At 43.6% G+C, this 71889-nt stretch overlaps 1 protein-coding gene and 1 long non-coding RNA gene across 3 annotated transcripts; both read left to right on the forward strand.

The window, feature by feature from the left end:
* Positions 1–5482: 5482 nt before the first annotated feature.
* UBE2V1 (ubiquitin conjugating enzyme E2 V1) lies at positions 5483–23300 on the forward strand. 2 transcript variants are annotated; one of them, XM_073309441.1, is made up of 5 exons: positions 5524–5591; positions 15443–15490; positions 17090–17238; positions 21023–21148; positions 21512–23300. In XM_073309441.1, the coding sequence occupies exons 3-5, from the start codon at positions 17194–17196 to the stop codon at positions 21656–21658; spliced, it is 318 nt and encodes a 105-aa protein (XP_073165542.1). In that variant the 5' UTR covers positions 5524–5591; positions 15443–15490; positions 17090–17193; the 3' UTR covers positions 21659–23300. The 2 variants fall into 2 exon arrangements, with proteins under 2 accessions (XP_073165541.1, XP_073165542.1); XM_073309440.1 differs by lacking the exon at positions 15443–15490 and having other exon boundaries at positions 5483–5591.
* Positions 23301–24601: 1301 nt separating this feature from the next.
* Positions 24602–46221, forward strand: LOC140897110 (uncharacterized). The gene is made up of 3 exons (XR_012154682.1): positions 24602–24691; positions 28019–28176; positions 41094–46221. It is a non-coding gene; the product is annotated as an uncharacterized lncRNA (long non-coding RNA).
* Positions 46222–71889: the final 25668 nt, after the last annotated feature.

Here is a 71889-nt window from a genome sequence, read left to right on the forward strand (position 1 = left end):
ATAGAAATGTAGGACTCAAGAGGTCATCAAGTCCAGCCCCCTGTGCTGAGGCAGAACCAAGTAAACCTACTATCCCACACAGGTGTTTGTCTAACCTGTTTTTAAAACTCCCCCGTGACACTGATTCCACAACATCCCTTGGAAGCCTATTCCAGAACTTAACTACCCTTCTAGTTAGCGTTTCTTAATATCTAACCAAATTGCACTTGCTGCAGATTCAGCCCATTACTTCTTGTTCTACCTTCAGTGGATGTGAAGAACAACTGATCACCATTCTCTTTATAACAGCTCTTAACATATTTGAAGGCTGTTATCAGGTCCCCCTCAGTCATCTCTTCTCAAGACTAAACATGCCCAGTGTTTTTAACCTTTCCTCCTAGGTCAAGTTTTCTAAACTTACCATTTTTGTTGGTCTCCTCCGGACATTCTCCAATTTTCCACATCTTTCCTAAAGTATGGGGCCCCAAATTGGACATAGTTCTCCAGCTGAGGCCTCACCAGTGCCAAGTAGGGTGAGAGAGTTACCTCTGGTGTCTTACATTTGGCACTCCTATTAATACACCCCAGCATATTAACCTTTTTCACAACTGCAGCACAATGTTGGCTCACATTCAATTTGTGATAATCTATAATGCCCAGATACTTTTCAGCAGTACTAATGCCTACCCAATTATTCCCATTTTGAAGTTGTACATTTTGGTTTTTCCTTCCGAAGTGTAGTACTTTGCAAAAGTCTTGATTGAATTGCATCTTGCTGATTTCAGAACAATTCTTCAATCTGTCAAGGTCATTTTGAATTCTAATCCTGTTCTCCAAAATGCTTGCAACCCCTCCCAGTGTGGTATTGGCTGCAACTTACAAGTATATTCTCACTTCATTAGCCAAGTAATTAATGAAAACATTGAATAGTACTGAACACAAGACTGATCCCTACAGGACCCTGCTAGATACCCTCTCCCAGGGCTTGGCTACACTTACATTTTATAGCGCTCTAACTTGCTGGCTTAGGGGTGTGAAAATCACCCCTCTGAGCGCAGCAAGTCAGAGTGCTTTAAAGCACTAGTGTAAACAGGCTCTGAGCCTGAGGAGCAGTTCCTCAGCTGGTGTAAATTGTCATAGCTCCATTGAAACCAATTTAAAAATGACTTCAGTGGAGCTATGACAGTTTACACCAGTTGCAGTGTAACTAATCTAATCTAACCGGTGGTCTCACAAAGGTTGAGGTGTTTAATACCGGTTTTGCTTCAGTCTTCACTAAAAAGGTTAATGGTAACCCGACACTCACCGTTAATATTAACAACAAGGAAGAAGAAACACAAGCCAAAGTAGAGAGAGAGTAGCTGACAATATTTAGATAAGTTAGATGTATTTAAGTCAGCAGGGCTGGATAAAATTCATCATACTGGCTGTATCATTAGTGCCCATGTGGATAAGCAGCATAGACGGTAATGGTCAGAGGGATGGATAAGTACCTCCCCTGTCCTTGACATGTCCAATAGTGAATTCCTCATCTATTCATCTCAATTGCATTATACAATATATGAGCAAGACTTTAAAATCAATGATAATTACTGCTAAGTACCTAAAGCCATTCTATGTTGCTGCAAGTACTTTGATCCTAAGCCATTGTGTTGTGTAGTCTGAACTAGCTAAGGCCTGTATTCTGCTGCCCTCTACGGGATGGAATTGCAGTTGTGTGTCCATGCTGGGCCTGTGCTCTTGGAGCAGTTTGGATCAGAGTTTCATCCCTGCTGCTCTTACTGTGAAGTTACAAGTTGTGAAGATGTACAGTGTGCTGGCGTCAATGAAATCCTAGCTATCTCTAGATTTATTTCTTTATTTATTCACTTCTCTAGCAGTGAGGCAAGGTCTAACCTGAAGAAGAGCTTGGTGTAGCTTGAAAGCTTGTCTTTTATAGCAGCAGAAGTTGGTCTAATAAAAGACATTATCCTCATCTACCCTCTCTACAATCCTGGGCCAAACACAGGCTACAGCTCCATCAACACGGCAAACTTCTATAGCACTTTTATCTGATGATTTCAAAGCACTTTACAGACAATGAACTGAGCCTCCCCATACCTCTGTGAGTGTTACATATGTTTACAAATAGTTATTGAGGTGTATTAAGGTTAAATGGCCTCCATAAGGTCTTGAAGTGGCAGTACTAGTGTGTTATTTTCTGGAATAGAAACACACATTCTCTCACACATCCCTTCTAAAATTAGTGTGTTTTCTGAGTAATGTAAAAGCTAGTGATGGCTTTTGGCCAGTAAACCCTAGAGAAAGCAGAGTCCAGTTTTCACCTAAATCCCCCTGTTCAGTGGTGGTAAGCTCATCCACAGCTGTTGGCTGCTCTGTGCTACACCAGCAGTGCAATCTAGCTAGAGAGAGGGCATAACTGACCCCAGGGTGCTAGCCCAGAGCTTGTCTGCCAAGGGGCATAGAGCCAGAGGTTCTCAAGTATTTTACCATCATGCTCCACTTTTATAATGAAGGCAAACGAGCCCAGGGTCCAATTTCCTGGGTGCTGGAGACCATATTCATGTATACGGACTGTCAGTGAAATGCTAGAATACCAAAGCAGGTGAGAGTATAAGTAACCTTTCCTTGACACATTGCAGTGAAAAGGATGAGCTTGGGGTAGCTGGGGCATGGGATACTGGAGCCTTGGAGAACATTTGTTTGGGGCACCCTGGAGCAGTCTTATGTCTCCAGCCTAGCTTTCCACCCCTTGAGGCCCCTGGTTCTCCCCCAGCACATTACTGTCTGTAGTCCCCCTTAGTCTGTTCCACTATGAGCCCCTGGTCAACCTTCAGCTCAACCCCTATGGTGCCCTGTCCAAGCATATTCTCTCCGTGCCATTGAGGCAAGTAGGTAGCAAGTATGGTGCTGGCAGCTCCAGGCAAGCTGCGTAAGGCAGATGGGGGAAAGCAGTAAGGGCAGAGGAGAAGGCCGTGTCCCTGGCCTGCGTGCTAGAGTCCTAGTGGCTGGAAGAGTCACTGGAAGGACGTGCTCAGTGGCTGCAGGCTGTCAGAAAGGCTGTTGGAGGAACCACTGATGGAAATTCCAGGCAGCCAGAGGCATTTTTTATTTTTTGATGTAAATAAAAAAAATTAAAGCCAGAGTTTTCTGCACCCACCCAGACCCTGTCCTGCTGCCAGTCTGAGAAGGGCTGGTGTAGAGCTGCTGGTGGGCTTGCTCACGCTACACATCTTCCCTGCTACTAGATACATAGATATTAAGGTCAGAAGGGACCATTATGATCATCTAGTCTGACTTCCTGCACAATGCAGGCCACAGAATCTCACCCACCCACTCCTGTGATAAACCTCTCACCTATGTCTGAGCTTATCGAAGTCCTCAAATCATGGTTTAAAGACTTCAAGGAGCAGAGAATCCTCCAGCAACTGACCCGTGCCCCATGCTACAGAGGAAGGCGAAAAACCTCCAGGGTCTCTTCCAATCTGCCCTGGAGGAAAATTCCTTCCCGACCCCAAATATGGTGATCAGCTGAACCCTGAGCATATGGGCAACATTCACCAGCCAGATACCTAGGAAAGAATTCTCTGTAGTAACTCAGATCCCACCCCATCTAACATCCCATCACAGGCCATTGGGCCTATTTACCATAAATATTTAAAGATCAATTAATTGCCAGAATCATGTTATCCCATCATACCATCTCCATAAACTTAACGAGTTTAATCTTAGAGCCAGATAGGTCATTTGCCCCTACTGCTTCCCTTGGAAGGCTATTCCAAAACTTCACTCCTCTGATGGTTAGAAACCTTCATCTAATTTCAAGTCTAAACTTCCCGATGACCAGTTTATATCCATTTGTTCTTGTGTCCACATTGGTACTAAGCTTAAATAATTCCTCTCCCTCTCTGGTATTTATCCCTAGCATAAAAGGGAAAAGGGGTCACAGCCCAGACTCCCCTGCATCATGCTGGCCCTCAGCTGTCTTCAGTTCCTTGTGCCCTTTGCAGCCCAGTGTACGTTAGAACTGCCTTCAAGCTGCTCTGAACAATGCAAGAATGACCATGAAGAAAGCAGCAACAAGACCAGACCAGGGCAGAGTAATGCTTTAAGTCATGTTTATAAGACCTTCCTGACATTCACTCTAGGTGTTTTGCCTAGGAACTGGTCCTGAATGTGAATCATGAAACATATGGGGAGCTGTGTATTTCCATAGATGTGTGAAAAAAGAAAAGGAGGACTTGTGGCACCTTAGAGACTAACAAATTTATTTGAGCATGAGCTTTCGTGAGCTACAGCTCATTTCATCGAATGCATGAAGTGAGCTGTAGCTCACGAAAGCTTATGCTCAAATAAATTTGTTGGTCTCTAAGGTGCCACAAGTCCTCCTTTTCTTTTTGCGGATACAGACTAACACAGCTGCTACTCTGAAACCTGTCATAGATGTGTGGTGTCCCCTGCTGGAAAAGATGTGTATTGAAGAAACCATGGTGGGTGGGTGGAGGAGTGTGTGACATCAAAGTTCAATTTTGCTGAAACTTTTCAGAATCATTCACCTTGGGGTAGAGACCAAGCATGGACAATATCCGCCCAAAAGGCACAATATTGCAGCAGTTATGAAAGTAAGGAAACAGGCATTATAATAGAAATTTGTTTTGCATCGTTGAATATAGTGTAATTCTAAAATACATGCTCCAATAGATTCCAAATGGTCATTAGAGACACTAACATATTCTTCCTCTATATTTTTCCTCTAGATCAGCTTTAGCTCCTCCTCCCGAGGTGCTGTAACTTCTCTTTCTTTTACCCTCTAAGGTCCCTGCTGCCCTACAGAAGATGTGTGGCCTGCGCATCTCTCATATTTGGCTTTCAGATACCAGCATTGTTCCTATATGAAGTGCATCATGTATGTGCACCTGGCTTACCTGACTAACCAAATCCTTTCAACGGTGACACCTGTTTTCTGCCCTGTTATTTTGTTACTTCCGCCTGTGCTGTGTCATGTCTGAAATTCGGTTGTAAGCACTTTGGGACAGGGAGCCTGTGTTTTTAAACCCTCTTATAGGCACATAGGACACATTGGGGGGGCTGCAAAATAATACATAACATATTTGGTGTTTGTTATTACTACTGCAACCCCGGGGTGCATTAGCACCCCTAGTTCCGGCACCATGGCCTACAGATGCCACTATGGGTACTATTTCCATCCCTAGTATACTGATGTGGTAATGTCATCTCCCCTATAGATTCTATGCTTGCTCCCCTATGTAGCCTCCAGGCTCTTCGTACTAGTTATTGCTCTCATCTCCTCCTCTCTTCCTCTTCTAACGTCCATTGTTCTGAAACCCACATACGACCCATCCGCCCGCCCACGGGTCTAATTTCCCACACAAGATAACTGCATCTAGAAATCTCTCTGTCTAGGTCCTTCTGGTCAGCCCCGCCCCTCCACGCCTCCAGGCCCTTTCTTAGTGCGCCCGCCTGCACTGCGTCCCTTCAGCCAGCCCCCGGACTTGCTTACCGCCGCACTTCCCGCGTTAAGGTGACGTAGGCGGCAGGGCCGGGCGAGTCGGAGCGACAGCGGCGCAAGATGGCGGCCACCACGGGCTCGGGTAAGCGGGGCTTGGGTAGCCGAGGCCGGGCCGGGGAGGAGGGACTCGGCGCCGCAGGGTGGGGCAGCTTCTACCGGAGGGCGCGGGGGTGACCGGCTGCGGCCCAGCGGGCTCCCGGGAGCGGGGGTTCGTCGGCGGGGCGTGTCTGGGGCTTGAGGGGCGGCGGCGGCTAGGGGCGCTAGGCCGGGGGCCCCAGCGTGAGGGGGCTGCTGCTGGAGGCCCCAGTCCTGGCGGGCGAGGTTCCGGGGGGAGGGGCTTAAGGGGAAGGAGGCGCTTGGAGGGGTGTAGGGGTATCAGGGTGGAGGAGGGACTGCCGTCTGTGTCCCTGGGGGGAAGGGCGTTCTGGGGTGCCAGGCTGGAGGAAGGGCTGCCTTGTGTACCAGGATGGGGTGTCCCTGGGGGGAAGGGCGTTCTGGGGTGCCAGGCTGGAGGAGGGGCTGCCTTGTGTACCAGGATGGGGTGTCCCTGGGGGGAAGGGCATTCTGAGGGGGGGTATCAGGGTGGAGGAGGGGCTGCCTTGTGTGCCAGAATGGGTGTCTTTGGGGGAGTAAGGTTCTGGGGATACCAGGCTGGGGGATGGCAAGATGGTATGTCCTTGGTAAAACCAGGCTGGAGGAGAACGAGGATACCTTGTTCCAAGCTGTAAGGATGTTCTTGGCTGCTTCTCCTTTATCCTCAACATGATTTCTCTTAAGCATTCAACCCCACTCGTTTATCACTCCTGAGTATGATATTGTTTCCTGATTAACAGGGCTATTAGAGTAAATCTGAAGTTACTAAGGGCGGGTATACATTGGGAATTTATATTGGCATAGCTACATCAATCAGGGTGTAAAAAATCCATATCCCCAAGAGACCTAGCTATGCTGACCAAGCCCCCTGTGTAGACCGTGCTAGGTTGACAGAAGAATTCTTCTGTCAGCCTAGCTACCACCTCTTGAGGAGGTGGATTACCTACACTCATGGGAGAGCATCTCCTGTTGACGTAGGTAGTTTCTACACTGGGGACTTGTCTACACTTAAGATTCTACAGTGTCACAGCTGTTCCCCTATAGTGCTTCAGTGTAGACACTACCTACACCGATTGGAGGGATTCTCCCATTGGCGGAGTTAATCCACCTTTCCAAGAGACAGTAGCTATGTCAACAGAAGAATTCTTCCATCAACTTAGCATGGTCTATATGAGGACGTAAGTCGATTTAACTATGCCACTCAGCGGTGTGGAGTTTTCCCACCCCTGACGGACGTAGCTAAACTGAGCTAATGTTTTAGTGTAGAGTAGGCCTGCAGCACTACAGCAGCGTAGCCACAGTGGTTTAAGTATAAATATACTTTGAGACATGACAAATTACAGCACAGGAGGGGGTGGGAGAAATGGAGGAAGGGAGATAGAATCTGTTTCCAAAAGGTGTTGTGTGTTGGCTGAAATGAACTGAACCCTGTGTATCTGGGTGCAGTAAGAACAACCATGAGTGAGACCAGATCGACACTAGGAAATTAGGTCGGTATAACTACGTTGCTTAGGGATGTAAAAAATCCACATGCTTGAGTGACGTAGCTAAACTGACATAATCCCCAGTGTAGACAGTGCTATGTGGACAGGAGGGCTTCTCCCCTCAACATAGGTGGTACTCCTCATGGAGGAGGAGTACCTATGTGGCATAGGTAGCACCTTCACTGAAGTGCTATATTGGTGCTGCTGCAGCATTTTAAGGTAGCTCAGCCCTTGGATTCACAGAAGCTACATAAATTGACTTGGCGGAGAACGTTGAGTCAGCTGAAATGTCTGGGAAACTCAAAAAGACATCTCTTTAGCAGTTCATAAAGGAAAAGCTGTCTATATTGTCATTGCTTGTGCCTACCAGAATAATGCATCTCTCCTAAGGTTGCGCCTTAGACCTCCTTTGTCTGTTTCACTTATCAGGTATTTATTTATCTGAATTCTGGGGTAAAAGTTTAAAATCAGATTTCAGACAATGGCAACTGGATAAAATAACAATGTGAGTTGGGCTTTGCTTTTGCTTTGTTAATGAAGCAGTGACTTGCAGGTGTTACATATTTGAATTTTTTTTTCTGGCTAATGCTGTGTAGTGAGACCTGAAAACTCCCAAAATCATTTTGGTCACTTATTGGGCTAACATTGGTATTGTCTAGATGAAGTTAGCTGTCTTTGTATTCACTTTTGCAGCATATAGCTCTTCACAGGGAGGGCTTGACATAACGTCCTTTACAGGACTAATATATTTCAAAGACTGAGGATTTTGTGGCTTTTAATTTTGTTGTTGTTCTAATTTGAAAGGCTAAACAAACGCTACTAGCATAATCTCTTATTGTAAATAAGCTTCTTTACATCCGTAACTAAATGCTTTAGGTTAAAACTGAAAGAATATTCAAAATCTAGTTACGGATTCTACAGGCATTGTCTACTTCATTTCTTCAAGTTGTATAATAGTCAGTTTCACTTTCAGGTTCTTGCCCCAGTGTTTGGATTTCAAATGTTGCATGAGAATAGTTATTTTAAAATCTCTGTTGAAATGTAAAATTACACATCCATCCATCAATCATAGGACATTCCTCTTTGAAGTAGGAAATGAGCAAATCTTAAGGTCTTTCTCTTGGGGTAGCCTATTTTCAAAGACAGTTTAAAGTTTAGAAGAACAATGGTTGTAGAGAATAAAGATTTAAAGGGGGAAAACCCTGATGTTATAGCAGCGCAGTGGCTACTGCCATAAAGCTTGTATTTTATGGAGCTATATATAAAAGTTCTCATAATCCTGATATCATCTCTGTTCTGCCACAAATGTGCTGTATATTTTAGGAGACCAAATGAAACTGTGACATGACCTCATCAAGCTGTCATGTCACTTCATTCTGGCAGCCATATTTTCCCAATAATCCTTTGCAGCTGCTGACTTTTCAATTTGTTTGTCTGGAAGAATAAGGCAAGTGGCTTTCTTTTGAAGCCAGTTCAGATCCATAAATTCACTGTCTGGGTGGACATGAGGGGATGTGCATGAAGAGATGCAGTAGGAGCTATGCAACCAACATTTCATGGAGACAAAGTCTAAAACTTTTCTTGGTACCTGGTTTCCACATGGCATTGCATTGTAGGCCAGACCTGAACAATCTTAACTAACCAGTAAAATGTGTTTTGATAATGGGTATTTTGCTTCTTCTGGGTCACATTCTATCTCCATGTAATTCTAAAACAGGGTTAGGCAAACTTTTTGGCCCGAGAGCCATATCTGGGTTTGGAAACTGTGTGGTGGGTCATGAATGCTCATGAAATTGGGGTATGTGAGGGGGTGCGGGCTCTGGGGTGGGATCAGAAATGAGGAGTTCAGGGTGCGGGATGGGGCTCTGGTTTGGGGCAGGAGCGGTGGGGGCTCCAGCTGGGGGTGCAGGCTCTGGGGTGGGGATGGGGGTTTTGGGGTTCTCTGTGCTGGGACCTAGGGGTTCGGAGGGCAGCAGGGGGATCAGGGCTGGGGCAGGGGGTTGAGGCATGGGGGGATGGCTTGGGGTGTAGGCTCCGGGCGGTGCTTACCTCAAGCAGCTCCCGGAAGCAGCAGCATGTCCCTCCTCCAGCTCCTACACGGAGGTGCAGCCAGGTGGCTCTGCTGTGTGCTGCCCAGTCCGCAGGTGCCGCCTCTGCAGCTCCCAATTGTCATGAGTCCCGGCCAATGGGAGCTGCGGGGGTAGCATGTGGAGCAGAGCCCCCTGGCTGCTCCTACGTGTAAGAGCCGGAGGAGGGACATGCTGCTGCTTCCGAGAGCCGCGTGAAGCGGTCCCCGACCCTGCTCATCGGCTGGAGCGCCGGAGCAGGGCAAGCCCCAGACTCCGCTCTCCAGCAGGAACTCAAGGGCCGTATTAAAAGGGCTGGAGGGGCGGGTAGTTTGCTCACCCTTGTTCTAAAAGCTCTGCTTTATTGGCTCTTCTAGTGTTGAAAGTAGAGCGCTTGTACTTGAGGTAATATATGGCTAGAGGGGGAAAAAATGGTGCAGGAACTTTGCATGTCAGTAAAGAGCATGTTCTAATAGTTATGTTCAAGTTTAAATTGCTGCTGGTAGGATGTTGTGTACCTTAACTACTTTTGGCAAAAACTCTTAAAATTGGTATGTAACTTTTTTTAACATGGTATGGGAATCCTGAGACTTGCCCCTAACCTCTAATTGTGGAACCTTAGAATATAGGCCAACAACTTAATTTAAATATAACTTAGGGCTTTGTTCAGTTGGTAAATGAAGCAACTGTTTGTTACTGGTAATAGATCCTGCCATGTGGCCAACAATGCAGTTTTTAGACTGTTCTGCTAGAGAGAACAGTGGTGTTCACTCATTTTCAGCAATGTTACAGTGACAACTGTGATGCTGTTGGTAATGTACACCATTGATACCGGAAGCTTCATAAGTGTAATCTTATGGGTACAACAAGGACCTAGGAAATGAGTCTCTTGGGGTTTTCTGTTTGTTTGTTTGTTTGTTTGTGTTTTTTTCCTTTTGATTTACTGTGGGGCTTTGGACAAGCAACTTATATCTTATTAGTAAAGTAGATTTTGATAATACTTGTTTCACAAAATCCTTGTGAGGCATGTTTATTTGTAAAGCACTTGGATATCTTTAAATGATATCTGTAGCATATAGTGCTGCAATAAAGGAACTTAGGAGCCCAGCCACTTCCTCTTTACCAAAATTCCCAATTTCTCATCTAAAAACAGCACTGTTCCAGAGGATTGGATGGTAGCAGTTGTACCTATATTTTAAAAAGGCTCCAGGGGTGATTGAGAGAATTCTAGACCACTGAGCTTTACATCTACATCTAAGAAATAGGTTGAAACAATAATTAAAACTTGAATAATGTTTCTGAAATATCTTGATATGATACAGTCTAACCAGTACAGTTTCTGCAAAGGAAGACACTCTTTTATATATCAGAATTTTTTTAAATGGGTGAATAAAGAATAACCGGTTGAACTTCTTATTTTTAGACTTTCAAAAGGCCTCTGACAAGGTCCCTCATGAGAGACTACAGAAAAATCTAAGGAGTCATGAGGAGAACAGCAAAGTGTTATAATGGATCAAAAACCAGCGATTAGACAGAAAATACTGGGATTAAATGGTCAATTTTCATTGTAGCAAAAATTTAACAGCAAGATACCTCAAGGTTCCATCTTAGGTCCAGTGTCATGTAGTAAACTTATTAATGAGATGAGAAAGGTAACAATCTGCAGATAATAGTGAGTTACCTAGTCTAGTCTACTCTGAAACCTGTCATTAGTCTATTCAAGATCAGAGAGGACTGTGCAGCACTTCAGAGGGAGCTAACCAGACTAGGTGAATGGGCACCAAGATTGCATTTGAAGTTCAGCATTGCTAAATGCAAAATAATACACACTGGGGTGGGGGGGAACTACTCATACACCTTACAAAGTTCTGATTTTTCCAGAGTTAATACAGTTCAGGATTCTAAGCTTCATTGCAGATGAGTTAAGGCAGTTAAGATCTCTGCCTAATATGCAGCTATAGTTAAAATCAAAGTGTGAGGATGCATAAGGAATAGGATGGAGAATAATATTGAAAATACTATGCTATCATGTAAATCAGTGGTGTGGTCTCATCTGGAGTACTGTGTGATGGTATTTATCTTTTTTTTTGAAGGTGGAAGTTTGTGAGGGAATGTTGAACTCAGCTTCACCAATATTCTTGTCACGTATAATAACAGATTTTTATCTCATAAGAGTTGGTGTAAATATTTTCCCCAAAATATTAGTTTTGAATGCCTTCCTTAGTAAAATAAATTGTAGTTGATGTAGCTGTTATGGCTTGTTTCACAACTTAAATACTAAGAAACAATGTTGACGTTGCAACTGTCTAATTTGTACTGCAAAGTTTTCTTTAGTTTGAGAGTTCTTTAATGGAAATACAAGTCTCTGTCAGGCATTTTAGGGCTTGTGTGCACTACAGGTTATTTCGGTATAACTTATGGTCGCTCGGGGGTGTCAGTAAGCCATCCGCCAAATGACGTAAGCTACACCAACCCAAGTGCCAGGTGTGAACAGCACTATGTCAGCGGGCTAGTGCCTTTCAGGCAGGTGCTTTTATTATGCCGCCGGGAGAGCTGTCTTCTGTTGGCAGAGAGCGTCTTCATCAGACATGCTACAGCGGCGCAACTGCACCACTGTAGCACTTCTAGTGTGGATTAGCCCTTAGTATAATTTATAAGGAATGCACTTTAGTATAAAAGTATGCAACTAGCACTTTATCTTATTCAGAAGTATTTCATAGGGTTTGGGGGCTGGTTAAGTATCTCAGTAAAAGTCAGTTTCTGTTGCCTTGTTTGAGTACAATGACATGTAAGGGCAACATATGAACTTTAAATTTCCTGGCTTCTTACAGTTTGTGTCATAACCAAAAGCCTTTCATTAAACGGTAAATATTACATCACTTCAAAACTATTCTGAGGACAAACTTCTGCATCTAAAAGAGTACTTATAATTGTGTAATTGTTGGAAAACCTAGCATTTAAAAATTGTTCCATTACAGTACTCTCAGCAAAAGAATACTTGGAGCAGATATAATTAAGGCTGTAATATCAAACATAACATGGAAAGTATTTTAAAACTTTTTTTTGCTAGCTGTTTTGTGTATTTAGGTACAAAAGATAACTTATGGTTGAAAGACGTGATTTCACTTATGCTAGTTAAATCTGGAGTAATTACTGATGTCAAAATTAAAATTGGTATGAGAGATCAGAATCTGATGTTTCCTCTTTAAATTAGTTATGGAAAATTATCCTTGACAGAACAAGAACTTCTTTTTGTTAGAGTTCCTAATTACTGAAATGTATTAGCCATAAATTCTTGTGCCTTATCCCTTGCAGTTGAGACAAATCCATATGTGCCAAAAGATAAATGCTTGTATCTTAACTCCTCTGTAGAAAGAAAAGCTGCAGATGTAATCTTTCATTGTCATGCCAATGTAAAACTCTTTACTCTGAAGGTTTGATTCTGTGCATATTGAAATCAATGGTAAAACTCCCTTTGACTTTCATGGTGCAGCATCTGACCGTCAAAGTATTTTGACCATTTCATTGTATCAGAACCTACTAGCACTGCTAAAGTACTTTGGTGCTTCCAAAATGGATCCAATTTCTGAGAAGTCTTTACCTCTGTAAAACATGCTGTGTGCTTCAGTTTGGTCATACAAGTTCTGAATCTGATATTTAAATTCTATAACTGAAATTTCTTAAGTTGGAAAAGCTCAGAAAAGCAGAGTAATGGACTTTGCTTTTTTTGCCTCATCATAAACTAATATAAATTTGTGTGACTTAGATGAACTACTTTAAGTGTTTTTAATTAGACTAAAAACACTTAAGTATCAAGGCTTTCTGTGCAAGATGCAAGAGGTCTAAGAGTTAACATATGCCCTGTTAAGTTTTGTACTTTAGTGATTTGATAAGAGTTTCACTTTGGAATGTTTTAAGACCAACTAGGACTTCCGTATATCTGCCTGGAAGTATATTTTTCTTTCTTAATACAAAAATTATCTTTGATTCTGACAAAGCAAAAAATCCTGTCAATCTTCTGCATCCTTAATTCACTGGATCTGGCAGGGCATTGGTGGAAGACAACTTAAAATCTGAGATGACTTGATAGATAATTACTTACCAATAATCAATTTTAATCTGCTGCTGCTGCTTGGTGAAATTCTGAGGAGCAAAGACTCATGAAGAGGGCACTGTATCACTTGGAATGCTATCTTCATAACCATAAGGCTAGCAACTTCTTTAGGACCTTGAGTTCTGTAGGAATAAGGTTTCTCCACTTATGACTGGCAAGTGGATTTTTTTTTTTTCCAATCCCCACCGTAAAACTAAATGTCCTTCATGGGGTTTGTCAGACCTAGTAAACAAAAGTCTAAGATTGAGGCCTAGTGTGTATAAATTTACTCAAGACTTAAAATTTTTATCCAATTTATAAACTTGTGAAATTGGAGATATAACATTGTCAGTGCTGCTATAGTTAAGTCTTTAGCAGGTTCATTATGGTAATCTTTCTACTTTTGCTCTGAAGTTTATAATATAATATATTTCTCTCTGGAATATTTCCATGAGGTCTGCAGGCAGTGAACTAAGATGATGTAGATATTTTCCTACCTTTTGTGTCATAATTTAAATGAAGTTTGCAGCTGCTGCTCAGAATATTCTGGATTCATAAAGAATTGGCTAAATTAAATTTTATAGTCTGATGCCTGTTTTGGCGATGTAGTAGTTAAAACTCGAAGTGAACTACTTATTTCTTCTGTATTCTGTTTTTGTATTGAAGGACTCTTAAAGCAAACAGGTTTGTTTTGTTGTTGTGTTGGCAGTCTCCATAACTACACTTAATAAGAAAGTTATGCAGGTATTTGCCATATGTGGAAAATGTAGTTGACTCACTCTTGAGCCAGCTGATGTAAGAATACTCTTCTGTCATAAAAAGAAAAGGAGTACTCGTGGCACCTTAGAGACTAACCAATTTATTTGAGCATAAGTTTTCGTGAGCTACAGCTCACTTCATCGGATGCAATGCATCTGATGAAGTGAGCTTATGCTCAAATAAATTGGTTAGTCTCTAAGGTGCCACGAGTACTCCTTTTCTTTTTGCGAATACAGACTTACACGGCTGCTACTCTGAAACCTGTCTTCTGTCATTGAACTTGCCCTGGGGTTAGCTTGCAAAAGTAACTTGGCAAATACTGAATATCCACAGAACAGATAAGAACATATTTTAGGATATATGATTGGATAACTAACAGTTTTTTCTTCTTCCTACTCTTTCCTCCTCCCCTCATTAAATTCACAAATTGATCTTATCAATTTGTATGTTTTTTTTAACTTCATTCAAGTACCAGGTTAGGACCAAACTTACACATGATACTTTATGCTTTAGCATGCAGGTAGAAGATGCCCTTATACCGGCTGCACTAGGGTCATACACTGATTCCCTGCCCTCCCTCTCGCCCCCCACCCCCTCAAAAAAAAACACCCCCAGGGGATTTCCAGTTTTTTTATATAGTGTGAAATCAACATTTTGATAGTGCCTCATGGACCCACCACTTTGCAGTTGTCTACCATACCTGTGACACTTTCAATTAAAAAATTTCTGTAGCAGTAATATTAAGTGTTTATTTTTAGCTTTTTTTATGTGATATAGCAGTTAGGAACAAGGAAACCATGTGACCAACCAGCTCTCTGTGGACCACCAGCAATCCACAGACTCGTTTAATTGATATTCTACAATCTCTTATTTCTAGGACCCTTGCTATTCATTGCTTTGACTCATTCTGAATCAGAGTGTTTGGAAGGGCCCTAAAACAGCGTTGCCTTCTGTTCCCATAAGAACTTGTATTAATATTACACACACTCTTCCCTGTACCTGATTAAGGTTCCAGAGTCTAACACACTCAGGTTAGGAAATGACAGAGTTAATGTTAGGTTTCAGAGTAACAGCCGTTTTAGTCTGTATTCACAAAAAGAAAAGGAGTACTTGTGGCACCTTAGAGACTAACCAATTTATTTGAGTATAAGCTTTCGTGAGCTACAGCTCACTTCATCGGATGCATACTGTGGAAAGTGTAGAAGATCTTTTTATATACACACAGCATGAAAAAATACCTTCTCCCACCCCACTCTCCTGCTGGTAATAGCTTATCTAAAGTGATGACTCTCCTTACAATGTGTATGATCATCAAGTTGGGCCATTTCCAGCACAAATCCAGGTTTATGTTGCCGTTTGAACTTTAGTTTGGCTTCCCTGTGCATTTACATTATGGTAGTCTTTAATCAAATGATCACATACTGCTTTCTTCCCACAGGACTCCTGCCTTATTCAGTGCACAGAATTGATGGTGCTCACTGACTGGGTAGCTATTTAATATTTCCTTTTATCCTTGTCAGTATGTGGCTCCATGCCTTACCACAAACCATCCAACCCTTGCACTGAATAGAGAACTAACTTCATCTTAGGCTCTTCTGTGGTACCTACGTATCTTAATGAATTATTTTCGTAGCACCTGATGAGATGAGGTGGTGGTATTATCCCTGCTTTACAGATGGCGAGTTGAGGTGGAATGATATTAAGGCCAAATTTGTCAAGTGTCATAATTTTAGATGCCCAGTTTGAGACAACTGACTTTTTTTTTTGGTGTCCAGATTACTGGGTATTCTTATGTAAGTTCATGGGTTTGGAGATATATATATTTTAATGTATATTGTAGTGTTTGAGGATTAGAACTTTGATTCCACAACAAAATCAGAATTGGCGTTCAATCCCTTTTAGGTCTCTAAAAGACACTTGAGGGAGACTTTAAAGACACTAAAGTTGTCATATTCTAAGCACTGTCACATTGCATATGAGAACCCTTCCAGGTTCTCAAGCAGTGAAAGGGGATATTTTCAAGGCTCTTGCTTTGCCTCGTCCCTGGTGTCATGTACTAGAGATGTTTCTTGAGCCCTAGATGAGCGTAGTCTCATAAACAGAATGTCTGTGTTTCTTCTATGCGAACAAATAGGTGAGGCTGGACAAGGGGACTAGGCAGTCTCTTCAGTTATACTGCATGTGATGCAACTATTCAATACGTAATTAACCTTTTGGTATTTCTGTGAACAAAATTTTCTTTAGAAGGTCATGTGAAAAAGAACTCCATTGGCATTCTATGTCCTATTAATGCACCTTTGTTTCTCTTAGAACTGTTCTTAGGCATGTACTGTGAGCAAATAAAAGAATATGACACAGATTAGGATTTATTCAGGATTCTTAATGGCTTTGGCTTGGTCTTAGAGGGAAAGTGACTTAGCCTTTCTGTGTCTCAGTTCCCTATCTGTAAAATGGCGCTGATAATGCCTCACAAGGATGTTGTGGCATAAGTTTGTTAAAGATTGTGAGATGCTCAGATATTACATAATGGGGGCCCACATAAGTGCTTTAGTTAGATCTTGCACTGATGAAGTCCACTGAAATTAATTTCAAATTAACTTGTTTATGTTACAAAACAGATTGATTTGCTACTTTTAAAAATCTCTGGAAAGATTCATAGATGTCCAGCCTTTTACCAAATGATGTAGCTTCTACCTTTTATCTTAAATCAAATGGACATAAAGTAGAAAGACAGACTGTAAGGAAGCAGGAAGTAAATATGCTGCTTGCTTCTTTGAATACACAGAGGTCCTTTTCCTCCTCCTGGCTGTATGCACTAATGCAGAGCCTAGCTGCCATGGCTCACTAGTATTATTTTTTTTTTTAAATGCAAACTACTCCTTGTTTCCACTTACTTTTATATTTGACATCTGAGCTTGTATCTTCCTCACACCATGAAAATACTGCCACTCAGAAATATTGCTGTTTCTCAGTGTTTTGGTCTAAATGTTTTGACATCAGATTACCAAAAGTAGCAGTCCAATTATCCAGTCTTGTATCACTGCCAGATAGTCTCAGTTCAAAGTTTCTTTCTGATTCTTTTTAGGAGTAAAAGTTCCTCGTAATTTTCGACTGTTGGAAGAACTTGAAGAAGGTCAGAAAGGAGTAGGAGATGGTACAGTTAGCTGGGGTCTTGAAGATGATGAAGATATGACACTTACAAGATGGACAGGAATGATTATTGGGCCTCCAAGAGTAAGCATCAACTTACAGATCTAAATGCCAGTGTCACTCAAAATTCTGCTTTCCTGTCCCTTTTTTCCCCCTGCAGACATTCTCATGCATGTATCTGAGTGGGTACGTGTATGCAACCAGGTTTACTTGGCATATAAATTGGGGTTGATATGTCAGTATATCTTTCTGCTTATGACTTTAAACAATGCTAATACCTTTTAATTGATTAGCTCTGTTACACAAATGACATTCACATTTACAGATTAATTTACACAGTAATTTTCTAGTGTTCTGTAACCCTGAATTACAGCAAAGTCTCAAAGCCTGTAAGAGTTCAATATGGAGCTAATACTGGTAATATCTCACTAGCCAGTCCTCATCTATTAACATATTCTGCCTTAGTTCAGTTCAGTTGTTTTTGGTCATCACTTTAGGGAGTTTCTTGAGGATGTGGGGGTTGTGGTATTTTTATTGCAGCAAAACTGGCTTGCTCCTTTAAAGTTTCAGCTAACTCAGATTAGAATTTGGTTCTAGCCATAAACTAAATTTTGCTTTTGACTTTCTTGTCACCTGTCTCCCAATCTGTGTATTTAATATGCCTCAGAATGGCTTTTTATAACGCTACCATGCTCTTTACGGTAATACTGCAGCTGGAGAGTATCTGTCCTGTTTAGAGAGGTTAGTAAAAAGGACATCTTGATGATAGGCTTAGTGTTTCCATAGCACTTGATATTTCCAAAGTACCTTATGTACCAACCTCATGGTCTTGTAGTCTGAAACCTACAGTGGTGACAAGCTTAGTATCTCATAGCTAGTTTAAAACATGGCTGGTATGATGGTTCTTCAGAGCTATGGTCCATGTGATTACGCTCTGGCTGTAGTGGACAGATTGGACTAATTTATTTGGGCAGCAACTTTGTTGATGTCTCTACAGTGGGGTGAGCCCCTTAGGCCCTACCATCTATGGAATGTCCCCATAGATGACTCCTGATCAGTTAGTGATTGGCTTCTGCCATGTCTTATGAGGTTTTATCCCTACTTTTTAACAATATAGAAGGGATAATCTAACTCTATGTTCTCATCCATATGTCAGATCCCTTTTTTAATCTGATTAGGCCTCTACTTTGCAGTAGTAAATTCCACATGTCACTTATGCATTGTGTGTATCTTAAAACAAAAACACACACACAAACCTTCCTCACACAAACCTTCCTCATCGCTCTTAAATTGACATGTGGCCTTCCAATTTCACTGACTATCCCCTTGCTCTTTTACTATGGAAGGATAAATGTGAGTGCCTATTACCTTCACTATACCGTTGCATTGTGATGTATATCTCATGTCTGATCTGTTTCCTCTCTAAGTTATCCCAGTGTTTTCAACCTATCATTATATGGAAGCCTTCAGATGCTCTCATTGCCCATATCTGCACCTTTCTTTCTGTTTGTAGCCATTTCTGAGATAGGGTGACTGTCACTGAACATAGTACTCCAGGTGAGGCTTTACCATTCATTTATTATTTAACAGCATTACACTTTCAATATTTTCTCTCATTCTTTGTTCAACTTAACTTTTTTTGCTCTTTGACTGCCACTGTAAATACCTCCTTAAATATGAACAATGACAAGTCTGGTGGCACCTTATAAGGGTCTTGTATTAAACAAATATTTAAAAAGAGACTGAAATCTGCACACACTCGTGTGGTTTTACCATAGAAGTGTTGTCATGGGAGCAAAGTACAGCTAAGTGATTCTGATGTCAGAATTGTGTAGGATAATCCAATCTGTCTAGAGGTGACAACTTTTTGCTTCAGTTCACAACTATCTTCTGTTTTTCACCTTTCCTGTCTGATACCTTTTTAAAAGATCTCTCCTACCAAAGTCATTAGAAAATCCTGCTCTGCATAACTGACCACTGGATGTCACTGTTGCATAGAAAGACAGCTGCAAATGTATTTGTGTGTGTATTTGTCTATGAATATCGTGACTCTTACTTGAGTTTCAAACTGGCACGTTCTGGTTTATTAGTATCAGATATATATGCATCTGTGTCTTTGCTCTAAATCTTGTAATAGATCACATCCCAGTGCTTGCTGGCCGCTTTCTCAGTCTGTCCTTAGTCAAATTGCGCCATAATTGTGAAAAGATTACACTTAAGCGTGTGTTTACATTGAGGAGAGCTCTCTCAATGTAAAATCGTAGCGGAGACAAGGCATAAGTATTTTTTACCTCAATGTAGCTACATAAGAATGACCATACTGGGTCAAACCAATGGTCCATCTAGCCCAGTCTCCTGTCTTCCATCAGTGGCCAATACCAGATTCTTCAAAGGGAGTGAACAGAACAGGACAATCATGAAGTGATCCATACCCTGTTGTCCAGTCCCAGCAACTGGCAGTCAGAGACTTAGGGACACCGTGAGCATGGGGTTGCATCCCTGACCATGGCTATTGATGGACCTGTCCTCCATGAACTTATCTAATTCTTTTTTTAATCCATTTGTAGTTTTGGCCTTCACAACATCCTCTGGCAGCAAGCGCCACAGCCTGACTGTGCATTGCGTGAAGTAGTTCTTCCTTTTGTTTGTACATCAAGGTTATCCCAAAGGGGGGGGGGGGGGAATACAGTTGATTTCGGTTAGCGGTGTTAAAGTAAAAACTGCCTGTAGCTTATCTCCAGTAGGATTTTACATAGAGAGCTCTCTGTGTAAAAAAAACACAGCATTATGTTTCTGAGCGCCCGTATGCTTGCATGACGACAGAACTTGTAGTTTTTGAGCAATTCCCATCTTTTGGCATTCAGAGTTGTGTTGACTCTGCAGGAATCTGTGCTCAGATTTCCCAGTCTGGAGACTTACTGCTCTATCCAGGCCTCCCCGCTTTGTGGCCTTCTGTCATGCTCCCTTCATTGTTGCCTGTTACAGCTGGAATCCCTCCCAGACCCAGTCTATCATGTGGACACTTAAAACTCCTGTTGTTTCTGGTTAGCTTCCCTTCCCACCCCCAGCACTCCGTTAGTTGTCCTAATTCCTCTCCCTACTGTCTTAAATCGTCTTTAAAAATTGCAAAACAACAAGATATGTTCTTCAGTCCCTGTACATTTTGTTGTCCTCCTTTCCCTATGTTTAGCTAGATTGTAAGCTCCTCAGGGTAGGGACTGTCTTACACTGTGTTACGTGCCTTACAGACATAATTGCTATGAAAAATAATAATCCTTTGACTCCTTCTGAGGATGGGGAGTGACCTGTGAATGTGTTGTGTTTTGGAGCATTCTCCTTATCTCCCCACAACTCTATCTCTTCAGTGAGTTATGAATATGGCAAAAAAAATCAAGGTCTACCTATCGTATTTACAGTTAAATGTTTCTGATAAAATTTAAAAAATGACAGGCTTTTGGGGTAAATTGGGTTTAAATAGCTGGCTAATATAAAGCATTGGTTTCATTTCTGAGGTAGTCTAGCCCATTGAACCTACAATTCAAAACTGCATATGCCTTTGAATTGCCTGGTATGAAACTGAAGTCTATGGAGAGATATTGGATTACTTTACTCTAAATTAATCTCCAAGCAGGGATGTCAGTTATATTCCATAATGTGATAAATAGATGATAGTTTAAATATTGGTGTGCAGTGTGACAAGCTTTGTCTATGTTGGGCACTAAGTGAATTTTTCTTGCAATTTTCAGAGTGTAGCTTAACAAGCGTGGAAACGTCCGCCATGTGTGTCGCACTCAAACTTTGTGTCCCTGATGATTATTGTAATTAAGTGATTCTAATACTGCCTGACACAGATGTTCCTCTCTTCCAGACAATTTATGAAAACAGAATATACAGCCTTAAAATAGAATGTGGGCCCAAATATCCAGAAGCACCTCCATTTGTAAGATTTGTAACAAAAATTAATATGAATGGAGTAAATAGTTCTAATGGAGTGGTAAGTTTTTTTGTTTGTTTTGTTCGGTTTGTTAACACAGTTTAAGCTTTGAACGTTAATTTGAACCTACATTTTTACTCAGATGTTTCTTAACAAAATACTTTGCTTTCTTTTTGAGTAGTGGAAGTAGGGGAGGGATAAGGTAATTGTAAGATATTGCTAACGACTCCTCTCTTTCGCCTTAGCAACACTCATGTTGTTACACAATAGAAGCATTTATTAAGCTTGAAAGAAAACTAAACATATGTTAAGTTTTTCAAGCTTGCTGGCAGGTAACTTGATTAAAAACCACCGTATCTGATAGGCAGCTATATTTTTTGGACTCGGAGGACTGACAGGAGTGGTGTTTTTGTCTGTTTTTAGGTGGATCCCAGAGCCATATCAGTCCTAGCAAAATGGCAGAATTCTTATAGTATCAAAGTTGTTCTGCAAGAACTTCGGCGTCTAATGATGTCTAAAGAAAATATGAAACTTCCTCAGCCACCTGAAGGACAATGTTACAGCAATTAATTTAAAAAACAACAACAACAAATCATGCCCCTTTATTCAATTTAAGCTGTCTTCATTTTCCACAGTAGTAAATTTTCTAGATGCATCTTGTAGACCTCAAAGTACTGGAAAGGAAGTTCCCGTTCAAAGGAAGTTTATCTTGAGATACTGTAAATGATACTAATTTTTCATTTGAAATATAAGTTGTGCTATAACAATTAATCTTGTCATGTGTAACCACTGTCCACATAGTTGAACTTCTGGTATCAAGAAAAGTCTATTTAAATTTATTACTGTCAAGACCAGTGTGGCACATTTAATTCAACTGTGAAAACATATATCACACAATCACCTTGCTGTGTGTTTGGCCTGGGTTGTTGGGTTTTTTTCTTTCTCTGTCTTTTGCAATAGAGTTGAAGCTCAGGGCTATTTATTAGAATAGACACAAAGGTTTTAGCTTCCAGGACTATGCTGGGCTTTGTGGACTACTAATGGGGATGTGTGCTAACCTCAATCATCCCTCCCTTTGTGCTATCTCTAGTAAAGGCTGAATGTGACTGTGGTTGGTTTTATTTTTTAAGTCCTAGTAATCTAGGGCAGGCTTTCCTTCTTCCCTTTGGCCAAGGCACAGATTGTATTTCTCCTCCTGCCCCTCTCCTCCTCCCCGAATAACATGGGCCTTGGATGAGGGATTCAGGGTTTTTTCAATCTTTCCTCTCCCCCATCTTCCTAGAGGGGGTGCTGCTTTATTTTTGCCCCTTTTGTGAGTCTTCTCCTTACCCCTGGCCAGTGGCCAGCAGGAGAAAGTGTTTGGGCAATCACCTGACCTGTCCCCTCATGCTCGTCATTTTGTTTTTCCCAATGAATTTAGTCTTCACCAGCCTGGGAAACAAGAGTATCTATTCTGCTCGCAAACTTGGATCTCCCTTGCCCCCATGGCACTGCTGCCACACCGCCAAGCTGGCCATGGCTGATGTTATTAGATAGGCTTTTGACATGGTGAAAAGAGCAGTAATTTACCAGGATTGCTTGGATTTGCTAGCTGCCAAACTTTAATGGGGAAAATCTGCATGTAGAAATTCTAAACACACACTCCAATACAACCAGTCAAATTTTGGTGCTTCAAAATTGACCTGAGGATGTTAACTAATAAACAGTGCACTTACTTTTGACCCTTTTTAAAGACCTGACAATTAGAAACAAATCAACGTAGTGTAGACTCTTTTTTTTTTTTTTTTTTGACACTTCACGTGTTGTGAGAGAAACTCTTCCATGAAGATTTGGGGATAAATGGTGTGCACAGCAGATTAGAGAGAGACCTTACTGGCAATGCCTCCTGGCAAATCACTGCCTTTTCTGACTTACTGTTTTGGACCACAAACTGCTGATATGTGGATGCAAGCTTAAATACAAACAACCTAGTGTGTCCTAAGTTTTATGACAAATTCAGTGTTTGTGTAAAAACCACATTTTAAAGCAGCGGCTATCAAGTCAATGAACAATTGATGTTTCCATTAACTCTTTTGAGGAAAATATTAGTTGTAAGGATTTAACATCCTCTGTAATTAAAGTTTAACATAACAGTATTCCATAAGCAGCCTTTTTATTGTATCAGACCATTGCCTGATTTTAATATAATAAAAAGTGTGCATTAATATTACAAGGCTTTAGTTGTATTTATGTTTAGAATTTTGATCACTTAGGGAAATCTTGAAATGTTTTGGAGTATCTTGTTACAGACCATAATATGGTGATCTGATTTAATAGTAAAATGTGAACATTTTTGCATATAACTTAACGTTGTGTGGTGAAAGAAACAACTGTTCTGGTTTGGGTGTGCTGCTGCCTCCTTTAGAGTACTTTGTAAAGGAGGATTTTATATGAGTCACATCAGTGTGATGGTTTAGGTTAAAGCCAGACCCAAAATAATTGGAGTGTCCTTCCTGTGATGATCTTAAGGAACTGCTGAAATAGAAACTCCGTCAGACAGAAAACTTCTACCCTGGTGCCTACCACGATGGCCTTATTTGCTGCAGTCCCTCTGAGAGAATGAAATACAGGTGTTGCAGTCTGTTCTATTCTACTATCTGTGTAGCCACAAAAGGAAGAAAAGATGAGGGGGAATCGAAGCTGGAAAGTCAATTAGTCAGATTCATTCCCATCATAAGATTTTTTTTTCCTGCTCTCTGTAATAGTGTATTCTGCAAACCTGGACTTCTGTTCAGAACTTCATATTCCCTATTTTTTTATCTGGGATTTGGTATTTCCGGTTATGAAGAGAGCCTTCTTCAAAAGGGAAAACTTAGATATTGCTTGTGAATTCACCTTAAAGTCTTAGGAAACTGGGCTCTGTGTGTGGGGGGGGGGGAAGTGGGAGGGGGTGGTGGAGGTAGGATTGTGGAGGGGAAGGGGTTATGTTCATCTGTAGAATTTACTGATGTGTTTTGGTTTGAAATACTCACCATATGGTGAAGCAGAAATTATCTTGTAAAATGTGGAAACCATATTGAGATTCGTGCTACATCAGCTTGTAATGTTTATTTCAAAGACCATGGCATCTAAAATGATTTTAAATGGAAAGCAGAAGGGTGGCTGATTATTGTGCTTCTTGAGACCAGTACTTTTTTTTTAAGATTACCTTTGCAATATCCCATATAACATGGACAACGCTTAGTTGAGGGCCTTAATACCTTGAGTAATCAACTTTTCAAATCCCACAAACTTCTCTGACAACAGGTAGGATGTAGAGGTTAGGGTATTCCAGATCCTTAACCCTGGTCCACACTAATCTTGAAAATGCTAGTAACAGTACCATTTAAGTTATGTTTAACCATGGCTATCATAGAGATGAGTTGCTGAGGAAAGGATTTAACGTGTATTTAAAACCTTCATTGTATTTGACTTTTGTTGAAACATGTCAACAGAACACCATACCAGTATTCCAGTCTAAGTCAAAGATGATCTGAACCCCAATCACTGAGATGTGCATCCACTGCAGATGATGTATTAATTGCCCTTGTGGAACAGACCCAAAAGTCCATTGCCTGCTAAGAGGTAGGGAGGAGAAACAATCCTGTATCACATCTGCCTGGTTGTTCTTTATACCACTTTTGGAGGGAAGGGGTGTGGGGTTTCTGCTTGACCCTTTCAGGCAATTGATTTGTGTCCTGAAACATGTCTCCTCTTAAATGGAAGCTCTAGAGAGAGAAGGGGTGGAATAAGAACAGGTATCAATTGGAAATCAGAAATGGGCCCTGTTGGTCATCACTTGGCTTGAATGCATGCAGCTTCGACTGAAATCAGTGGGAGCAGCCTGCAGGACTGAGTGGGATTTGACCCTAAAAGTGCTTCCCTTGACAGCCCTTTAATTTTTAGCTGTACTTCACAGCTAAACATTCTATATATTTTTATATATAATCACATTCAGCAAGGACAATCCTACCAAGAAATTTCCCATGTCCACTCTGAATGGCCATAGAAGGAGGTGTTATACTCATGCCTACACTGCATTTTAAAACCCACAACTGGGCTATGAAACTCACTGGTCTACAGACTCTGGCTCATGCTGTGGTGCTAAAAATAGCAGTGTAGGCATTGAGGCTCGGGTTCAAGCTCTGAAACCTGGGGACAAGGGTTGGGCTTCAGAGGCCAAGCCTCAGCCTCATCCGGAGCCTCTACATGGCTGTTTTTAGACCTGTAGTGCGAGCCTTGAAAACCCGGGCTCTGAGATTCGCTGCCTGAGTAGCACCTGTATCTGTAGTAGCCTGAAACACCCATTGTTTCATGTTCTCTGTGTATATAAAATCATCCTCCTGTATTTTCCACTGCACGCATCCAATGAAGTGGGCTGTAGCCCACGAAAGCTTATGCTCAAATAAATTTGTTAGTCTCCAAGGTGCCACAAGTTCTGTTCTTTTTGCCTGAGTATGGTAACACCTCTTTCTGTGGCCACTCAAGCAGTAGAAATTGGAGGTTTCTTGGGAGACATACCCTCAGTTACTTAAATAGCATTCAGGCAGTAGAGGGAGCTAGCCAGCTTTACATCACTTTTCTCTGAGCAATGTGCAGATGTTGTTTAATTTAAATGCTAAATCTTTCTGTGGAGCCACTTCTGTATTTCTTGTACTGATTTAAGACTTTAACAGCCTGTTCAGCATGATGGCTTCCACACTGTCCAGAAGTGGACAGTTATATGTGGCACTGTAGTTTGACATTATTTTTCTAGGAGACAAATCAGTGCTGCAATGAGATTTTTATTAATTAAAACTGTCTTCTTCCTCTGAAATTAAGCAAAGCCATGGGACCTATTTGTGCTTTTTTTGTATCTCTTGCTCCTGCTGTAGCTTTTTAGATGTAAATTTTTTTATCACTACTAAGTGAGATCAGTTTCTGATTCTCATGCACTAGAAAAAAGCTGCAGTATTAAAGTTGCCTGGAAATGATCTGATTTAAAGAAGAGAAAAAACCTTTTCCCAACAGAATTTAAAATACATGGGTGTTGGGTTTTGTTTCATTTCTATTTAAAACGGGGAGGGGCAAACAGACTGTTTAGGCACATTTTGGGAAAGTTTATGGCTATCTTGTTTATAAACATTTGGCAATCTCTGATCTGCTGTTAATAAATTTTAAGTGAATTATTAAAACATGCTTAGCCAGAGAATTGACAGTCTATATTTTTACTTGTATATCAAGGAATTGCATGATAGCACATTACTTATTAGATTGCAAAATTACCATTGTCCTACTTATAAGTCTACTAACATAATAGCACTCTACAAACAAAAGGACAAAGTTCCTACTCTAAAGAGCCTAGATCCTGCAATGAGCTCCCTTGGCTTAGGGTCCACATACTGCCCATTTTGGGCCTGAGGCCTGACATAGGAACAAGCCTTTTGAGCCTGATGAGTCAGACATAGCCATCTATTGCATAGAGCACAGCCCCAGCAGCCAGGCAATTCTGAGTTGTAAGCCAGACCCTGCCATTGACTTGCTGAGGATCAGCTGAAGTTTGTTGCCATTTATCATGCATGCCTATGAGTGCTGTATAAATAAATATTAAGGTATGTCCTCATTTTATATAGATGGTCAAACTGAGGCACAGAAGGGCTTAAGTAACTTTACCAAGGCCAGGCAGTGGCACAGGAGCCAGAGAATTCAAGAGTGACAGTGATAGTCCTGTGTTCAGTCCACAGTGTTTCCATGAACCATGTCTTTACTAACCATGCTTTCCCCCCATAGCAGCGAATGTGATATAACAGATGGAAGAGACTGACCAGCTTTATTCAAGAGTGTGCTGCTCAGAAGCTATTGTCTGTATTAGAGTGGCACCTAAATGCTCTAGGACCTCATTGTAGTAGCAAAAGGCAGATGCACATAGTAGGAGTAAGAGTATTATTTATCCCAGATTTAACTGAGGGGCTGGAGTGGGGTTTTCAAGAGTGCCTAAATGACTCAGCAGTCAATGGCACTTGAGTAATTTCTGAAAATTCCAATGTTAGTGACTTGTCTGTGATCACACAGGAAGTCTGTCGCTTACCTGGGAATGGAACTTAGGTCACTAGAGCCCAGTGCATTAACTATGGGACCATGTTTTCTCCATCAAGGGGCGATGGCGTAAACACCCACCATAAATACGCCACTGTCCTCACCAGAGTACCTGCTAATTCAGCACATAGCCACAGCAATGGCTGCTTCTGCTTCAAAGTTTAACTAGCTTGAGTCAAGGGAGGGACAAGAAACTTCAATCGTGGCTCTCTTGCAAAACTTTATTTTGTAAGCAAAGCTTTTCTGACTTCTTAGCAGAGTTCTCTTATGCCAATGGAAATCATTGTCAGTGTATTAATCTTTGGCCAGACTGACTTTCAGCAATGGGAAGTTGCCTTTCAGCAGGCTCATGTACAGGTAATTTCATTTCTCCCTATCTTCTCTCTGGTCCAGCAAAGCATTGAAGCATGTGCTCAACTTTAAGCCTCTGAAAGAGTCCCCCTGAAATCATAACTGTAGGCACATGCTCAAGTGCTTTGCTGAATCAGGGCCAGAGTGCTCAGCAGCTTGCAGGATTGAACCTTTATTCTCTGTGCTTCTCCCAGTCTTCTTTCCTTCCTGCTCTTCTCCTCCTCATCTGTTTTTGGCTTTGCTTTTTCGCACCATTTCCTAAATTTGGAACAGCAAAGAAATCACAAAGTGCAGTGGTAGGAGATGATGGTGGGAACTAAGGCAAGGGAACTTGGAGGAGTGGGCAGGGAGGGACATGGTGTAAAATGACCTGTAGATCACTTCTCTGCCAGGAACCTCCTTCCCCATCCTCTGTATTTTTCCTTAAATGTATCTGCAAAATATTTCCCAAAAATTTGGTTTGTGTCCTATCTTTCTTCACTCCAGGTGTGATTGTCCATGACTTTACTACAGGGCCGTTGGATATGGTCAAGCACGTTGATGATGAGCTCCGCCTTAACTGAAGGTTTAGTCTTCAACAAAAATCATTTCTTCCAAAAGATCGCTACATAGGGAAGTTAAATGCATGTTCATAAACTGGAAAAGTAAGTTTCAAATGGTCTGTTTAAAATTCCCTTTCCCTCAGTTGCTCAACTTTCATTCTCTTATGATATATTTCACTAGCTCTCCAGTCACTGCAGTGTGTTCCGTGGGAGACAACCTGATTTCTCATTCAGAAATCACCATTCAAAGCCACTTATTTGGCAAATCCTTTGGCCCCCACATCCTAGGGCCTGTTGCCTAATGTTTCTGTTTACTTTCTACTGTAAGCTCTGGGGCAGGGACTGTTGTTTGTTATGCAAAATGCCGGCAGACTTATGCTATATTAATCGAGAGGAGGTGGATCGAGAGCTGAAGGGTATGCACATGCTCATACATGCGTGCACACAATGATCGGGAGCTGACTTTCTGGGGAGAGATGGCTGCTGTTCACACTGGCAAAGGCTGTTTTTTTCCTCATTTCTCTGAGACACAAGCCATTTGCATACTTCAGAAATGTTCCTGCAAAATGGGGGATGAAAAATGGGGTTGTGATGTATAATTAATGAAACCTTTTGTAGTCACTAATGAGGCATAACAGGCAACGTAAATAGGACCTCTGTTATACCGACAGCCTTTCTGTATGGCAAGTGTAATACTGAAGCTTTAACTGGGGCTTGAGGAACAACTGTGGTTAGAGTAGGGATCTCTATAAGAAATTTGCCAAACTGCATCCCCTCCAAAGAGACCTGAAATCCATGAGCTACCAGATTGTGTCGTCTAAGGTTAGCTGCCAGATGTTTCTCAGCTGTTGGACCGATTTCCAGATGAGACCAAATGAGTGGCTATTCAACATGTAAGTATTAATATAAACATTTTAGGGGCCTAGCCTTGAGCAAGCCATTTAAAAACTTCCCACGATACTGTGAGTGATGCTGACTTCCTCAGAGAGCATCAGTATTTTGTATATCACACTTGAATATCCTGCGTGGGTCAGACTTGGGCTGCCACCTGCTAATATAGAGCCTGGGCTAGGCCTCCCCCCTTGTTTTAGTGGCGCCAGAGCAGTGTGGTCCCTGGAATTTGATTATTTGTGTTAGCAGATAATTTAGGCCAGAAGGCTTAGAGTGCTCCCTTCGTTCTCTGGCTGTCGTCATGCTTCCCAGCAAAACACAATCCCAAGGCCTGTGTCCCTCCTTCTCCCTCCCCCCCCCCGACAAAAACGTTTTCAACTTTGCTCCTTTAAAGAGTTCGTTTTCACTAGTTTCAAGCCCAGTGTTCAGATTTTGGGTAAAAACGGCTAGAAATGAAGCTTTTACCAACATGAAGAAGGTTGTGTTAATGGATTTATTTATTAAATGAGTTCTTCTGCAATGTTGTGAATGCCAAACCAGACCATTGGGGCTAGTGCACTAGGAATGGAAAGTGAAATTGGTCTGTCCTTGGTTTTTTTTACTCTCTCACTCCAGGGAAATCAAAAGTAAAATAACCTGGCAAAAAAGGGTGAAAATTAAATGAGCAAGCAAGCAAGTTTTTAATACTTTCAGTTTTACTTATTTGTGGCCCAGAATGTTGCAGCCTTACTCATGCTGACTAGTACCTTGCACCAACAACAGTTCCGTTGGGACTAACTACGTGTAGAGGAAGGCACTACTACATATGAATACGTGTAGTCCAGTCTGAACCTAAGAAGTGGCTGCCAAACTCTGGTCCATGGAGCACTTGTTGGTGTGCTATGTAGAACTGTGAGACAATGCTGCTCTCCTTATTTAAAGTTGCTGAATCATATTCAACTCAGTTAAAAACACATTTTATAGTTTTCTAATGTTACTTTTCCATGTAAACAATTGCCGTAGTGCTGATGATGTTGCAATGACAAATGGACAGAGAAGTGTCCACGAGACAGTTTTTCTGGACTTGATTCTGCTACCTTTGTTTGTGTGGAATAGTATCTTGCTCTGCAAATAGTTCCATTTATTTGGGATTATTGCTCTTGAACTAAGTTGCTACTCAAAGTGGTAGAATCACACCCTTTTATTCAGATGCATTTCACCTGATGGAAAAACTTGGCAGTCACTAACCTGTGGAGCTAGTATGAAAAAGTAAAGATTTTATTTTAAAATAAGAGTCTTAGGTTGAAAACGTTTCTTTGAGACCTCTTCACTAAATGTTGGCCATGTCTGACAGCCTTACTATGGAATAGACTGCAACTGGCAAAAATATTTGAATAAAATAACAAACATAGTTTTCCTTCTGGGTTGACAATCACTTCCATTTCTGTTTATAAAATCTAAAATATCAGCACTAAAGACAAGCTTATGAGTTGTTTGGCACCAAAATGAAAAGCAACTGAAACTTAAGTCCACAGTTTCATTTACTAAAAGCCACAACATAACCCCTAGTAACAAGCAAGTCTTAGCTCTTCATTTGGCAAGATCCTCATTCAAATGTTACTGTCTTGAGTAGCGCTGTGTGGTGCGGTGAGGAAAGAGGGTTTTAATTAATTAAACATGTTTCCCTTAGGTAGGCGTCCCTTCAATTAGTTTTTCTATTAAGTGGTCTCTGCTTTTATTATTCTCTTCTTGGGTGGAGGGTATAATCTTGCATATTGCTGTGAGATTTTATACTGTTTACATAGTCCGTGCTTGATCCACAGATTGAATCCATCAGTTTGATAGCCTTGTGACATTTTTACATGGGGTGAACATTTCCTGTTAAACTGTAATTATGTTTAAAAAAAAAAAAAGTTAAAGAAAGAGAGGTTTTTAAAGCTAACTTTTCAAAGGGGGACTGCAGGCCAATCAGTTCCAGTGCCAATGTTTGAATCAGTTATTTCTGTTTACAAACAAGGAGGTTATTTACTCGTGGGTTAGAAATGTACCCTAACAACCTGTCTGAAGTTTTCAGTTGTCAAGATGGAGTAAATATATAGTAAAAAATTGTATGTTGAATTACATAATACACTTCACAATTGTCCTGCCGCCAAATTAGGACTTTTCTTAAGCCTGTAGATGTTATAGATTTTGGCCTGTGCTTTCCTTAGCTTTTATTCAACCTTCATTTTTGCTCCTAATTTGTCCTACTGGTATTTTGAAGTGTGTTATAATTAGAGCACTGGAATAAAATACAGTCAACACTAGTCAGTCCTGTTTAGTGCATCAACCTGACACAAAATTGGAAAATGATTGCTCTTATGCACTACCTACAATTCAGGAGGGTGACTTTATTTTGGGTTGTTTTCTTTGTCTGCTTTTAACACAGCTGAACTGGGTATATATTATTTTTCCTTTTTCTCATCTAACACAGGGCCTCAGTCAAAGATTACTAATTGACTTCTATGGGCTTTGGATCAGGCCCAGAGATTTTATCTTTTTAAAATGTGTGAGTGAATGTAGTGGTCAGGAAAAGGAAAGATTAATAGCTCTTGTATGAGCCATCCCAGTGCAGTGAGGTGTTGTACAGGCTTCCTCTTCTCAGCAGCTGCAGTGTTTCATTCTGTAATTCCAACCGTGAGTCCTCACCATCCTCACGAGATGCACCTCGATGTGTCCTGAATCTCACGTTGCTATTCTAATCCCAGTCCCTGTCCTGCCCTATCAATGCACCTCATTCATACTGTTCGAGTGCCAAGCCTGGTGTGAGCAAAGATGGCCAGTCCTTTCCCATTCGTGCATGTATTGGGGGAGAGAGGGCTTCAGATGTTAATTATCCTTCCTGTTTTACTTGAATCCCTTTGCTTTTTGTGGGAGCTAAGTTTCCAAAGAGGCTATGAAAATGTACAATTTTGAGATTGTTTTCAGTGTAATTGTGTACATTTCCCTCCACCTAGAAAGCAACAATTAGGCAGAGTCCTTGAAAGTCACGGGGTGAAGAGAAGCTTTGAAGTTATAAATGGTCACGCTACAAGGTTTATTTTGCCATTCTTTTTTTGGATTTTGTTGAATCTTGTTGTTACATTTCCCCACTGATTTGATGGGACACATCTATGAAAATTCATCCAGAAAGGGAGAACTCAATGGCAAAGTGTCACCTTGGATAAAATTTGCAAAATACATGTGAAACATTAAACTAATTCTTGTGAAACAGACTTGTCCTTTTGCCTAGATTCTGTCTTCTCCAGCTCTACTCAGTGTGTGTCCCATATTGCAGATTATAGGTTCAAATGTGAATAGTTTCTCTTCAAGACCAATAAAAATACAGACTCAGATCCCACCGCATCACCAGCTCTATATCTGGGGCAATTCCCATTGAATCCACAGCATGGAATTGTGCTTTTGATGGCAGAAGAAAGTTGGTGTCAAGACTCTGATGGAGCAGAGATACCGAGCCCCCCACCCCCGGTTTCATTTGCCTATTGCCTACCAAAGCATGTATTGTCTCTGGACGAAAGGGGTTCTGGGTCTGGGGCTTGTTTCCCTGTGGTGTTTTCAATAGCTGCCAAGTCGTTTGGCTTGATGAGCCCTGCACTTAACATTGCACAAATCACAATCAAAAGTGATGAAGAACAACAATGATCCAATGGAAAATTTTCAGCATTGTAACATGTCTTTCCTGTAACTTTATGGTGTTTTCACTTGACATCAGTAGGGGATAGCCAGAGCCTTTTGCCTCCAAATCTCACTCACTTTACTGATCTGAGTAAGTGTCTTTGGACCAAATTCATCCCTGGCCTGGCTCCTTTAAGTTCAGTAGAACTGGGTGTCAATTACATTCCTAATTCTGCACTGACCTGCTGTGTGATCTTAGACAAGTTCCTTCACCTCTGTCTCCCACATTTTATCTGTCTCACTTATTGACTATTTACATTGTAAGCTCCTACGGGCAGGGGCTGTCTCTTACATGTGTGTACACCACCTATAGGGTGACCAGGTAGCAACTGTGGAAAAAATGGGACAGGGTGTGGGGTAATAGGCGCCTATATAAGAAAAAGTCCCAAAAACCGGGACTTTCCTATTTAAAAACGGGACATCTGGTCCCCCTAACCACCTGGCATAGTGGAGTCCTGCTGTTGATAGGGTTACTCTACTCATAAGAACAGTCCCTTTTTCATTATTTGTATTAAAGCAAGAAGGATTTGACCCTTAATGCAGCTTAATATTTTAATTCTGAGAAGCCCGTGTGTGAATATTCACTGTCACTTTTCAAGAATACCATTGCAAGCAGTTAATTATTTTTAATCACAGTATCTTGCCTTAAAAATTCAACATATAAAATATGCTCATAATGATATACACACAGGCAAATATTTGACTGCATATATCTGACATTCTAGTTTCTTTCTATTTAATTGTCAAATACTGAACTCATGTTTTTGGACCATTTTATTTTTAATTTTACTTTTGAAAATCTGTGAGCAAAATTCTATGTTCAGTGTCCATCAGGAATAACGCTCATCTTCAAAGGATGCTAGTAAATGAGATCAAAATCTGGCCCATTATTTGTAGATGTATAAAAATGACAGATAATTGAGATTTGGCTAACTTAGAGTGATTTAATAATATGGAACGTTCCCAAGCAGTTTTGTGCCAGGGCCTTCATGCTGCTGGTTAGGCAGGCCAATGTTTCATTTCTGTAGCTCCTACGGTTGCATTCTCTCTAATTGAATGCAGTCACATACAGGCATTTTTGACCCTCATTCTTCAAAATCATTCCCCAAACATTCTCTGTAATCCCGCATCCTCCTGTGCTGATTAGCCTCTCTGCATCTTGGAGCTGCCTCCTGCAGTGAGGGAAAGAGAAAACAGAGTCTTGGAACTTGTTCCTGGGGTTCTTTTTAATCCTATTGATTATTCAAGAGCTGTGGAGATGCTGTGTCAATAACCCTTTTAAATATGATGTGATTTTTTTTTTCACAATGTTTTTCCTCGTTATTTGGCTTACTGACAAACAACTCTCTGCCTCAAAGCCCTTACACTGAAATCACTTGATGTATTGAATCTTACTAGTTGTTTATTTGGGAGGGAGAAATGCGTGAGTTTAAATGCTTGTAATAGATGCTGCCCTATTTGACATCTGTCCATGTGATAGATGCTGGACTGATGCTAGGAAATTGAAAAGTTGTTTCTCAGTAGAACGTACAGCATTGGCTGCCGTAGTGCAAGCTTCCTCCTCTCCTGACCTGCTATTCTGTCTTCACCTTGAGCTGGAAGAATCCTTACTGGGGTTAGGCTGCCAACAAAGAAGCCAATAAGTTCCAACTGTTAACGTCCGCTGGGAATTGTCCTGAGACCCACCAAACTCTTTACCAACAGGCCACCGTAAGAGTCATCAGATGTTAATGACTCTCAGTTACTGTCAGCTTGGGTTCATTTTTGGAACCAGTGACCGACAGGTGAGAGGCTCTATCCCATTAGGAATGCTCATCCAAACCCCTTTTAGTTTGAACCAATGTGACCTTGTTACTAGAGGTGGGCCTGCATCATAAAATTCAGAGCAGGGTCTGAACTTCCCCAAAGTTCAGGTGTGTTTGGATGTGGGTCTCTGGGTTCATTTCTATTTCTAACTGGTCGTAGCCGCTACTCTTTTTACAGTCCAGGAATGCTGGATTTTCTAGAGGCAAAGGGGGAAGGTGGTTTAATTGGGAAATAAAATTAAATGTCTTTTTCTCTGCCTACCACAGAAAAGGTATTATTCCAAAGTGGAATAATTCTGCACTGGAAGCTGAGCTGCATGTTTTCAATCATCCTATTTCCTTGTACTACTTGTTCGCTTTTTACCCCTTCCAATTTATTTTTAATGGCCCTGACACCCTTGCTTATAATAATAATAAATAGCAAATGCATAGACACAATGAAACTGTTTCAGGTTCAAGTGTTTTTAATAACCTTGTGGCAAAAAATAGAACAAATCCTTCTAAATCTGGTGAAACATGATAAAGACTATCTTTTGCTGCCGTGAAATATGATTTCAGAATTGCTGCTGTGAAAATGCACTCCAAGATAGTTAGCATTTCATTAGTTTGACTCCTGGCCAGTCTTTCGAGACAAGACCCCCCTTTGTATCACACACACTTCTGATTTCCAAGTACAGTACTTTTGTCTTCCAGCTTTAACCTGGTTTAGCCAAAGAAAGGACAGGGTGGTAGGTGAAGACATAATATTATATTTGTTTTAATAAATGAAACACTGAAAAGGCTGTGGCAAAATAAACGGGAAGCATTAAAGGGTGGGTCTTAGACCAGGATCGTGAGACATGTGCTGCAGGTGAGTTTGAACCTGTATGTTATGGCTACGCAAGCATTTTTATGGGAAGCCTATCATTGCACTATAACTGGTGCTGCCATCCAGTGCTGTTTAGAGGAGGTGGCACTGTGGTCTGGAGGACTGAAGACAATGTTTGGATTGACAGATCCTAAGTTCTAATTCTGACTTTGCTGTGCTGTCTTGGGAATGTCCCTTTGCTTTCCTCTCTTGAGTTTCTTCATCTGGAAAATGTGGATAATAATACAATGACTCTGGCTGATGCGAGATCAGAAGTAGGCCCATGGAGTCACAACTGCTAATGTTAGCCCTGAATTTGACCCTGAGATAACAATTGGGGAGTTCCTGGGTGTCTTGGATATAGTTAGGACATGAAATTTACTATTCTAAAAATCCCAGACTGTGAAATTGACCAAAATGGACCATGAATTTGGTAGGGCTCTAGTTATAGTAAAATACATGCAGAGAGAGCATGATCTGAACAATACGCTGGTTAATCTCTAGCAGGATACCACCATTTTTTAGAGCAAAGGAAAAATGACCACATGGATTGATATGCTCTGTGGTGTTTAATTAGCTTAAAAGGTTATTAACTGTTCTCAGCTGTTTAACAAGTTTGAGAGATGCGTTGTTTGCCAAGGGAAATAATCACACAGGTCTCCTAGCATCCTAGGTAGGGTTGTGGCTTTAGTTCCAGATGGATTTCCAGAACAGATTGAGAGAAATGTCATCCTGCATCGGACCCCATCTATTAGCCTTTCAGGAAAACACTTATTTATTTATTTTTAGAAATCATGTACTTGTAACAGAAATAGGGGGTGATTATTAACGAAACACATGGAAAATATCTAGGACAAAGGCCACGCTGAGCAGACCCATATACAATGGTAAGTGCCACATTCTGTTACCAGGTATTCGGATACGGTGGGGGTGAGCACAGTGTAAAAACCCAAGACAGAAGATGGTCAGTAAGTGCTTGTTCTTGCACCACTGATATCAAGGAGTTGCACCTCAATTGAGCCCCAAATAGTGTAAGGTTGCTAAGCAGCATAGCTCACACTGATGTGGCAGGCAAGAGATGTGCGCAATGCATGCAACTTGCACTGATTTGGTACAATCCCGCTGAACTTAGTGGAGGCAGTGGCTTCTTACTCTGTGAATGAGATTGGACTGGGGAGCTGGGAACAGCGTGAGGTGTAAGTTAAAGTGCCATGTGTGCGCCCCAGGAGGCTACTTAAATCTACGCCCTCGTTAGTTGCATTTCCTGGTATGCCCCAGCCCCCTGTAAACTTCTGCCTGGATGTTAGTTGTTTTCCACACCCCCTGGATAACAGGAGCTTGACTTTCTCACTTACACCACTTTCATGCCAGCCTGACATCACTGACTTAAACTTTGTCAGACCAATGTAAGTGAAAGCAGGATCGCTCACCCTTTCTCACCGAGCGAACTGCAGGGTGGGGGGCCTGGGGAATGAAATCTCCATGAAGATCCCCTTGTGGAGAACCCCGCCTTTCAAAAAGAGGCAGAACATGCTCCCCTGCAGCAAAGGTCTGTTCCCAAGCCTGGTAGATCGCACAGCTATCTGCATGGATGCCCAGTGCCTCTGCACCCGCTGTGGCTCCCCACTCGCAGTTCCCCAGCCTGCAGCTGTGTCTCTGTGTTGAGCTACTATGCAGAAAAGATGAGTTGTGTTAACCTGCAGCTTTATTGGGATTCTAGAGCTCAACTGTCACTTTGCTAGTGTTGTCTCTGCTGGGGCAGAGCTAAGGTTGCAGTTGTCATCTGGGTTAGCATTAGCGCTTTGCTTTAGTCGTCCCCATTTCCTGGCTTCCAGACTTTTGCTGCTGCTGGAACTCAGCCAGTCTTGGAAGCTCCTACACCCTGAATTCCCAGAGAGGAACTTGCAACCTTAACTCCATCCTAACAAAGGTTTGTCTGGGTTAGAAGGCACTGAAATTCAATGTGATTTAAAACAATATGTATTTGGGGTGGGGGGGAAACAAGTCTGCAGTTGAACTGATGATGGGCTTCTCAATCCTGTGCATCGCCCTCCCTTCTTCCCCCCACCGCCCCAAATACTGAACGGATTAGCCCCCTGCTGTGTGACCGATTTCACAAGCTGAGTTAAACAGTGTGAAAGGTCTGGTCAGCAGGAGCTGGGCTCCTGCTTTCCCACTGTGCTGGTATAAGGGTCACAGACCTTCCAGTGAATTAAAGGACAAAATGCCTTTTATCAAGACCCCCAGACTAGCAGCAGCTCTTTGAAAAGGGCCCGAAGAGAATATTTTTTAGTTCCGTCAGGAATGTAGTCTGAAAATAAAAGTTCCATTCCACCCAGCAACTGTCCTGTAGCCAGCTAGTGTGTGTAAAATGATCATTCTGTTAATTCTGGAATTTCATAAATTACCCCCCCACCCACGCCCGGCAGCCCTGTCCCTTCACACCACCTGGGCCCGTAGGTACGGAGTCCGAATCAGTGGGCAGGTGGCCAGTTATCAGTTCTGGGTGATGTCTGTCAGGCATATGCTGGGAGTAGCTAAGTCCCACTGTCCTCATCTTGCTCACAGGGTGAGCAACTGTGGGTTCTCATGTAACTGTAACATCCAAGCAACTGTTTGTGGGTCTTTTTCCCCATGCAATCCTTTGTGAGGTGTTTCCAGGTGCTTCTGATTAGGGCTAGGGAATGATTTGGGTAGAAGATAAAACCTGTGACGTGTGTATTATAGGTGCCAGCTAATGCAGGCTAAAGGCTTGATACTGTGAGGTGCAGAGTACTTCTGCTGATCTCTGTTTCTATTGACTTCAATGGGAGCGGCAGTAGGTGCAGGCCCACGGGGCGTTGTGGTGCACTTTGGCTTGCAGGGGGTGCTCAGCACCTGGTGGGCAGGCTTGGCAACAGTTCATATGACCCCTGACACACACACCTGCATACTGCCCCTACTTTCACCTGCCTGCCACAATGTCCAGCAATAAAGTCAAAGGCAAGAAGAAAAATTGAAGGTGCCAGCAGAGAGACTTGATAGCGGGATGTATGCTGGGAATCGTGGGTGAGACTCCGTTACATAGGTATGAATCTAGAGCGATTTAATTGATGTCCGTGGAATTAAGCAGGATCTACACCAGTGAAGCTGGGAGCAGAGTCTAGTACAGGTTATTTCTCTGCCTTGCTTTTGCTGGTTCAGAAAAACCCTGGTTGGTATCGTTAATGGGCCTGATACATCCTGCTGTAACTCCAGTTGCCTAATGGCTGATGATCTTACCTGGGGTACGTTATATAGCAAAATATTGAATTAGCGGTCATGCCGAAATCAAACCGCTTATGTAGCACCTGTAAGAATGTGGGGACAAACCCAACTTCGGTGGGACCAGGTCCATAGGGCCCAGAGTTACTCCCTAGTTTCAGGGCTAACTTCAGTGAACTTATGCCAGGGATGGATTTAACTAATGAAGCTGACGTGATCTTGCAGGTTATTTGATTATACTCAAAGTAATTCAGCAGCTTCTAAGAAAAATTCCCATGGGGTTGGCAGCCTTTTGCTTTTATGGTCAGAACCGTTTAAACTCAGACTGTGTGAAATACATGCAATAAAATCAGAGGGTCTCAGCATGGCAGCAGTTTCTTTACTTAGACTGGAAGCTCTTTGGGACAGGGATTTATTTTTGTTTTCGTTCTGTTTGAACAGCTCTTAGCACAATGGGGTCGTGGTCTGTTAGTGAGGCCCCGAGGTGCTACCACAATGAAAGGAATGTTCAGTCACAAAGATGTGACATTTCAGTGTTTTCCTCTTTGGACCACTTTGTGTGGAAAATCCTGAGGTTTTTGCCACTTTCATTCAAAAATGCTTTGGTCTTTGAGCAAAAGCCCTGCAATGCTTTCAGTAGTTTGAAGCCAGTGTTCTGTTTTCAGAAAGATCACTTTTTGCACCAAAATATTGGCTATTTTTTCGAGCTAAGTAGAGGACAGAAGTTCCGTTTCAGGAAGGATTTCAAGATTGCAGTTGAAACGCTTTGTTTCCATTCTGATTTTTTAAAAACCGTTGTGTTAAAATAGACACTGTGCTACAAAATCAAACCATTGAACTGAAAAGTCATTTCAAAATGAAAAATAGAAACAGTTTGGAAAATGTCAGAATGGGACGTTTCAACATGATCAGAACTTTTTTTCCAGTTTTCTTCCTAAACAACATTCTGGTAAAATCAACCCGATTTTGTGAAGTGTTTAGATTGTGACAGAATGGCTTGATCCAATGGAACATGGTCCCTTCCTTCAGGCTCTCCAAGCAGCTCTACATCTTAGTTTAAATGAAAGAAATAACCAGACAATACTGCTGTATTAGCTCAGGGTACTTAATTAATGAGTACTCCAAAATTGTGGGGTAAGATTTTCACACTGACTGGTGATTTATGCTGCCTCCATTTTTGGGAGCTCAACTTCAGACACTTTAAAAGGGCCTGAATCAGATAGTGCGGAGCACCCATCCTATCAAAATCAGGTCCATTTAAGATATCTCGTGTTGGCCACCCAAAATTGCTAGTCACCTTTGAAAATCTTGGCCAGGAGTTGTTACATGGTGGTTAGAAAGCTATTCAGGGGCTGCAAAAGGTAATGCCGTTAGGCTTTCTGGGAGATTTACACCCAAAGCAACCCAGGGCCCCATCAGCCACCAGTCTGCAAGAAACTATAATGCAACATGAAGGTGTGTTGTAATGAAGATCTCCAGAGGGCCATGGAGTTTGAGTATGTGTACACTGCAATTAAAAACCGGTGGCTGGCCCGGGCTAGGCCTGGAGCCCTGGCTCTAGGAACCTGTGAAGTAGGAGGGTCCCAGAACTCAGGCTGCAGCCCAAACGTCTTGTTGCAATTAAACAGCCCCTTGGCACAAACCCCCCTCACCACCCCCCCGAGCCCAAATCAGCTGGCACAGGCCAATGTGGGTTTTTAACTGCAGTGTAAACATACCCACAGTGGGTAGCATGAAATGAACTGAATGCATCTCCGTGAGGGTCCCTGGCCCCGCACTAACTAGCACCATTATTGACCTTCTCATCAGCTTGGTGGAAGGCTGGCTCGTGGGGACTAGTCCCTGCAGTTAGTAGTTTAAGCACTTGAGTGGGGGCAGCTGGCAGTGCTGGTGTTACCTGAGCTGACCCTGTTCAGTGCATAATGTGGGTGTCAATCCCCAGAGCTGTTCAGGCCATTCCCATTCCCACCAGCATTCAATTCACTAGGAAAAGCGTGTGGGTGAAATTCACTAAAGACAATGGCAAAACTCCTATTGACTGTAATGAAGCCAATTCTGGATGCTGTTATTGAAGCACGCTCAGCTGGATCTGCTAGGGGCTGCGTTCTGCTGCTCGGAGGGAAATCAGGTTTGAGGGTAACCCCAGCCTTTGCTCCCTGGAGGGGAGAGGCAGAGGGGAGCTGGCTTTCATTCCCCCACCATTTGCCCTGATCCTGGAGAGCAGCTTTAACTGATGCCCCGGAAGATGCTGCTCAGCTACCCACTGCCCTGCAGTCTGTGAGGAAAAGCGAGTGCCCCCCAGTCACTGCTCTGTAATAGCCTGTCTGCTGCCTCCTCCACCCACTCAGCCCCTGGGCTGGATCCTGGGTGAGGAGTGGAGGATGAGGCTCAGGGGATGAGCCATGCTTGTGGCACAGATGTGGATTCCCCAGGCCCATGTTGGAGCTGGGTGTCCTTGCCAGGATTAAACACAGTCACGTGCTGATAAAGTAACAACCAGAGCGAGTGCAGCCAACCAAGCTTGATTTCTCTTCTCTCAGGGCTTTAGGTCAGAACCGAAAGGGATGTGGCTGGAGCAGAGCCCTACAGTCCTTTCCTCCTGCGGGCAGATGGAAACCTCCACTCTGCTTCCTTTGTCAGCATTCAGCTTTGAGACGTGGTAACCACAATAGCTTCTGCGTAACTGAGGAGATCAGAATTCCAGAACCTCCGTCTCACACGTGTCAATTTCAATTGATAACAGCCTAAAACAAAAGGCTCTTCCCCAGCCTCTGGCTAAGGACCTTCCTTTCTGCTTCCAGCCTCGGGCGAACCATCACTCCGTTGGGCTGGGGAGGCTTCACAGCCAGGTGGACCCTACAGCAGAGGCAGGAAAGGGTAAGAATGAGCTTCTGGTGCCCCATGGTGCCAGGGTTTGAAGCAAATTCCAGCTTTGAGATTGGCTGAACGTAGTCGTCGTAATTATTATTAACGGAGGTAGACCCGATACAACCCTCAAGTTCACAGAATCATAGACTTTAAGGTCAGAAGGGACCATTATGATCGTCTAGTCTGACCCCCTGCACAACGCGGGCCACAGAATCTCACCCACCCAGTCCTTTAACAAACCCCTAACCTATGTCTGAGCTATTGAAGTCCTCAAATCATGGTCTAAAGACTTGAAGGTGCAGAGAATCCTCCAGCAAGTGACCATGCCCCACACTGCAGAGGAAGGCGAAAAACCCCCAGTGCCTCTGCCAATCTGCCCTGGAGGAAAATTCCTTCCCGACCCCAAATATGGCGATCAGCTAAACCCTGAGCATGTGGGCAAGACTCACCAGCCAGACACCCAGGAAAGAATTCTCTGTAGTAACTCAGATCCCACCCCACGTAACATCCCATCACAGGCCATAGGGCATATTTACCGCTAATAGTTGAAGATCAATTAATAGCCTAATTTTGGCAATCCCATCATACCATCTCCTTCATAAACTTATCGAGCTTAGTCTTGAAGCTAGATATGTCTTTTGCGCCCACTGCTCGCCTTGGAAGGCAGTTCCAGAACTTCACTCCTCTGATGGTTAGAAACCTTCACCTAATTCCAAGTCTAAACTTCCTGATGGCCAGTTTATATCCATTTGTTCTTGTGTCCACGTTGGTACTGAGTTTAAATAATTCCTCTCCCTCCCTGGTATTTATCCCTCTGATATATTTATAGAGAGCAATCATATCTCCCCTCAGCCTTCTTTTGGTTAGGCTAAACAAGCCAAATTCTTTGAGTCTCCTTTCATAAGGCAGGTTTTCCATTCCTCGGATCATCCTAGTAGTCCTTCTCTGTACCTGTTCCAGTTTGAATTCATCCTTCTTAAACATGGGAGACCAGAACTGCACACAGTATTCCAGGTGAGGTCTCACCAGTGCCTTGTATAACGGTACTAAAACCTCCTTATCTCTAGTGGTTGCGAGCTATTCCCAAACAGAATCCAGATCCAAATTCTATGGCTCAAGCCCACCTGTGATTGATTGCTAATAAAAGTTCACACAGGCAGGTAAGGGAGTCTAAACAAAACTCCAGAAAACATGCAGCAGGGAACAGTCTTGCACCTGCTTCTGTGGGACGGTATTGATGAGCATCCTACACTAGGTCTTTGCTATCTCCATCCTTTCTCTCCTTTGCTCCCCACCCACAGCAATGCATATCTTTCAAACATTGCATTGGGAACAGGATTTTAGTGCCATTGACCCAGTCACTCTTTCTTAACCTTTCAGAGGGAATTGGACTCCAGTGACACTCTCCATAAATTACACTAATTCACAAACGATAATTACAAGCAGGAGAGTGAGTGAGAGAGGTGTGGCCTGAACACAGGACTCAGAGCCAGGAGTTGCTGAGATTCGATGCACTGATTCCTTTTGTGACCTTGACTAAAGTCACTTCATCTGCCTGTGCCTTGGTTTCCCCATCTGTACAATGGGGTTAATGATACTGACCCCACAGGCTTCCCAGAAGGGCTGTGAAGATTAACTTGTTTGAGAAGAGCACTGTAGATGGAAAATAAGTATTGGTAAGATGCATTTCTCTTCCCTGTTGCTCAGGGCTTCTCTAACCTGGAGTGTCATCAGAGCCAGCCAGATGTTTACAGGTGGGTTTAATGGGGGTGGCTGTGTATGTGTGTGGTGGGTGAGGGGGCATGGAGGTATGCCTACACAAAAGGGAACACTTAAACATGTACAAATATATACCTTTATGGCGTCTTATGCCTTATTTAGCTCCCAGATTGAAATGGAAGCTGTTCCTCTAATTCTCCAAAAAATAATAAACTGGAGCAGGCTCTGTAAACAGAAGTCTATCTCCAAACCCGTTTGAAATGTAGACAGACTCAAGTGAATTAGCTCACCAAGTACTTAATTGCTGTCCTGTCTGTCAGCATGTGTAGTGCTGAGGGTTAACAGGCTAACGCTGTGGCACCGGAGATGGATGAGATCCTGTGATGGGATGGCAACCCGAGGTCACTGCTCTAGCAGCCAAGTCCCTGAGTGACCCTTGGTGAGATAAGCGTTCTCTGCTCAGTTCACATCACTGTCTCTTTCTAGTGCTCACAACCCATCCCCCTTCTCCCCCCAAATCCAGCATGGTCGGGGCCTTGAGCTGGGAATGAAAGAGTTGGGAGAAAAGTGTCTTCTACCCTGATTTGCAAAAACGGGCTGGTGCTCCCAGTGCCTAGCCACATGCTATTGTGCGCAGCTCAGCCATCAGGGGAATGGTCTTTAGCTGGGATATGTTTAGTGTCTAAACTAACTTGAAATCTCATGGCAAAATCCTGTACAAAATGCAGATCAGTCTTGTACGGTCACATTGACGCCCAAGCTGGTCGCCACGATGTACCGAGTGCTTAATTCTGCCTCTCAAGCTAATAGCAGGAGCCTGAGAGCAGCTAAGCTCTGTCAGTCCCCCCTGGAGTTAATGGGAGCTAAGGGCACTCAGCACTTCGCAGGATCAGGATCTCTGCTCCCATTGACTTCAGTCACAGCAGAGGAGTAGGACCAGTCAGCTGAGTTCAGAATGATGTGACCGATAGCTGCCCTGAGCAAAAGGCACTTTAAACCCCACCCAGTCAGAGTGGAGACACGCTGTCTTTTAAAGCACCATAGGAAGGCACAAGTCTGAAGCAATTCCAAATGGGTTAGAACCTAAGAGCTGCTGCGGCAGAGGTCAGATCCATGCATAATATCAGACTTTGGCAGAAGCCAATACCCAATGAGCAACCCCCAGAATGCACTTAGCCTGTTCCTCGTACCGTGGGTGGGGGTAAGCCATTTTGATCAGCCAGTGCCCGGGCTGCTAACATTTGAGCTTCTTCCTGTGCCTATGGCAGCATGGTGAGCCCTTTCAACTCCCAGCAAGATTGACCAGAGGTGAGGGCATTCAGTACTGTATAAGACTGGGATCTCTCACTCTCTGGTAGCTGTACTGCAAACGGCTATCACGTTATCCAGCCATGAGTCGCCTCTGGAATGGAGGGAGCTTGGCCCTAGCAATTCGCTGTGTTCTTGTGGAGCTGGCTCCATGCTGTGCTGTGGGATGTGTCCCACAACCTGCCCAGATTGTGAGAAGTGAGAAACCACCAGCATGTCCTTTCCCACAATGTGCTGTTTAGACAAACATCGGCCAGCATCCAGCTCTTAGGGCTTTGCCTGCAGCGCCTGCTAACAGGGATCATCCCCTTTCAGTTCAAGAAGCGGCGCTTGTGCCCATGAACTGCCTTTAAATTGTGTTTGCAAGTAACAAAAAAGAAAAAAAAATCCCCCAGTAAATAAAAGAAAAATCCCTTAAATCTCAGGTAATCCCAGGCAAATTAATACCCCTAGAAGAAATGGAGAGCTGGCTTTTGACTGCTGGTCACTTCAGTGTGCTGGCAGCTGGTGTATAACAGTGCAGGGTTAGATTACAAAACCAATCGTACATAAAGCGCTGCCCCATGCTTTCTCATTGCTTCAGTGTTTTCGTGTTGGAGACAATGGACCTGTTCCTGCTCCCATTGAAGTCAAATGGGCAGGTTTGGGATAGGTTTCCTGTGTCGGAAACTTGGCTGATAGCGTGTGTCTGGGGAAATGTGGTGTAGGCAGAGCCCATGTGCAAGAATTCCCTTAGTGCGGGCCCAGTAGCAGCCGGGCACAAACAAGGCAAATGGGTTACAGAAAGGGATTTGGAGAATCCACCGCGGAAGACTTCAGTCAAGTCAGCCTCCAGCTTCAAGCAAGACCTTAACTGAAGTGTCTGGCTGTCCTTGCCCTACCCCCTTTCCCTTTAATTAAATGGCAGAGTTACTTATGTATGTGCAAAGGAAGTGGGGGAGGGAATCAAGCCCTTAGATTAGTTTTTACCCCCTTCCCTCCCTCCCCCCCCCCACCAGGAGCACAGAAGTAGATTGTCCATTTAATAGAAGCCTATAAATCAGTGCAAAACATTTATAAAATAATTGAAGGTAATGGGAACCATTTGTTTAAATAACATCACGCTCATGCCCCAGAGGTGCAATAAAAGTTAGATTAATTGATAGGATTTTATATCTCACTGTGAAAAAACCTGAGTCACATTCTAGACACCCACGGTTTGGGAAAGCAGCAAATTCATAAGGCACCCAGTTACTATCCAAATAGTCCCTTCCATGCAAAGAGGCACATTTATGTGACCCTGAAGGGTTTGGGGATGAGAACTATTTACTTAAACTGTGAAGTGAACTACCCAGTGTGAGATCCTGACCCAGACAGGATTTTTCTTCCCTTTGTATCCGCTGTTCCAGTATTATTTTATTTCCATTGTGATAAAAGGAAGAAAAAATTACAGAAGGCTCATGTCTAAGCCCGGGGGTAAAGATCTACCCCATCAATTCGCCCCTGTGAGAATATGACTTTAAAGTCATAAAGAAAATAATATCAGGAAGGCGAATGCTGAACATGGCTGTCAAGAAGATTTAGTCAGCTTCATGGAGGCTCAGGGTCGGATTCCAATCTCCATCACAGTGTGACTCCAATGGAATTACTCTGGATTGACACCAATGTAACTGAGAGCAGAATCTGTCCACTATGCCCAACTGCTTCTCAGTGGAAAGATTTCCTAGTAGGAGTTTCATACTCTATGGGCCTGATACAAACCTCTAGATACAAATACCTTCAAACTTGGTGGGGGGGAGGGGGTGTTGAAACACACTACGCCCAGGGCGGGGGCGGAGAAGCAAAGATGATTGTATGACATCTTTGTGCTCTCCAATCCCAAAGGCTGCCAGATGCCAGCATGGCACAAGTTAGAGCAGCCTCGGGGTCTGCTTCATAGCTAGAGCAGTGCAACGAGGCCATATTGGAGGACCAGGGTCTAAGAGGTTCAGCTTCAGATTAATGTAAAAGAAGCATAAAGATGGGACTAGGTGAAGTGGAACATGATTCTTGTTGAATGCTCTGGTGACAGATCCTGCACTAGTATATTCTCTTGAGCATCTAGTGGGGTATAGCTTGGAGACTGGAGAGATTCAGCCCATGTCAGCTGGTCAGACTAAAGCTAGTTATTTACTAGATATTTATTAAGGAGATTAAAACAACCCTCTTTGTAGGTTGCATTGTCCACCCTGCTTACGCTCCAGTATATATTGTTTAAGGACAAACTCACTTGCATTCGAGTACCGAGCATCATCAGCTGGCACTAGGGACAGGCAAACCCAGGGCCCTCTGAGGTTTGCTCCTTTCAAACTATTTTGGGGAGGGGTGTCACAAAACTAGTCTGAGCTTCCAAACCATTTTTTTGCACATTGCTTAACTTTTAATTTATTAAGCACGTTTTATTAAAAAAACAAAACAAAATGTTTCTAGCTAAACAGCAGCCCGTGCCATGTAATGAGGAGAGATCTCTATGAGAGACCATGCTTCTCTTTCTCCTTCTGTGCTTCCCTTATTGCCCTTTCTCTCTGTCCCCATTTGCTTTGCACTTTGCCCCACTCTTGGCTCTGATATTACCCTATTTATTTTTTCTTTTTTAGTTTTTTTTTTTTTTTTAATTCTTTCGGCTCCTTTTATTGAATCTTTCCCAAGTGGGACGTGACCCAGATAATGCTGGAATCCAACATATGAAACCACAATGTTTGAGGAGTGAATCTGGAATTAGGAGTTTGCCACCCAAAGTCAAAGCTACTAGCTAACGCTTTGTGTACTGGCCCAATCCTGCAAATGCTTCTCCATCAGGCTTAGTTCTTGGATTCATGCCTTGATGCTAATGGTATTGCTGATAGTAACAAGTACTAGGGCCAGATTTTTAAAAGAGTTCTGCACATAGCTGTGGAATAGGGACAGACTTAAACATGTGCTAAGCACTTCACTGAACTGGGGCTTAGAAGGGCAATTATTAATTTGATTAGGCCATGATTTTTATTCATACGTGCTAATAATAATAATATCTTACAGTTAGATAAAGACTTTTCAAACTTAATACATATGATACGCAGGAATCCTGAAATGCAGCCATCTTTGGGGAGAGGCACAACAATTGTGCAATAATGCAAAACATCCCTGGGACTTTCCCTCTGCAGTATAGAAGGTCTGAGAACAGTACTATACATGCTTAGTGATCTTATGCATTTGTTATACCTATTGCAACTTAAAAGCCAAACAAAGATATTTTTTTGAGAAGGTGCAGATCTGGAGTATCAAAAGAACCTGCTCATACCTTTCCCTGGCAGACAGCACAATTCAAACCTGAATATATAGGGAGCGTTCGGGGAAGTCAGAGCTTTCCTTTCCTCTCTGGAAAGCCCTTCACATGAGCTTTTGATAAAGCAACTCTGTCAAACAAGGACTGAATAAATCATGATGTGTTACCAAGACACGTTACAGCTTTTAAAACAACCACCGTGGCATTTACCCCACGGACTGATGAGCCTGGGGATGCCAGATCCCTGAAGCTCGGCAGCCATGCTGGAGCCAGCACACATCTGGAGTGCAGTAAACGGACCCAGAAGCAAGAAAGCAGCTCTGTAAGGGTCAGGAGTACAGAGAGCGGCTGCTGACACCAGGCGCCACCCCAGAACCCACATGCATTTCCTTATGTAAACACATGTGGCCAAAAGTCTTCCATGGTCACCTTTCTCCAAAGCCAGCCCTATAAAACCGCCAGCGAAGTGAGGAACAATGTCACTATTATTGTTTCAGAGGAATTCCTCTCAAGCAAAAAAGCATAGCCAGGCTGCCTACAAGAGTGTCTTTAAAAACAGGCCTGACAATTGCCTCCAGAGCTGAGGAAAATCAGCCATTATTTGATCAGTTGCAGTTGTCCTCCATTATTTTAACCTGTTGTGTTCTGAGCACGGCAGGTTTGCTGTAGGCTGAGGTTTGAGCAGAAAAAGACTATGGTATGGGTCCCTATGCTGCTCCCTCCCCCACGCCAGCTCCCTGTCCCACTCTCTGTATTAGAGGCATGATCTGGTGGTTAAAGCATAGGCCTGGGACTCTGAAGAACTGGATTCCAGCGCTGGCAGAGATTTCCTGGACCAGGGGTAACCATGTGATCTTACTGAGTGAATTTCGGAAAGTCAGAATAAATGGACTCTGCAGGAGGAGAGGAAGTCCACTCATGAAATTATCTTTCACTGCTCATTCAGCCCTATATAGGGATTCCTAGTTAATGGATCACCCTGTTCCTAGTGTCACAGAACAGGCATGAAGTTCACCTCTGAGTTGCACGGAGCATGCAGCGGCCACTCTGCCCATACTCCCTATTTGTGACACATGCCCTGCCAGTGATATAGGGCTGCAGTGGTGTAGAGGACCTTGTGCTAGCCTTCTACAAGGGAGGAGTTAGTCCATCTGTGTCTTGTCAAAAATGAGGTTAATGATGCTAGCGTAGTCCACAAGGACAAGAAGCTCACGCTCTGAGTCCAAGGATGCACAGAGCAATTAAATGATTTGCCCAAGGTCACATAAAAACTCTGTGGCGGAGGTGGGAACTGGCCTCTGATCCACTAGGTCCCAGGCGAGTGTCTTAACCACAAGACCAGCCTTCCTATGTTATTCAGATGGCAGTTTCCTATTTATTTTTTTCTTGTAATATATAGATAGATAGATAGATATATAAACATATTTACATTTGTTTGTAGTGCTTTACCCTTCTCTTACATTTCATGCCCTGGTTAAAATCTATTTTGGGCCACTGTGCCATTTCCCTGGACCTTTTGCATGTGTCCACCCATTTTTGCAGAGCTGTATTTTACACTGCACGGGAATAACAAATGCTCTTCAGCATAAGTTAATGGCATGCTTAGGTTTGTGCCATCTCAGGAGCCTGATGCTGTGTGGCCAAAAGTAAACTATACACATGGTCAGAAAATCCCTTGTCAACTCTGACAGCATCCTCTTGGAGGCTTCAATATAATCTCCAGGTTTGAGGTGCTATTGCAAGGTTGCAAATATTGAAATTATTCTCAGAGCTATTTCTGTCTCAGCGTAAGTAAGGAAAGAAAAGCACAAAGATCTGAAATGAGCCACAGAACTAGGAAAGAGCCACATGCAGATGAAAACTGCTCCAAAACTTGGCAGTTTGTTTACTGCCTGGGAAAAAGAATCTCCCCCAATCACTTTTAGGCCACTGCTGAAACCCTGCTGATATTATCAGAGAGGCCTCAGATCCCAGATCAGCCAGGGGAGATTTGAATGTGATACTTGGAAAAGAAAAACACAGGTGGAGAGTAAGATGGTGAATTCTCATGCAGTCAAATCAAACCAAGCATTTTGGGGCTGATCAAGCTCCCTTTGGAATCAATGTAAAAACTTGCATTGACAAAGTTGGATCATGCCTTTAGGGCTGGGTCTGCTTTCCTATATGTGAATTTGAGTGACTCCACTGACATCAAGGGAAGGCCAGCACCAGAGTAAGTGACAGGAGAATCAGGCTCCTGGCGTTAACTCATGAAGCGTTTCGGGCCAAATTCTGTCCTTTACGCTGGAGTAAATCAGGAGTAATTCCATCAAAGTCAATGGAGTGACTCTGGATTCACACCAGTGTAACTGAGCACAGAACTGGTTTCAGTTCTTACTCAGGCAAAAATTCTCATTAACTTCAGTGGGAGCCTTGCCTGTGTAAGAGCTGCGCCATCTGGCCCCTTGAAGTTCCTGCTATAATGAGTCTGCTCCTTTCTGTAGCTGCTTTACAGATAGGACAATGCAGGGCTGAGAATCCAAGAGCAGGTACAGAACCTGCAATGACGGATCCTGACCTATCTCCCTAGGGGAGGAAGCTTCCCCTCCCCCTTCCTGGATCTAATCCTTTCCTTATTGCTGCCTCTCCAGGATATTACTGCACCTCATACACAGCCAGGCTGAGGGGAAGGGGGTTCATTGGTTGCCCACCTGCATGTATTTAACACTCCATTCAGACCCCGAGCTGAACAGGATATTCCAGCCTCAGCGACACTGGGAAAGCGACGCTAACAGGAAACATACGGGAGAGGGCAAAACGATATTTTAATGAAATAAGAGGCTTTGCTAATTGCATCCCTTGAGCAGTCGATAGAAGAACTGAGGACCTACGAGAGTGCAGAGCTCTATCCTGTTACCCTTAGGGTCTGAGGGCTCTTAGGGTACGTCTACACTGTGACAAAAAGCCGGTGGCTCCGAATTGCAGGGGCTGGGTCAGTTGACTCGGGCTCCTGGGGCTCAGGCTGTGAGGCTAAAAATTGCAGTGTAGATAGTTGGGCTCATGCTGGAGCCCAGGCTCTGAGACCCTCCCCCCTTGTGGGGTCTCAGAGTCGGGGCTCCAGCCCAAGCTTCAATATCTCTACTGCAATTTTATAGCTCTGCAACCTGAGCCCACAAGCCCCAGTCAGCTGACCCGGGTCAGCCATGGCCATGCTGTGGTCTTTCATTGCAGTGTTACTACAATGGGGCCTGATCCTCTAACTCTATTCACACAAGCGGCGCCATTCAGCTCAATGTGAGGCAGTACGATTCAGTGGCTAGAGCACTGGTCTGGGAATCAGGAGACCTGGGTTCTGCCTCGTCTTTTTCTCTGATCTACACTGTGGCCTTTGCCTCAGTTTTCTCATGTGTGAAATGCGGATGAAAAATAATAATGATCTTGTCTTTTCCACCTGTTTGCCATCAACATTTTTTTTCCTCTTGTCTGATCTTTAATCCAGGAATTTATTTTATTTGAAAGGTATTGGCTCAAGTCCCTCCTACAGCTGAGTTCAGCTCAGTGCAGAGGAGTGGAGAGGCCTTTATGGAGCAGGATATAGCTCCTTGATTCTTGGCTGGCCTGGCCCTGGCATGAGTTACAGCAGTGTTGGGGTAGCTCTTATTTATGCTAATGGAAGATCAGCATAGCGTAGTATAGTGGGGTGGAGCTCTGCCATGCTCCTGTCTCTGGCACACCTCCATTTCCCTATGCTGGGGAACATAGGGCAGTTGGCACAGGAATTGGCTTTGCCTGCCCTATGGCAGCAGGATATTTCCCTCCACCAAGGGACCAGAGCGTAATGGATAATTTGGCACAGTATTTCCCTGTTTGCAAGGGAGAGTCCAGAGTATGATCATTGTTCTCAGTGTGTACAAAACACTGGACCAGGCAAGGTCCTTACAATCTAAAATAATCAAGTAATGCAATCTAAGCTAAATGACCCAGTCTTGAAAACCAATGGGAGTTCCAGGTGACAAGTGGCTGCCCAACTAGGCTCATATATACACTAAGTGATCAGAAGCTGAGATTCTGTCAAACAAATACAATAAACCTGTTAGTTACGAATGAGAGTATTCCTTAGGCAACAGTGTTTCTCTAACTAGCAGAAAGGGGTGCAGAGCAGGTTTCTTCAGCAGATTGGTGGGGAAAGGATGTTTCAATGAGGGGTTTGCACACCTCTATCTCCCTATGCTCTCACAAAGCACTGATAAAGAAATATTAATTATTGCCAGAAAGAAGGGGCTTTTTGCTCAAGGGGAACCCATGGAGCAGGAATAGCCAACTGGCTGCAGAGACAGGAGTGAGAGAATATTGTGCATTTGAATGCTGACAATTGCACAATGCTAGGGCCCTCTGTGCTTAACACCTGACTGGGATGGCCTTGTTTCCCGATAAGAGTCTCCCTTCCAGAGGAAAAGATGGGCATTTAAATTTCATTGATAAGCCTATCAAATAGCTAAGTGTATTATAGGCCTCTGTAGTTGAGATATAGGAAAAGATTCTCTAGTGAGTCAGGGACTCTGAAATCCTTTCTTCTAGGCGTCTTATCTTATCTAGCAGAGAATACAACATGTGGCTATGAAACACAGCCAGTTTGCTAAGCCCAAGTAATGGCTTGAGCAACAACGCTGCAAAACTAGAGGTACCATTCAAAGCCCTTGAAATGATAGAAATGAAAGAGGGTAAAGAAAACCGAGCTGCTGTGTGATCCACTCCCAAATGCACTGTGGTTCCCTAGTTACTCTATGTCCTCCAGTGTTATGCATAGGCCAGTTTTGAATGGGTCTTCCACCATTTTCCTCAGTGTGTGACTGAGGAGGCTGTACAACGTGTAGTTGAAGCCATGTGGGTCCCAGGATATTAGAGACAAGGTGGGTGAGGTAAGGCTCAGTACCATACAAAGGTAGGGGACTTCCAGTCAGGGACCAGAGAATAGGGAGGTTACAAGACAGGAAGCCAGCTGAGTGTACCCTGGGAAGTTGTGGGAAGGGACTGGAGGACCAGCATTACTTGATTGTTATCTGGTGACGTTGGCCAGAATTCTCTCTAGGGACACCTTGAGTTACAGACCAGCCACCATACCTCCAAGTGAGGTTGCTGCCTTGCTCTGAGAGGCTTTTGTATCTGTACAGGGGGCGAGTTAACAGGAACACTCAAGACAAAATCTCTAGTGAAGACAAGCCCACAATTTCCCTAGCCCTTCCAGTGGGGCTCCCCTGCTGTGGATGGACCTAATCTGAAGCCCACTGTGGTCACTGGAAAAAACAACGTGGAATCTTTGTGGCACCTTAGAGACTAACAAATTTATCTGGGCATAAGCTTTCGTGGGCTAAACCTCAAGTCTTTCCATTGACTTCAGTGGGCATTGGACCATGCCTTATGTTTACAGGCTGTGTAGAAGAACTCTGAGGCCTCACCTCCAAGCAATGAAGATAAGCCATTGCATTCCATTCTGAAGGATTTTAGACTCTTCTTATCAGCAACAAGCTGGGTACGGTGGGAGCTAAAAATCTACTGTAAATCAAATATAAAGTCTAGCCAAATTTTTAAAACAGCTAAAGTTTCTGTCAGGAAAGACAATATCAGTGATTATGAGGTAAATATCAGAAAACAACAACAAGCAACATGAAACAAGCAATAGTAAGATGGTAGGCTTGCGTGTTCCCCTTGTCTCCTCATTTCTTCCCGGCTTGAGTAAATTCACTATTTCCTATCTAGCATGGAAATTCGCCTCATGATAATCGCCAGTAATAAATCAAAACCTCCTTGGAGCCTTCTTAAAACCAAGCATATTTCAGCAGGCATCTGAAAATGTCTATGCGTGGAGAAAAGCATTCAGGAATGTGTTGCGTATGGTCCTTATAAATGAGTATTTAAAAAGAATTCCTTGGGATCGATGGAACGGGAAGCATCTAATCTGTGAAAATTCCTTGGTTTCTGCTTACTGTTTGAGTAAATACAAGGCCATTCACTCACTCGATGAGTTTTTCAGACTGGCTTATTATGGGAGAAATGAAGAGGAAACTGGTGATTTAATGCACTTAGTATGAAATCAAAACAGTCTCAGGAATTGATCAGCAATTTTCAGACTATTATGATAATTCTCTTATTTCATGGTGGGAGAGCAGGACAAACCAGAATTCTCACCATAGGAAGTGGCACCAAGTGACTGTCTCACATAGAGAAGGACTCGTGTGGTCCACTAGTTAAAGTCAGTGACTGTGAGTCACAGCTCCTGTGTCCTCCCCTCTCAGTCACTGATTCACTGGGTGGCTTTGGGCAGGTCACTGCACCCCTCTGTGCCTCAGTTTCCCCATCAGGAAACAGGGACAATAATGCTCACCTCAAGCACAGAGAGGGAGGAGGGCTGTGAGGGTTAATTCATTAGTGTCTGGAAAGTGCTTTGAATCCAGGAGGTTAAAAAATGCAAAGTATTGTTATTTTATGCCCTTCATTTCTTTTTTACTTCTGGGAAGTAACAGTTCCGGAGAGCAGCCATCCCTGGGAGGGACATTTGGAAGAGCACTGCATGTTTCACATTAACATGTGTCTTTTCCATTGCAGAATTTATTCCGTTCATTTATTTATTTATGATGACAACTGATTGAAGTAGCACCTAGGAGCTCCGGTCATGGACCAGGACCCTTAGGCACTGGACAAGCACAGAACAAAAAGACAGGCCCTGCCCCCAAAAATTTACAATTGAAGTAAATCTATAAAATCTGGTTAGTCTTACTTATGTATATAGTCTGGCTATCTTACTATCCAGTTAATCTTACTTCGGAAATCTACAGTCTACTAAGTCTATTACTATCTACGAAATCCTCAGGCTGCACTTTCTCTCTGTTGTATGCTTTCCATTGAACTTAATGCGAGACCAAAAGTGGCAGTTCTCAAGTCAGAGCCCCCTACCACCACACTACACCTGGAGTGCTGGGCTCAGATCTGAACACTGTATAACAGAGGACATAGCAAAGGCATAAAAAAGGTACTGAGAAGGACAGCAAGGATGGTGATGGCTCCGTGTTCTGACTGGGTGATGATAAGAGGTTTAATGTGAATGGAATGAGTCTTGGGGGCCAGGGAATATGGGTTCACCCACATGGTGGTGTGGCTGATGCAGAATTTGGCAGCTGGCTTGTTAAGCAGAGTCTCTTTCTCTCAACCGGCCCTGGTCACCGGTTGGTATTTGGATTGATTTTAAGATGTTGGTTTAGACCTATAAAGCACTAAATGGTCTGGAACATACCTAAGAGACATCCCTCACCCATGACATTCTTCCTGAGCTGTGGTCAGTGAAGATGCCTGGGCAGTATAACATAGAGAGGGTGGCTGGCAGGGTGCTCTCTGTTTGTCCCTCATCTTTGGAAACTTGCTTCTTTTCCAGGTTCTTAACAGCCCACTGCATTGGCTTACTGGGCACACTGCAAGGCTTATCTTTCCTCTCTTTTTGCAGACATAGTTGTTGGGTAGGTTTATGGAGTGGCAGGACTCCAGGGATTGTGTATGGAGCTCCATTCATTTTTGTTGCTTTTACATTGTGTCCGGTTTATTATATTTCATCTTGGGGACCTGATGGGTATGTTTATTTACTAGTGTTCTTCAAAGATCATTAAGGTTGCCTGGAGTGTTGGAGGGTGAGGGGGCGCTGCTTCATTACAGGTAGTGACAATCCAAACAACATAATATTGAAAAATAGATAACTAAGATGAGTGTGCCTGTCTCAGACCTTAAAGAGCATACAACATGTTGTGAAGCAGGTAAGTACACACACGACAGATGAGTCTGCCTGTGAACTGAATGTGAGGTATGTGCAAATGTGGGTTCACGCAGGCACAAGGATTCCATCATGTCCACTTTTGCCCCTGGTCTTCTAACGTATGTGAAACCCCTGAACATGTCAGCCCAATGGATCTTTACCATCTTCATTGCTTCTTCAGTTCCTCTCCCACTCCTTCATCATCCATCCTGCAATATGGAGATCAGACATCTCCCTGGCAACAGCTTTGGTTGAATTGGGCTTGGGATGTGCTGTGGGTAACCAACAACCCTATTCATAACTGAGCTGAAAGATATATCAATATTTCTGTCCTTTGGCCAGCAGAGAGAATAATTATCATTTCTTAGGGTGGCACCTGGGGTTGGGGATGCTAGGAAATTTTCATTCATAGAATCATAGAATATCAGGGTTGGAAGGGACCTCAGGAGGTCATCTAGTCCAACCCCCTGCTCAAAGCAGGACCAATCCTCAATTAAATCATCCCAGCCAGGGCTTTGTCAAGCCTGACCTTAAAAACTTCTAAGGAAGGAGATTCCACCACCTCCCTAGGTAACGCATTCCAGTGTTTCACCACCCTCCTAGTGGAAAAGTTTTTCCTAATATCCAACCGAAACCTCCCCCACTGCAACTTGAGACCATTACTCCTTGTCCTGTCCTCTTCTACCACTGAGAATAGTCTAGAACCATCCTCTCTGGAACCACCTCTCAGGTAGTTGAAAGCAGCTATCAAATCCCCCCTCATTCTTCTCTTCTGCAGACTAAACAATCCCAGTTCCCTCAGCCTCTCCTCATAAGTCATGTGTTCCAGACCCCTAATCATTTTTGTTGCCCTTCGCTGGACTCTCTCCAATTTATCCACATCCTTCTTGTAGTGTGGGGCCCAAAACTGGACACAGTACTCCAGATGAGGCCTCACCAATGTCGAATAGAGGGGAACGATCACGTCCCTCGATCTGCTCGCTATGCCCCTACTTATATATCCCAAAATGCCATTGGCCTTCTTGGCAACAAGGGCATACTGCTGACTCATATCCAGCTTCTCGTCCACTGTCACCCCTAGGTCCTTTTCCGCAGAACTGCTGCCTAGCCGTTCGGCCCCTAGTCTGTAGCTGTGCATTGGGTTCTTCCGTCCTAAGTGCAGGACCCTGCACTTATCCTTATTGAACCTCATCAGATTTCTTTTGGCCCAATCCTCCAATTTGTCTAGGTCCCTCTGTATCCTATCCCTGCCCTCCAGCGTAACTACCACTCCTCCCAGTTTAGTATCATCCGCAAATTTGCTGAGAGTGCAATTCACACCATCCTCCAGATCATTTATGAAGATATTGAACAAAACCGGCCCCAGGACTGACCCCTGGGGCACTCCACTTCACACCAGCTGCCAACTAGACATGGAGCCATTGATCACTACCCGTTGAGCCCGACAATCTAGCCAACTTTCTACCCACCTTATAGTGCATTCATCCAGCCCATACTTCTTTAACTTGCTGACAAGAATACTGTGGGAGACCGTGTCAAAAGCTTTGCTAAAGTCAAGAAAATTCAAAAAGTGCATTTCTGTTGTTCACGAGGAAGTATCACTGCTATGGGACTGTCTCTTACTGTATTTCTGCACAGCGCCTAGCACAATGAGGCCCCAACTTCTTTGAGGCCTCTGAGCACCATCACAATATAAATGTTAAAAAATAATAATAAGTGGGGGACGGGAGAGGCAGGAAGCATCAAGCCTATTGCAGTTCTCCCAAGATACATACAGATCTTGCGACATCGATGGGTTTAGGATGAACCTCTTTGCCCATTCTTCTAGGGATAGGAAGAACCTCCATCAATGCAAGGATGAAGTGAAAGCTCCATGAGTGGGAGCACAAGGACTGGCCAGTATCTTGTGCAGGTATTTCTCACATGTGGGCTGATGTGGCCTTTAATTATGGTTGAACCTAAAAAGGTTCAGCAATTCTGTTTGGTTCAGACAAGTGCCCCAAAGTCTGGCTACTTATCTCAGCTCTCTGAACTTTCCAAGGTTCCCAAACTAGGCTGGAAATTTCACAAGACTAAGCTTTCTCATTATGCCATACAACATATAATGATTCACACCATACACAGTCAACCTGTGGAACTCATTGCAATGGGATGTTGTGAAGGCCAAAAGTATAACTAGGTTCAAAAAAGAAGTAGATAAGTTCATGAAGGATAGATCCATCAGTGGCTGTTAGCCAAGATGGTCAGGGACGGAACCCCATGCTCTGGATGTCCCTAAGCCTCTGAGTGCTAGAAGTTCAGACTGGACGATAGGTGATGGATCACTCAAAATTCCCCTGTTCTGTTCATTCCCTCTGAAACATTTGGCACTGGCCACAGTCAGAAGACAGAATACTGGGCTAGATGACCCATTGGTCTGACCCAGTTTGGCAATTCTTATGTCATCTCATCCAGAACGAGGAAACCCCAAACCCCTAGACAATGAAAAGAAACAGGGTAGAAAAAATATAACCCAAGTTTTTAGACACCTAGACACAGACAGTATTTGGGGGTGAATGGCACTGTCACCAATAATATATTTATAATTATTCTTCCTTCCTCTCCCTCCCCCCCGCACACACAAAGTTTTAGTTGAGGTTCAGTTTGGGTGAAGGTTCTAGGATGGTTCTAATATTTCATGTAAGCTGGATCCCGCCTCCCAACCAACAATCTCCTGATTTTTCCCAGGGGTAGCAATTGGTCCTAGTTTGTATTGTAATTTTTTTTTTTTATAATATTGTAACTGGCTCCTCTCAGCCAGTTATAAATGTGTTTGCGTCACCTCCTGCTTTCTGAAGCAGAGAAAAATCTTGCTCATTTTAACAAAGGCCAGAGTTAGCTTTAAAAAAAAACCCACCAAAAAACAAACAGCGTTTGTTGTGTAAAAAAGTTCCGATCTGGCTTGTGATCCCTTTTTGATTGAATAGTTAATAGCAGCCAGGTGCAACCAATAAGGGATGCTAGCCTGAGTCTCTGGAAGCAACATGGGAACAGAGCTTGGTAGAATATTCCAAGAGGGTGGCTTAATGTGTGGGCTTCCTATGTCCGTCCTTCATTATTTTTCTTTTGTCTAATAAAAGAAACAGCCTCTGTTTCTCCCACTCTCAGTGCTAAGCCTAGAGGAATGGGAAGTGTAGATACACACACACACACACACACTGTATATATGTGCATATATAGATAATAATTGTACTACATAAAAGAACTCTTTGCAGAGAGTGTTGAGACTTGCCAGTTACAGCTGGGTTGTTCCGGGACCTGGCTGATGGTTCTAGGAGGGGACTCTAAATTCATTCATTCATAGGCTCACTTGTAATTAATAAAGTAAGAGTTCTTAATACAGTCTGGAGTGGAGCTGTGGTGACTGGCTTTTCCTGCAGTGGCCTTCTAATAGCATCCACCGTATTTATTAGTGAGCTCCCTACTCTTGGGGACAGGGTCCTTGAAAGAAGGGATCAGAGCGAGGGGGTTATGCAAGGTAACATTTGCAGGTGCAAAGCACGGTGGTGGCAGCAGCCACCCAAACTGGCGGTGTTGGAAACCCAAGTCCATAGCAATGTTTATATTTTCCAATGTTCAGTTCAACCGTATATTGACTTTGCAAAGAAGAATGATAAATTTGTCATTGCTGACACTGCCATTCACCCCTGAAGAATCCCCTGTGTCCAGGTATTGCACTTCTGGAGTGCAACATCCCAGCTCTTTAAAGCATCCATTCCAAGAAGCGCTAAAGCACATGCTTAAGTTCCATTGGGATTTAATATGCTTAAAATGAAGCATGTATTTCCCACTTTCCTGAAAGAGGGCTTTCCAGGGCACAGCAATGCTAGGCAACAGTTCAGGAGAGGATCTCAGCTTTACTAACCCATTCCTCACTGGGCTGAGGGAATGGATTCTGCATTGACTGCAAGTACAAATGCTGAGACTCCGAGCACGTGCAGTTTCATTCATACCCCTGCCAGTGGCATTCCTTGTCTGTCTCAACCTTCAGTGTCTGTCTCAACGTCAAATCTATGAGCCCAATTTCAAGGGTTAAATACAGTTACTAAATCCCATCTGCTATCAAGTATCAAGGCAGGTGGCTGAATCCCCACCTCTCCAATGAGGAACTGGTGGGTGGACCCTGCTGGCCAAGATTTCCCAAAGTGACTGGTGATTTTGAGTGGCTCCGTTTTTCAAAGCCCAATGGGAGATGCCTTGAGGAGGTCTGATTTTCAGAGAGGGGGCACTGAGCACTTTCTGAAGATCAGGTCTCTTTTAAGGCTTCTCGAGATGAGCACCTAAAAATTGAACCACCTAATATCACTAGTCACTTTTAAAAACCTTAGCCGGGTATCACAGCATGAATTACTGCATCCATTCACACACATCCATATTAGATGGGAGGTTCCCAATAGCTCATGAGGTAACAAGGAGACACTGGGTCATTTTCTGGAGAGTTTAGTTGACATGCTGTCCCCACTGAAGTTAATGGGAATTTTGCCATAGACTTCAGTGGGGCCAGAATGTTGCATTTTGTGTTTTGCCGTATCAACGTATGCAACTACCATGGAGCCACCTGTCATTGAAACACATCTATTTCTAGGGAGGGAGGTTCTTTTTATTCAGCATCTTCGTAAAAACTGGAGCCCACTTTCCTGTCCATGCACAAATGATGCAATTTCCACCTGACACGGTTCTGGAGAAAGATCTACTGTGTGTCATTTCCGATAGCTCCTTGTGGTGTTGGCTGTGGGCTGTGTGGGTAGCTTGATTTATGTAGCTTCAGAACCTTTCTAAAGAAATGCTCTGATTTTATATGAACAATTCCTTTATGCCTGAAAATAGCATTTGCCAGAGACTAGTGTTTTCTGGGTGTTAAGACCTAGAGAGTTACGAGTGCCAGTAACAGAAGAAATCATTATGGGCTCCCGTTGTGGAATGTGGGGCAACAGCTGCTCACACTTCAGAAGTGTTGACAAAAAAATATACAGATATTATAGTTCACACTACCTACAGGTGTGGCAAGATCAGGGCTCAGCATTTATTCTCACTAGGCCAAGTCCTAGTTTTATTGAAGTCAAAGGGCGTTTTGCCATGAGTTCTGTGGTACCAGGATGTGGCCCTAAGGCGAGAACAAGGGTTTAAGCTGCAGCAGGGAGCCCTTCAGTAAAATATCAGCTAACGTTCTATGGCTCCCTTCGACAGTCAGGTCAGTGGAACAAGTTGCCCAAGTAGGTGGTGGAACTGCCATTGCTGCAGAGAGACAAGAGCTGACCTCCCTATGTCAGGGAAAAGTTAGAGATCATGAAAATGACCAGTGTAAAGGGGGAGGGATGTGGAGAGCCTCCCTCTGCAAACCAAACTCTGATTTTATTTGTTAATACTCTCAAGTGTCAGGGGTTAGAGGTTAGGCATAGGAACCTTTAGTTCTATTCCTGACTCTGCCACTGAATCACTGGGTGACGTTGGCCAAGTCACTTAACCTCTCTCTGTCTCACTTACTTACATACTTGTGTAAAGTGCTTTAAATTCTGAGGATAAAATAACCTATGAGTGCAAAAGTATTTATTTATTATTCTGAGTGTGCTAGGTACTTCACAGAAAGAAGTAGAGACCTGTCATGCCCGCCTGTCTGCCATGATGAGCTAGCAACCCAAATCCCTGGATCCTGCAAATGCTTACACACATGTAGTTGTACTTATGTGAGTAGGATCACTGATTTAAATTGGGTTGCTCACATGAGTAAAGTTAGGCATATAAGTGTTCTCAGGCTTGGGGCCTATTCAAACACGGCACAATTGGGGATCCTAAACAACCAATAATGCTAGCAAAAGGCTGGGGGGAAAGGAGAGAGAGGAATCTACCACAGCTAACACACCAGCTTCGAGAGTTTCCAGATTTGCTGTCCTGCATAACTCCCAGAGTAAAGCTTTCCAGACCCTAAAGTGCGGAAATTCATAATTTCCATTTTAGGAGATAGTCAAAAATGCAAAGTATAAGGTTCTAAATTTCCTAGATTTCTTAATGAAGCAGACAAGATAGATTTCCTGGGTTTGGTTGCTGTGGTTGAGCTTTTTGTTTGTTTGGCTTTGTGTGTGTGTGCGTAGATGTAGCTGTGGCAGAAGTGAATCTATTTACCTGTTTTGTGACTATTTCTCTCTCTCTCACACACACATATATACACTCCCCCACCCCCATGGGTATGTTGCTTATACAAATTGACCCAAATGGCCATTTGCCTGTACATGCAGTGAATCTGTACATGCAGTGGATTTGTGCATGCAATCATGATGATTATGTATGCAAACTAGATGTGCAATTGCTCCCCTGCCTCATGGAAATTGCATATACAAAAACATACATTCAGTAATGAATGTTTCGTTCCCTTTTTTGCTGCTTTTGCACTGGTGGAGGTTTCCATGTGATAACAGGCAAGGAAATTCTTCTGTCACACAAACCATTGGGTAAACTGGCTGTCTCCTGGGAGCAGCTGGCAGACCCTTGACGGACATGCTTGTGGGATTGTGTGCAGTTTGACAGAGCAGAGCCCCCTTGCAGGCTCCTTATATGGAGCTCTTTGCCTGCAAGTGCTTTTTTATTGGTCACAGGAGGAAGCCTCTTTTCCATTAATCAACACAAAATAAATTGGACTTAAATACTAAATTGCAACATTGTGAGCAATTTATACAAATTACAGGGAGGGGGCAGAGCTATATTTATCCTGGGATTGTGTAATTAACAGTGGGGGACTTACATTCTTCTGCGTCAGTGTGTTTTAGACGTAAGGGGACTATTTGCTATGGAAGAAATCTGTAGTCTGTAGAAAGAGGTTAGTGTTAGGGCTGAGAATGGGCAAATATCCTGATTAATGGAGCTTTGACGTTCTTCTGGAAAATGAAGATCTATGAAGGCAAATCGCCAAAACAGATTTTTCAAAAGTGCCTAAGGGTACTGAGTGCCTAACTTCTATTGAATGTCAGTAGGAACTGGGGCCCAGATTTTCAAAGGTATTTAGTTCCATAGGAGCTAGCCACTTAACTGTCTGTGAGGATATGGGTCTGGGTGCCTAACTCTCCAAGGTACTTTTGAAAATATCACCCTCGGAGGCCTGGCTGAGGCCCCTTTGGAACGTTTCAACTATAGATCCTTACTGTTCAGCCAGCCAATACTATGGCCCAGATATTTAGAGAAGAGGCCCAAAAAGTGTGCCCATGTCCTGCATGCTCATTTTGCACCTGAAATGACCACGTTGTGGCAATAGAAAGCACAGATGGCTAATTAGACACATTTACTTGTGAACTGATGTGCACTGCTGGAATAATTGTTTGCACAAGTTAGGTGAAGGCTTTTTATGCATGATTACAGGGCTTGTTTTTATTTCTTTTAATTCAAGCCTTGTACCTGTGTAGTTTCACCCCAGGACTTGCATGAGTAAACTACACTCGCTGCTGTTAGATGTCTAAAATGAGCAGCTGCAGACATGAGTAAGTACTTGGCTTGGTGTGCATAACATACACTTTCTAATTTACACCCACAGGCATTTTATAACCTGTGGCCAAAACTCCACCTCCTGGGTATGAGGATTTGGCCCACAGAGCCTCTTTCACGGTAAGGCAAATGTGAAATAGTCCCGACTGTGAAGTGCAGATCAGTCTGAGTGTAGTTGAAAACAGTGGTTTTCCAGGTATCTATTAAGACAACCCTCAACTCCTATCTTTCTGCTTGGAGCTGCAGAATGTGATGGGCTAGTCTGCGGCTGACGAAAATCAATGTAGCTCCATGGGCCATAATGGAGCCATGCTGTGTCACACCAGCTGAGGAGTTGGCCTGATGTGTTTATAGCAGCCCCATGAGATCAATGAGACTTTTGCTGTGGATCAAGGACAGTACAGCATAACCTTGACTATCCAAACTCTATAATCACCCAAACAGGATTGTGTTACCCAGTCTATCTGAGTTACCTCACGACTCTACAAACCTGCCGCCATTGGAACATATTCCGTGTGCCCCCTGGCATTTGAGCCCTTGAGGCTTTACAGTACAGGCCCCCACGGTACTTGCCAGAGCACATGGACTCAGAGGGCAGGATTGCGCCAGACCTCAGATATTAGCCTGACGTCCCAGTTTAACAGACACTTCCTACGCTGCCTGCTACAGTATTACTTCTGTGACTGCTATTAAGAAGCTAGTTTGTGGAGCCCACAGTACCAAATGTCAGCTTCCACACAGCTAGCCGGAGATTGATTTGCCTTTCAGTGGCACAAGAGCCATAAACTCAAAGTCTAGAACCAGGGTGGAAAATAAAGCAGAATAATTCAAAATTTGGAGGAGGGGGGGAGGAAAAAATCTAAAATTTTTTGTAAATTCTGTAAAATCTAAAATTACAGAGAGCCGGCATTTACTAATAGCCTGTCAACACGGGGCTGATGGTTCAAATCTAGCCCAGTACAGAATGAGCTCATAGACTTTAAAGCCAGAAGGGATGATAATGATCATCTAATCTGAGCCTGTACAGATTGCAGGCCAAAGAGTCTCACCCACCGACTCTTGAAATATACCCCTACCCTCTAGATGATGGGTCTCAGAGCAGCTCCTGGTGGACAAGTGTCCACAACACAAAGCCACCAAAACTAATGGCACTAATGGGGCACCCTTGCTGGCTGTCTCAGTGGAGAAGCGAAGGAGTGGATGTGCCATGGAGACTGAGTTTTGCCTCTCAGCCCTGGAAATGTACATAGCAGACTTCATACTCCTGGGTGATCAATTTGGAACTACATTCCTAAAGAGTTAATGAAAAAGATGAAGGAGGAATGTCACCGCAGGACTCAGAAGAGTAAAGATTGAGATCCAGTCATGGAATAAAGTCTGTTGGTCTGAATCTTTGCAGTTGATCTGCTGAGTCAGCTCCCTAGCTAGGAAACAACAGAAAATCCTCAGGATAAAGCAGCTAAGGGAGAGAGGGCTTCTTTCTTTTCAAGTCGAACCCCTGATGCCTTGGGTCTAATTGGGTGCTTTGAGCGGCTGCAGTTTACTAATGCCAATAAGAGAGAGAGAAACTGAGGAGTGAATGGCCAGCTCTGTCTGACCTACACTTTGCACATGCTTTGCACGTGGAAATGTCTGCATCCTCAATTTTGGGATGGAATCCGTTATGTTTGGTTGATTGCTCCTGCAAAAGCGGGACCATTGTATCAGTGTGGGTAGATGAAAAGCCTCCCCTTTTTTACTGCCCTTGTCTATGGAACAAGCAGTGGCGGTCTTTGGAAAGCAGGAAGTCCATTTTCTAGTCTGGACTTCGGAACTTTGTGGTTTAGCCTTGGGCAAGGCATATATATATAGTGCCAGATTTTCAAAATATTTAGGCATACGAATGTACGTCCAAAAGGCACGCTCGGCTGCAGAACCAATCTGTGCAATTGCTGTGACTGCAAGTGCAAAATGGTCAGTTGTATACCGGTATGGTTCACCACCCAATTTGGAAGCCTAATTCCTCCATTTATATGCTTAACTTTTGTGTCTGTCTATGCAAATTAGATACACAACTGAACATGCATTTTGTACACAATGTTTTCATTCCTTTAACACTTTTGACAAATCTGGCCCTAGGTAACTGTGTGCCTCAGTTTCCCCCCAATTTGTGCATAATCCCTCTCCCGTGTGGACAGCGTTGTGAGGGTTTGTATGGTGCTTGGCATAGGGGCTGTGCTGGGTAAAGTCAAACAGCCAAGCAAAGAAAGAAACCCAAACACAAAGGAACATGTGATTCCAGGAGTGTGGTTGGCCTTTAAGTCACACCCAGTCCTGGCAAGGACCTGGCATACAGAGACGCATGTTGGCATGCAAAGGTGTGGACCTTGGAGCTGGCCTCCCCACCGCTGCCCCCGCAGATCTGCCCCAGCAAATGTTAATTGTTTTCTGCAAAGAAAAAAAAAATCTTTTGGGGAATAGATGGAAAAAGGAGATAGCGTCAGGCAGTCATGGCCTGTTCTCCACCTGTTGTTATTTTGGTCTGGCCCAATCAACCTGCTAGCCAGGCTGGAGCCAGAGACCATCTGGAAAAACTGCAGTGTTTATAAAACTGACATGGAGCGGCACCCCAGGGCCCTGACCTCCCACACAAATCTGGAAATGATTAAAATGGCCCTGGCTGTCTTCGCTGCTGAGAGCTCCATGCTGAGAGCAGCCCACTGAGCACATTTGGAGTTCTCATTAGCAAAGCTGGAAATGTAACCAATTCTCTCGTAGCCCCCATTCTCCTCCCCCAATTGTCTGTTTTCCTTAGTCCCGAAGCAGAATGCAATGCTTAAAAAACAACACACAAAAGCAAGAAACCCAAGGCTAAAACGTTCCCATTGGAAATGTAATAAAGTAGTTCTCTGAAAGCACTTTCCAAACGGGGACAGCAGCAGTTAGATTAATGGGAAATATAAGAGGGATTGTCTTGAAAGTGGGAGCAGCTTTCTATACATATAAAATTTTGGCTGGTGCCAAATGACTGTTCCAGGAAGTGAGGCTCTGTGTGTGTGTGTGTGAATGACGATGTACTGTACGTGGTGTATGCGTGAGGAATATAGGAACATGAATTGTGCTGTATATGTGTACTACGCATGTGATGAGTCTAAATGGTGCCAAATCTGTGATGTATGTGTGTATACCTGTGTGTGTATGTGTGTGATTATGACACTATGAGTAAGATTGAGTGTGTGTACATGACTGAATTTCTGAATGTGTGTGTGTACATGGGTGTAGGTAGCAATGGGTGTTTTGCAGCTGCGGTATTTCCTAAACAAACATAAAAATACTTCATATTTCAGTTGGCCTCTGTTTCCAGATAAATGCCAGACTCTGTCTGGGTGGCAGGCACACTGCTAACCGATTAAACGGCCAGATTGCACACACCTCCATGTGCAAAACGTGCTCAGCTGTGTCCGGCTAATTTGTATGCACAGAAACTGCAACTGCATGAGCAAATGCCTCTAGTCTGTGAAAACTCTGTCCCAAGGTCTGTGTGAAGGATTCCTTCATTTAACAACCTCCCCTGCTTACAGCTACAGTCACTGTTTATTTTGGGGAGCCTGAATTCCAGGCCTATCCAGCTAGTTTTACTATATCGTCATCCTCTGTATGCTTGAAAAACCAGCAGCCTACCTGCTGCACCTGACAGGCCTCGCCCAACCCAGCTTCGATGGTCTACAGCTTAATCAGATCCCCTATTTCTGTAGCTAACCAGAATTAAAAGGGAAAAATCAATAAGTGCCCTGTAGGGCTAGTGCCCGAAAAAGCTGGCCGCAGGTTCCAGTGAGCTCCTTCTGCATGTATGTATTGAAATAAATATATTGCGGGAATCCAAGTCACTGCTTCCCCTTTGGAACAGCATTTAGCCCCCTGATCCCAAGGAAATGGAAAGACTTTGTTGGATTTGGATCAGGCCTTTAATTTGCAGGATTCCTTCCTGAGCGGCTGCACTTCACCTCTGCTCAAATAGCTTTCAAATCTTCCATGTCCTGAAAGGTCGCCTATCCTAGTTGTCCTGTGGTTTGGATGCAGCACGGTAAGTGATACTACACCCAATATTCAAGCCACATTGGGCCTTCCTGACCCAACTTGGCCAGGGGGACATTTGGCTAAATCCCAGCCCTGTTTAGCCTGCTGGGCAGCATTTTAATTAGAGATGTGTGGAGAATGAATTATCCATGACTCTAAGCTGCCCATGGAAAATGCAAATCAACTTGATTTTAGTTTACAAGCCGTGGGCTCAATGTCGGCCAAAGTAAAAGAAAAGCTCCCGACTGCCTACCCATGGAGAGTGTAAGCCGGTCTCCACACAGGGTGAAAATGGAATACTAACACTGGAACATGTGGCCTTTGGTTAGATTCAGGGCCTGATCCTGTAAAGTGCTGGGTGGCTAATTCAAGGAGAGTAGAGGGAGCTCAGCACCTTGCAGGATAGAGCCCTTAGTCTGTAAACCAGAGGCTGAGATTGCCAGGCGTTGATCTAATAGACCGCCTTGGAGCGGAGTGAGAATTGGCAGCAGACAGTGTTGGGTCAGATCCTTGCTGTGTCATCACCCTCTGCTGCGTCTGCTCACTGGTACAGAGACTAAGAGGCATGGAGAGGTGAGGGCAAGGCTGGAAGCTCAGCCACATCCGGGGATCGGCAGGGTGGGCCACAGCTCACTAAGAGCAGTCAAGTGATTGTCAAGCAGTTCTTGGCCCAGGTTCTCTTGCTGAATTGGCTCCAGATCCCAGGAAGGTTGCACAAATGCAGATGAAGCACCTGCAAAGGCCTCTGGGACGCTTGCAGAGAAGTGTTCTTTACCTGGAAGCCAAAAGAGCAGCGTGGGATTTCAAAAGTGCTGAAACTGTGCAGTCAAAAAACCCCTCCAGGGAAAGAATAGAAAATCAATTACCATGTTGGCCCTGCTATTTCCCGTGGACCCTGGGAAGAACACAGCCTTATAAAGCTGCAGGATCCACTCGAGCGTATTCCTTGTTCTAACTGAGAGAGGAATGATCACCCGGTGCTTAGTGCATTTGCCTGGAACTGAGGAAACCTGGGTTCAACTCCCTGGTTTTCCACAGATGTCCTATGTGACCTGGGGCAAGTCACTTAGCCTCTCTGTGCCTCAGTTCCCCAGCTGCAAAATGGGATAACAGCACAGTCCTACTTCACAGGGGTATTGTAAGCATAAACACATTAAAGGTTGTGAGGTGCTCAGACATCATGGTAATGGAGGCCATATAAGAGCCTTAGATTAATAGCATGGTGTCACGTGCATATTGGAACCTACAATAAGAGCAATATAGGAACACAGGAAATGCCCTACTGATCAAAACCAGGGTCCATCCAGTCCCATATCTTGTCTCTGACAATGGCCACTGCCAGATGCTTCAGAGGAAGGGGCAAGAAACCCCATAGAGGACAATGAAGAAATAACTAGCCCCTAGGGGAACTTTCTACCTAATCCCAGACACTTAATTGTTGGTTTGAGCCAACAGAACCTGAAGATCCTTAATATAACTGTTTAATCCTACTAATGTAACTGAGTGCTCTCCTATTTAATCTTCTTCTGAATCCTACAAAAGCTCTTGGCCTCAGTGACATCTAGTGGCAGTGAATGTTTTGGAATTGATTGGCGTGTAAGTCTCAGACTACGCTCTCCTGGGTGTGTTGGACTCTGTAGTGTCATCTGACCACTTGGGTACTTCTCATAACTGACCCTGTGAACCCTGGGCTTCATCCTGAGTGATGGTGAGTGCCTTCAACTGGAGAGCACCTTACCGATCGGCTTTCCCCTCCACTAGCATTCATCCTGTTACTCTGACGATGTTCTCCTGCACCACAAGGATTGCACAAAGCTCCCCACCCATTTCACAAACACCAGCTAACATTGATTCAGTTTTGTAACTGCTGAAGAGGCTGCTTGTAACCCAGCTTCACAGATCTCTGTGGCTATTTGCTGTGATCTGAAAAAAAAATCACTCTCTTCCCAGCTGTGTGGTGACGTCAAGTGTGGTTTGTTTTGCAACAAGCAGCCTTTGGTCATGAGTTGCAACATGAGCAGGCATATCTAAACCATTTGGAAGTTCCTCGCATCGCATGTGAGCCGTGGGTGTCTGTATTTTCTCAGTGCAGAGACAACATAAGCGTCTGGATCAGAGGGAAGCACATTGGTAAAGTACAGGCCTTTCCATTATTTCAGCCATGTCTGTTCCTATTGTAATAAGTCATGGGTCCTCTTCTCCTGCACTCATTGTGGTGTCTATTACAGCCTGTGTAGCTCATATTCTTATCACACCAATTATAGAACCAGGCTTGGCCCCTTCCTCTCTCCTCTTTGTGCTGCTCTGGTGGCCCAAAGAAGGTGGACAGTGGCCCAAAGAGGATGGAGAGGCTTCCCAGATGTAGGGGAATCCTTGGGGGATGTAAAGCCAGTGCAGCTGGCTCTATGCCACTTACCGATCTCCTCCCACAAGATGTAGGGAGGATAAGGGACATGAGGGGTGGAGCTGGGGCCCTCTGCTGATGCTTGGCCAGCGGAATGCTCTAAATCCTTAAGCCAACGATCAGGAGAGCGGGAAGGTGGCTTAGAGCCACGTCCTCCACACAGCTCAGCTCCTGCACTAAGTACTGCACAGCCAGATTCTGGAATCAGGCCCATAATGTTGGAATGACTCATCCGTTATTGCTGGGTCTCCTCTGAGCTCTTTTCCCTCCTGACTCCTCAGAATGATCCTTATTTTTTAAAGTTTTTTATAAATGCAAAGTACATTTATGTGAAAATCATGCACGCGTTTGTGCACAATTCCAGTGACTGTGCAGGCGGTCTGACATTCAGCTGATCAGTTACTGGCACATGTCTAACCAGCTGGTTTGTATGGGCAACTACCCACTTTGCTTGGGCAACTGTAGTTACTGCATGAGCAAATTAGACTCGCAATTGCATGCATGCTTTTGTGTACAGAATTGCCATTTAGGATCTGCTTTTCACAGGGCGTTATGAGTAATTTTCTATGGCCTGTCACTGAATTTTCTGACTGTTCTTGTCCAATTCTCCTTCTCTGTTCTCCTGGTGAAAGGAGCCCACGGATGGTGTATCCATGATGAGCACCCAGCCCAGAGAAGATGGGCAGGTAGGTCATGGCCATGTATGAAATATGCCTTTGGAAGTGCATACAATGAGGGTGCGAGGGGACTAACCTTAACACACATTTCTGATAGATTTCCACTTCTCCCCGGCCCAGGCAGTGTGTGGTTTCAACTCTTCCTGTGGTTACAAAGGAAAGACAAGAAGTGCAGATGCATATTTACAATATGCTAAGAAATATGCACGTACCCTGGGCACTGACACAGGCTGGGTGTCCAGTGCCCAACTAAAGTTTCCATATGTCCACTAGCTCTGTGGTTATATCTCAGCGCATCTCTTCCTGCCAGTTGCTGTTACATTCACCCTCACGCGATGTCTCCATCAGAACAATTGGGCTTTCCTGCCACACTGTGTCAGTGAGCCTGCCTAGATTACTATGGGTAAGTAGGAAAATACGTGACTCATACAAAGCACCCGGGACTTAATCCCTGAAAGAGCTCTGGCCTTGGGCCTCAGTGGTGCCAATTTGGAACCTGTTTATCTTCTTGACCCCTCTGTTTTACTTGCTCAGTCCCACTAAGCTCTGACCCTGGCTATTGTTTCCCCAGCCAATGAAATGAGCAACAGGATAAACTTTGAATAAACTCCAACGCTCCCATCCCCGTGGACTACAGCATCCGGCGGCTAGACTGCTGCCAGGCCAATGGGGTACAGGAGGGAGGGTGGAGGCATGTGCAGGATGGGGTGGTGTGGAGCCTGGAAGATGAAGGCAAGGAGCTGTAACTTATCGTGGTCCGTTACTGCACAATACCGCCCTGTTGTCTTTATCTAGCTAAGCTTCTTATCTGGCCCCCATTATCTGAGCGACTCATAATCTTTAATGCATTTATTAGTAGTAGTAGTAATTCTTTGTTATGCAGTACAGCCTAGGAGCCCCAGTCACAGGCCAGGACCCCAGTATGGACAAACACAGAACAAAAGTATTCATCCTCCCAATGCCCTTTGCAAGTGCCGTTATTCCCATTTTACAGGTGGGGAATGGAGGCACAGAGAGACGAGAGGCCAGATTTTTAGTGCACCAAATGATCCAGGTGGGCAATGAGTGGGATTTTCAAAAGCTCTGAGCTGCATCTTTAGGTGCCTAAAACCTGGCCCTAAATGACTTGCCCAAGTGGTCACAGAGGAAATCTGTGGCAGAGCAGAAACTTGAAGAGCCTCCCAAGACCTAGGCTAGTGCCCTAACCACTGGATAATTAGCCCTGCCTCTCATTTTATAAGGGAAGCTTCCTCTGTCCATAATGCTTGTGTGTCCCTGCTGCTGGGCCTTTGGCCCAAATTGACTCCTTGGCAGGCCGAGAGCATGGCAGATTTGCACGGCCTGTGTGAGAGGGGCTGACCCCTTGACAGTTTTGTGTGTTTGTCCCTCTCTGTATAAAGCAGCTCCCTCCCCGCACCAGCTGTTGTTCTTTCCTGTTCCTGGAAGCCAGGTTGCGCATTAGGGTCAGACCCAATTATAACATGTGGTGGGTACTTTGGAGCCTTTAAACCTAGACACGTTCCCCCACAGTGAAAAGAAGCATTGCTGTGACTGCTTTCCTGTTCTGTATCTATTCATAGCTAGAACGATCTAGCTTCTGAAGGTAGCATCCCTCATTAGTCTGCTCAATGGAGCCATTCAGATTACCTTATCATTATCAGCCAGATGGATGAGTTTGAAATAACCCCATTGACATGCTCTGGTTATGCACCATTATAAACCAGCCGCACCAAAA

The sequence above is a fragment of the Lepidochelys kempii genome, chromosome 13 (assembly GCF_965140265.1).
Source record: "Lepidochelys kempii isolate rLepKem1 chromosome 13, rLepKem1.hap2, whole genome shotgun sequence".
Lineage (NCBI taxonomy): Eukaryota > Metazoa > Chordata > Testudines > Cheloniidae > Lepidochelys > Lepidochelys kempii.

Excerpts from the sequence above, each read along its gene's own strand:
- UBE2V1 (XM_073309440.1), top strand. The coding sequence starts at position 5,570 with ATGGCGGCCACCACGGGCTCGG. Across the intron at positions 5,592-17,089 it reads GGCGGCCACCACGGGCTCGG|GAGTAAAAGTTCCTCGTAAT; the intron begins GTAAGCGGGGCT and ends GATTCTTTTTAG. Across the intron at positions 21,149-21,511 it reads TAAATAGTTCTAATGGAGTG|GTGGATCCCAGAGCCATATC; the intron begins GTAAGTTTTTTT and ends GTCTGTTTTTAG.